This window comes from Oncorhynchus gorbuscha, linkage group LG11 (assembly GCF_021184085.1).
Source record: "Oncorhynchus gorbuscha isolate QuinsamMale2020 ecotype Even-year linkage group LG11, OgorEven_v1.0, whole genome shotgun sequence".
Lineage (NCBI taxonomy): Eukaryota > Metazoa > Chordata > Actinopteri > Salmoniformes > Salmonidae > Oncorhynchus > Oncorhynchus gorbuscha.
Genome location: NC_060183.1, coordinates 76,225,802 through 76,296,633, shown reverse-complemented (window position 1 = coordinate 76,296,633; position 70,832 = coordinate 76,225,802). Strand labels below are relative to the sequence as shown.

Below are 70,832 nucleotides of genomic sequence, written 5' to 3'. Positions count from 1 at the left end.
ATACTACCACTGACCACGATTGGATATGCAAACCGTAAGTATACCTGAGCATTGGCACCAATTTTTGTTTGGAAATGGGGAAGAAGGTTGACTTAACAACATACTAATTGGCAGTTTTTTGAATGCTTGCACAATCAAGTTCTCATGTTACTCAGAAATGGGGAAGTGTGCCTCATACAAAAACATGCCATGACAGCATTCCAGATTGAGAAAATACAAAATGGTGTTTTAACAGTTTTTGTAGTAAGAAGAAGTTGTCCGGTCCTCTTGGCTGTGATCTGATGTGTGGACTTTTAACAGGGTGATGTTCTGGATTAGGCCAGCACCATGGAGACACTCGGTAGCAAGAGAGAGATGGCACTTCCATCCCGAAGCTCTTCCCAGGCAATAGGAGCTCTGACCCTGAGCTCTTCCCAGGCAATAGGAGCTCTGACCCTGAGCTCTTCCCAGGTAATAGGAGCTCTGACCCTGAGCTCTTCCCAGGTAATAGGAGCTCCGACCGTGAGCTCTTCCCAGGTAATAGGAGCTTTGACCGTGAGCTCTTCCCAGGTAATAGGAGCTTTGACCGTGAGCTCTTCCCAGGCAATAGGAGCTCAAACCGTGAGCTCTTCCCAGGCAATAGGAGCTCCGCCCCTGAGGAATTTCACCATTCCCAGGAGGAAGAGGGGAGATGGAAAAGGTATGAGAAACATATAATCACATTCAGAACCCATGTCAATATAATCTGAATAATATAATCTGATAGCTCATAAAGTCAGTGCCACGCTCTACAATGCTTTTAGCACTTGAAAAAGTGTGATATAAATTCAATTTATTATCAACAATAACAATAATGCTAAAACTATTGATTTGTGAATTAAAGTTCAGAGTGTTTTGCCATGTATTTTTGTTGGATGGTTGAATTACATTGTATCCTGTCCATGTGCATCTCTTTTTGACCAGCTCTTTTGGATGTCTGCCTCAAAGAGAGCAGGGACTATAGTCTGATACAGACAACTCTGAATGAGTCCCGATTGGACATGGGCAAAGAGATATCCTTCAGCTGGCAGTGGGATGATGTCACCCTAATACACAACGAGGAGCTACTGCGAGAGTTCTTTGAAAAAAGGTGACAATCAACATGTTGTTCAATGGCATTAGTGCATATCTTCACAAGAACTGAATGCATGTGCTATATGCATATACAACTCTGTACTGAAACATGATATGAATATGTACATCAGTGGAAGCTGCTGAGGAGAGGAATGCTCATAATAATGGCTGGAATGGAATCAATGGAATGGTATCAAACATATGGTTTCCAGCAACATCTGACTATCTAATATCATTTTATATTGCTTTGTTATCATCCTCTAAAGAGGGTGTTGTTATCCCCTATCAAGTAAAGAGGGTGTTATTATCCCTTATCAAGTAAAGAGGGTGTTGTTATCCCCTATCAAGTAAAGAGGGTGTTATTATCCCCTATCAAGTAAAGAGGGTGTTGTTATCCCCTATCAAGTAAAGAGGGTGTTGTTATCCCCTATCAAGTAAAGAGGGTGCTGTTATCCCCTATCAAGTAAAGAGGGTGTTGTTATCCCCTATCAAGTAAAGAGGGTGTTGTTATCCCCTATCAAGTAAAGAGGGTGTTGTTATCCCCTATCAAGTAAAGAGGGTGTTGTTATCCCCTATCAAGTAAAGAGGGTGTTGTTATCCCCTATCAAGTAAAGAGGGTGTTGTTATCCCCTATCAAGTAAAGAGGGTGTTGTTATCCCCTATCAAGTAAAGAGGGTGTTGTTATCCCCTATCAAGTAAAGAGGGTGTTGTTATCCCCTATCAAGTAAAGAGGGTGTTGTTATCCCTATCAAGTAAAGAGGGTGTTGTTATCCCCTATCAAGTAAAGAGGGTGTTGTTATCCCCTATCAAGTAAAGAGGGTGTTGTTATCCCCTATCAGGTAAAGAGGGTGTTGTTATCCCCTATCAAGTAAAGAGGGTGTTGTTATCCCCTATCAAGTAAAGAGGGTGTTGTTATCCCCTATCAAGTAAAGAGGGTGTTGTTATCCCCTATCAGGTAAAGAGGGTGTTGTTATCCCCTATCAGGTAAAGAGGGTGTTGTTATCCCCTATCAGGTAAAGAGGGTGTTGTTATCCCCTATCAGGTAAAGAGGGTGTTGTTATCCCCTATCAAGTAAAGAGGGTGTTGTTATCCCCTATCAAGTAAAGAGGGTGTTGTTATCCCCTATCAAGTAAAGAGGGTGATCAAGTAAAGAGGGTGTTGTTATCCCCTATCAGGTAAAGAGGGTGTTGTTATCCCCTATCAAGTAAAGAGGGTGTTGTTATCCCCTATCAAGTAAAGAGGGTGTTGTTATCCCCTATCAAGTAAAGAGGGTGTTGTTATCCCCTATCAAGTGTTCTCTTTGAAGTTGAAGTATGCCTGTGTGTGGAAATTGCACATTCATAATTTCCTAGTTTTACCAATTATCTTTTTATGCCTACTTTGCAGGATCTCTAAATTGCCTAATGAGGGAATCACTAATATATGTAGAGTTGGTGTTCTATTTAATTTCAGAACACTGTGTGATACATCTAACCCTGTCGACCAGTCATTTGCTTTCATGTTCCTATTATCTCAGATCTGAAATGCGTTTAAAGGATAGACACGTCAGAGAAATGGAGGAGAGGTTCTGTTTTTTAGTCACCTCTGACCAAAAAGCTAAGCAAATGTATCAACACGGACTGAAGGTTGAGAACACAGATCAACACTCTCTGGGAAACCCGTCATATGGAGTCTATTTGCACAGGCACGCTGATGTGGCCCTGAAAAATATCAGCGGAAACACCCCTGCTGGGACCCCTGCTGGGACCCCTGCTGGGAAAATACTCATCATTTTCAAGGTTAGATGGTAATAGTCGTCAATATGATAATTGTTATTATTTCTATTCATTGAGCAAGTAAAACATATGTTTTTGCTTTTCTTCCCATAGGTTCTCTTTGGCAAGGTGAAAAAAGTACCTCCATGTTATGGAAGGATCAGCACACATGATCCAACGGTGAATTACGATTGTCACGTGTCCAAAGACCCCGCTGTCCCGAGGGACAGCTTGTCTCAGCAAGTTTTGAGCTCGTCAGTAAGTTTAGTGGCCTGGCTGGTCTAGTGGTAATGCCGCAGCTTCCAGCACACATATCTACGGTGTCTGCATTAGTTCAAATCCCACTTGCTGCTCTTTGACACAACCTCTGTCTATCTTTCCCCACTGTCATTCTCTATCTTTTATATAATATACACTATACATTCAGAAGTATGTGGACACACCTTCAAATTAGTGGATTTGGCTATTTCAGCGACACCCGTTGCTGACAGTTGTATAAAATTGCATACACAGCCAAGCAATCTCCATAGACAAACATTGGCAGTAGAACAGCCTCAGCCGTGAAGTGGTAGATCACACAAGCTCACAGAACGGGACCGCTAAGTGCTGATGTGTGAAGCGCATAAAAATAGTCTGTTCTCGATTGCAAACCTGAATACCGAGTTCCAAACTGCCTCTGGAAGCAACGTCAGCACAAGAACTGTTCGTCAGGCGCTTCCTGAAATGGGTTTCCATGGCCGAGCAGCCGGACATAAGCCTAAGATCACCATGCGCAATGCCAAGCATCGGCCAGAGTGGTGTAAAGCTCCCACCATTGGACTCTGGAGCAGTGGAAACGCATTCTCTGGGGTGAATTAATCACGCTTCACCATCTGGCAGTCCGACGGACAAATCTGGGTTTGGCGGATGCCAGGAGAACACTACCTGCCCGAATGCATAGTGCCAACTGTAAAGTTTGGTGGATGAGGAATAATGGTCCGAGGCTGTTTTTCATGGTTCAGGCTCGGCCCCTTAGTTCCAGTGAAGGGAAATCTTAACGCTACAGCATACAATGATATTCTAGATGATTATGTGCTTTTGGAGAAGGCCCTTTCCTGTTTCAGCATGACAATGACCCCATGCAGAAAGCGAGGTCCATACAGAAATGGTTTGTCGAGATGGATGTGGAAGAACTTGACTGGCCTGCACAGATCCCTGACCTCAACCCCATCGAACACCTTTGGGAGGAATTGGAACGCTGACTGTGAGCTGACTGTGAGCTGACTGTCAATCAACACCAGTGCCTGACCTCACTGATGCTCTTGTGGCTGAATGGAAGCAAGTCCCTGCAGCAATGTTCCAACATCTAGTGGAAAGCCTTCCCAGAAGAGTGGAGGCTGTTATAGAGCAAAGGGAGGACCAACTCCATATTAATGCCCATGATTTTGGAATGAGATGTGCGATGGAGCAGGTGTCCACATACTTTTGGTAATGTAGTGTAAATACACACATACAGTGGGGCAAAAAAGTATTTAGTCAGCCACCAATTGTGCAAGTTCTCCCACTTAAAAAGATGAGAGGCCTGTAATTTTCATCATAGGTACACTTCAACTATGACAGACAAAATGAGAAAAAAAAAATCCAGAAAATCACATTGTAGGATTTTTAAATGAATTTATTTGTAAATTATGGTGGAAAATAAGTATTTGGTCAATAACAAAAGTTTATCTCAATACTTTGTTTATATACCCTTTGTTGGCAATGACAGAGGTCAAACATTTTCTATAAGTCTTCACAAGGATTTCACACACTGTTGCCGGTATTTGGCCCATTCCTCCATGCAGATATCCTCTAGAGCAGTGATGTTTTGGGGCTGTTGCTGGGCAACATGGACTTTCAACTCCCTCCAAAGATTTTTTATGGGGTTGAGATCTGGAGACTGGCTAGGCCACTCAAGGATCTTGAAATGCTTCTTACGAAGCCACTCCTTCGTTGCCCGGCCGGTGTGTTTAGGATCATTGTCATGCTGAAAGACCCAGCCACGTTTCATCTTCAATGCCCTTGCTGATGGTAGGCTTTGTTACTTTGGTCCCAGCTCTCTGCAGGTCATTCACTAGGTTCCCCCGTGTGGTTCTGGGATTTTTGCTCACCATTCTTGTGATCATTTTGACCCCACTAGGTGAGATCTTGCGTGGAGCCCCAGATCGAGGGAGATTATCAGTGGTCTTGTATGTCTTCCATTTCCTAATAATTGCACCCACAGTTGATTTCTTCAAACCAAGCTGCTTACCTATTGCAGATTCAGTCTTCCCAGCCTGGTGCAGGTCTACAATTTTGTTTCTGGTGTCCTTTGACAGTTCTTTGGTCTTGGCCATAGTGGAGTGTGACTGTTTGAGATTGTGGACAGGTGTCTTTTATACTGATAACAAGTTCAAACAGGTGCCATTAATACAGGTAACGAGTGGAGGACAGAGGAGCCTCTTAAAGAAGAAGTTACAGGTCTGTGAGAGCCAGAAATCTTGCTTGTTTGTAGGTGACCAAATACTTATTTTCCATCATAATTTGCAAATAAATTCATTAAAAATCCTACAATGTGATTTTCTGGATTTCTTTCCTTCTCATTTTATCTGTCATAGTTGAAGTGTACCTATGATGGAAATTACAGGCCTCTCTCATATTTTTAAGTGGGAGAACTTGCACAATTTGTGGCTGACTAAAAACTTTTTTGCCCCACTGTATATACAGTGCCAGTCAAAAGTTTGGAAAGGGTTTTTTTCTTTCTTCTTACTATTTTCTACATTGTAGAATCATAGTGAAGACATCAAAACTATGAAATAACACATATGGGATCATGTAGTAACCCAAAAATATATATATTTTAGATTCTTCAAAGTAGCCACTTTGCCTTGATGACAGCTTTGCACACTCTTGGCATTCTCTCAACCAGCTTCACCTGGAATGCTTTTCAAACAGTCTTGAAGGAGTTCCTATATATGCTGTGCACTTGTTGGCTGCTTTTCCTTCAATCTGCGGTCCAACTCATCCCAAACCATCCCAAACCAGCTACACTAGCAATAACATCTACTAAACATGTGTATTTGATTGATTGAAACCATCTCAATTGGGTTGAGGTCGGGTGATTGTGGAGGCCAGGTCATCTGATGCAGCACTCCATCACTCTCCTTCTTGGTCAAACAGCCCTTACACAGCCTGGAGGTGTGTTGGGTCATAGTCCTGTTGAAAAACAAATGATTGTCCCACTAGGTGCAAACCAGATGGGATGGCAATCACTGCAGAATGCTGTGCTAGCCATGCTGGTTAAGTGTGCCTTGAATTCTAAATAAATCACAGACAATGTCACCAGCAAAGCCCCCTCACGCCATCACACCTCCTCCTCCATGCTTCACGGTGGGAACCACACATGCGGAGATCACCCGCTCACATACTTTGCGTCTCACAAAGACACGGCGGTTGAAACCAAAAATCTCAACTTTGGACTGATCAGACCAAAGGACAGATTTCCACTGGGCTAATGTCCATTGCTCGTATTTCTTGGCCCAAGTAAGTCTCTTCTTCTTATTGGTGTCCTTTAGTAGTGTTTTTTTGCAGCAATTCGACTGTGAAGGTCTGATTCACGCAGTCTCCTCTGAAAAGTTGATGTTGCGATGTATCTGTTATTTGAAATCCGTGAAGCATTTATTTGGGCTGCAATTTCTGAGGCTGGTAACTCTAATGAATGTATCCTCTGCAGTAGAGGTAACTCTGGGTTTTCCTTTCCTGTGGTGGTCCTCATGAGAGCCAGTTCCATCATAGCGCTTGATGGCTTTTGTGACAGTACTTGAAGAAACGTTCAGAGTTTTTGAAATGTTCCGTATTGACTGACCTTCATTTCTTAAAGTAATGATGGACTGTTGTTTCTCTTTGCTTTTTTGAGCTGTTCTAGACATAATATGGAATTGGTCTTTTACCAAATAGGGCTATCTTCTGTATACCATCCGTACCATGTCACAACACAACTGATTGGCTCAAACGCATTAACGCATTAAGTAGGAAAGAAATTCCACAAATTAACTTTTCTTTTTTCTAGGGAGTTTTTCCTAGCCACCGTGCTTTTACACCTGCATTGTTTGCTGTTTGGGGTTTTAGGCTGGGTTTCTGTACAGCACTTTGAGATATCAGCTGATGTACGAAGGGCTATATAAATAAATTTGATTTGATTTGATTTGATTTTAACTTTTAACAAGGCACACCTGTTAATTGAAATACATTCCAGTTGACTACCTAATGAAGCTGGTTGAGAGAATGCCAAGAGTTTGCAAAACTGTCATCAAAGCAAAGGGTGGCTTCTTTGAAGAATCTCAAATATAAAATCTATTTTGATTTGTTTAACACTTTTTTGGTTACTACATGATTCTATGTGTGTTATTCCATAGTTCTGTTGTCTTCACTATTATTCTACAATGTAGATAATAGTAAAAATAAAGAAAAACTATTGAAGGAGTAGGAGTGGCCAATATATATATATATGAGTTAGTGTACAAATCATTAGGAATATCTTCCTAATATTGAGTTTCACCCCCCTGTCGAAAAAGCATTCAGCAGGGATGCTGGCCCATGTTGACTCCAATGCTTCCCACAGTTGTGTGAAGTTGGCTGGATGTCCTGTAGGTGGTGGATCATTCTCGATACACAAGAAACTTTTGAGCATTAAAAACCCAGCAGCTTTGCAGTTCTTGATACACTCAAACCAGTGCGCATGGCACCTACTACCATACCCTGTTCAAAGGAACTTAAATATTTTGTCTTGGCCATTCACTCTCTGAAAGGCACACAATACATGTCTCAACTATCTCCTTCTTTAACCTGTGTCCTCCCCTTCATCTACACTAATTTACGTGGATTTAACAGGTGAAATCAATAAGGGATCATAACTTTCACCTGGATTCACCTGGTTGGTCTATGTCATGGAAAGAGCAGGTGTTCCTAATGTTTTGTACACTCTGTGTGTGTATATACAATATATAAATATATTTCAAAGTTCATTCCTTTAGAGAGAGCTGCTCTGAGGCATGACTTGAAATGTGACCATATGACCATGACTTGACACATTCTCTGTTTACAGGTGTTCCTGTTTGACTACAACAAACACCAGGAGCTAAAACAGAGACCAAGGCAATGTTTGCCATATGCTATGGTTTCATTGGTTCCTTCTGTAAATTCTTCTCCGACTAGCACTCTAGTTCCATCTGTAAAACTGGGGCCAAAAACAAAGGGTATGGAATTACAATAACCAGATTGTGTTGAAATGACTAGATTTATTCCAGCATATTCATCATCAGCTGATGATCCATGTTTTATATTTAATATACGCAAACTATAGCCCATGTAGTATTAATAATTGCTTTGTTTCATCTTTCCCAGATTCAGCGGCATGTTTGGAGACCTGCACCGTGGCTCAAAGAGTGGGTAGAGGTCAGAATGCGACAGTGACATTCAAACATTTTGGGACAACTGAAAGTCCATTGCCTGGATACAGATCTCAGGGATTTGGAACAAACCCCCCATTCCAAAGAGCTGATCAACAGAACTTCCAAAACATTACATCAATCGCAAACCAATTGTATCACAACGGAAGTGACCAACCCCCACCGCCTCCACTACACATTAGTCCCTGCGACCCGCCCCCACCGCCCTTTAGTCCCTGCGACCAGTCCCCAGCGCCCATTAGTCCCTGCGACCAACCTCCAACACCTTTTAGTTCCTGTGTCCAGCCCCCATCACCATTTAGTTCCTGTGTCCAGCCCCCATCACCCTTTAGTTCCTGTGTCCAGCCCCCATCACCCTTTAGTTCCTGTGTCCAGCCCACATCACCCTTTAGTTCCTGTGTCCAGCCCCCATCACCCTTTAGTTCCTGTGTCCAGCCCACATCACCCTTTAGTTCCTGTGTCCAGCCCCCATCACCCTTTAGTTCCTGTGCCCAACTTCTACCACCTTTTAGCTCCTGTGTGCAACCCACACCGTCTCCATCACCCTTTAGTCCCTGCGACCAGCCCCCACCACCCTTTAGTCCCTGCGACCAGCCCCCACCACCCTTTAGTCCCTGCGACCAGCCCCCACCACCCTTTAGTCCCTGCGACCAGCCCCCACCACCCTTTAGTCCCTGCGACCAGCCCCCACCACCCTTTAGTCCTTGCGACCAGCCCCCACCACCCTTTAGTCCCTGCGACCAGCCCCCACCACCCTTTAGTCCCTGCGACCAGCCCCCACCACCCTTTAGTCCCTGCGACCAGCCCCCACCACCCTTTAGTCCCTGCGACCAGCCCCCACCACCCTTTAGTTCCTGCGACCAGCCCCCACCACCCTTTAGTCCCTGCGACCAGCCCCCACCACCCTTTAGTCCCTGCGACCAGCCCCCACCACCCTTTAGTTCCTGGGCTCCTCCTTTACCACCACCATTCACTGGTTCAATTACCTTCTTGGAAGACAATGGACTGGTTACTGATCCTATACATTTAAAGATCCCAAGCCATGCTGGAACAGCTCAATTTGACCATAATAAACCCCACTTAGGTAACCAAGTTCAGTCTTGTCAACAAGTTTCGAACACCCTGTCCACGAACCAGGATAACTTATGGCGACAGTCTACATCTGCAACAGGTGCATTGGAACCAGTCTCTACTATAGTTTATTCTTCACGTGTCATTAAGGATCCCAGATTGTCGGCACGAGAAACTAACAACATGCAGAGATCGATTTCAATGGAGTCAGAGAGCGGTCAACAAACAAGTACCTCTGTCTGCATATTGACAGTGAAGCCAGAGCATAAGAATGTCCAAAATGTACCAAAACAGGAGAAAAATCTCAGGGAAACTGGAAAAAAGAAGGATCCAAAACCATACCAGCCTGATACACCAATAGATTGTTCTACTGCTACTTTGGTGAATATTTCAGCTCCATCCTCTGTGATACCTACAACTGAGAATCAGCCATCGTCTAGAATGCTTAAAATGAAGTTCCAGAAGTATTCTCCATATTTTCATCTGACCAAAGAGGAGAGGAAGGCAAAAATTGGTTCTCTACAACATCTGTCATTTGATGAGAAAAATACATTATTAGAGAGAACCAATTTTTATGCGACCTATTTTCAGAAGTCCAGGTGTCTACTCAATCAAAATGACAAGGTCACCGCAGTCGACCCTGGGCGGCTATGTAAACCAGGAAGTATAAAAAGATGCTTGTCCAGCACAGACTCAGTTGAGATGTGCAACAGTCCTCAAAAGACTCATGAGGACAGTGGTGCATACATGCAGCAGCAGGTGAGACAACATAATCTGCCCCAGTACACCACAAATGGTGATCAGAGTTCAAAACCTATCCCAGAAATTTCAGCCCATAATCCATCAATTGTCTGTGGGGCTGTGGAGGAAATTGTGGCCCTCCAATTTGAGAGGAACACAGGCAATATGGAACCAGAGGACATGAACCTTTGCAGCCCAGAATCCACTACTACATGTCTCACAGAAACGGAAGAGGATGTGCACAAAGTTACTGTGGAACCACAAGATGAAATGGCAATGAAAAATGACTCACCGATTCCATTACTTCCCCAGACTGTCAACCAAACTGCAACCTCTGAAAGCCGGCAGGAAACAGAGGTGAGGTCCAATCTTAACTCAGCAACAGAGGAAAAACCTCAGGATGCTCTAAATGAAAACTCTAATGCAAGCAAGCAGAACACAGAGGCAAGCTCCAAACCAAATTCCATAAGATATGAAAAAAATCTAAACATTGTACCTGAAATCGCTGAGGGAAACAGACAGAGCAGAGAACTGAAGTGTGAACCAGTCTTAGCAGAGAAAAACAAAACAAATGCTGTAAGTTCAGTGGATGACACAATGGCGAACGAAAATCCCTCAGAAACAAGGTGTCCAGTCATTTATGAGAGCCATACTGATATCATGGATGCTTGTGAAGAGGTTTGTGGTACGGAAACATCAGAGGAAGTTATGAGTGTCAAGGTCTTCTGTCCTGGAGTCATGTCAAGGCAAAATCATGAAAGGCTTTTGCAGAAAGACAGGGAATGTTATGGAATTGGCCAACATCAACAAAATGAATCCAATACATTTTCTACCTGTGGTGACTTAGCTGATAATACTGAAGAATGTCAGGCTGATGATTCAAAAGCCAAAGATACAGTCTACAGTTTCCTGTATAATAGGCTGCAACTCAGTGAGCTCTTTCTTTCACCTAATCAGCATGGATCATGCTCAATTTCTGGTAAACATTACCTTAAACCAAAATGCAAAGACAGTCCTATGGACACCAATAAATCACTCCTTCCGTCCTGCAACCCAAACCAAGTAGACATCGGAGAGGGATGTAACCTTCGCATCACAATAAACGCTGATAGAGAATTGTCCGCTGTCACGGAATCACCCTCTCTGTCCAAGAGATTTTCAGTGTCAGAATGTCCTCAAGGAACTCAAGCCTCACCAACTGTACAGGAAAATGAAAAGTTTAGCAACAACAGCATTATCAGTGAAAACACACCCATTGACGGTTTTCTGAAAACATCCACCTACTACACCACCTTCAACAGAACACATGCCCGCAATGCCAAATTAATCAAAATGATGGCAGAGAAATACAAAGGGAAAGAAAATGCTTCAGTGAGGATAATGAGAAATCATCAACATTCAAGAGTGAAGAAGAAATTGATCGTTGAAAAATCCACCACTGACATTCCATACTCAGAAATATCGAGATCATCCCATAAGGCCATTACAGGCCATATGCAGATGCCATTTATGCAGAGGGAAAAAGACTGTTTGAATGTTTCCCACAAAAACTTGAAACGCAAAACCTTTTTCCCCAATAAGTTCACAAGAAATGCCAGAGAGAACAAACACAAATCATGTTTTACATTTAAATCAAAGGTTGCAGCTCACAAAATTTCTGTGTCAGATGACTTAAAGACCTCAACGCGAGTTCCCATAACATCAAAAAAAAGCACTATCCTGAAGATGATAATAGATTTTAGGAGAAAAAAGCGTTGGGGGACATTCAATCACAACAGAATGTACAGTCAAAGGAATGTGTGCAATGCTCCTGCAAAGTATATTACTTCCAGCCCTACGTCAGACGATAATAAACATCTGAGAGGTAATCGTTTCGAGAAGAAACATCTGAAGACACCAACGAGAGAGTTAGAAACAAATATGTCTACGAGAGATGGAAATGAAAAGATCAACGAGGAAAAGCAGATAGCTGATGCTGTTGATACAACCTTAACTTCGTCGACCATAGATATAGTCAATGAAGAGGCTGCAAAATCTAATTATGGGAGCACTGCGAGCAACTTTGTGGAAGACATTCAACACATTGAGGAAGCAAAGGATCTATCTCAAAGCAGAACTTGCAATGACGGCAAGCCACATGACACCGAAACATCTCAGGAAACCCAGAGCAATTGCACTTCCCCTCAGAACAAATTACCTCCACCGAAATGCACCAATATCGTGGCTATAAGTCAAGACAATGAGGGAATGACTGAGTTCAAAAAATATGAGGTGGATCTGCTGAAAGAAAAGGCATTACAAGCTCATACACACTCTATAAAAGAGGTGGAAGAGGCCAACAGTGATGTGGCGCCTGCTAAAGAGATCATTTCAGCTTCTGAGAACATGGAGTTTCCCTTAGATGCTGCCATCAAGATTCTTTGTGGCAGTGAGTTAAATTCAAACACACCCAAACCACAGGAAGAGATAGCTCGGGTGTTGCAGCACAAGTATGGTCAAATGGAGACAGAGAAAGCAGACACATCAGATAGAACACATTACTGCAACCCACTGGAACAAGAAGACACACCCTCCAAGGAAGTGAAACTCATCAATAGATTAAGAGATTACTTGACAAATTTTGAGTACATAGTTAGGAACCCCGAGCCAAAAACATCAGATACACTCTGTGAAACTGAGACGAATTTGCCACAGATTTGTGAAACTATCCAGAATAATGTCAATGACCATAAGGAGAAACCAGTTCATCTGGTTGTCCTTGACAGGGTGGAGTTGCGCAATCTGAGACCTAATGCAATTACTTTCCCAATAAAGATATGTACTCCGAATATCAACACAAACAATGACCTGATTCATAGTAAAGAACAGGAACACAAGGAGAAAACAAGAGGGAATAAAACGAATTATTACAGAATTCCATGCATTAGCCCTGATAGTACTTCCATGTTGGAAGTCCCTGAAAAGTCCACTCAAACTCCTATGGACAAGAAAACAACTGAAGCAGAAATCTCCACAAGTGTGCCTGACATTAACCATGGGATTACAATTGCAGAAAATTGTGCCTCAAGAGAACAGCAAAGACAGCCAAATTGCGCTATTGATGCAAACAACATGATCATGCTCAAAGCACTAGCAGAAATAGAACCAGAGAATTCCAAATTTTGTAAAACAAAAGAAAACACCAACCAGAAGCCAACAAGCCACATTGTAAGGGTGAACACTAAGACTTTTCATAGACACTTTAGTGTGGCTGATATCTCAAATGCACTAAAGCATGGTGACAAAGTTACTTCCTTGGCCGAACTTTGCCCGTTGCGAACTGAATGCAAAGTCATGATGCAGTACTTCATCTTAAACTTTGAGGAAAAACAGAATGTTGAGGTCAATAGTACTATCGTCTCAAGAGATCAGATTTTAGAGCGATATCTGGACCGTCCTCCTGTACCAATGGAACTGAAGTACGAAGCGTTGAATTCTTTCCTGGAACTGCAGATAATGATGGAGGCCTGGCAATTTGTAGATAACAAGATGCGATTTTTGAGTGGACAATCTACATTTAGGAGTCTGCTGTGGTACGATCCCACTCTGTATGGGGAACTCTTTAAAGGGAAGGTGGGATTACAGCAGCAGTCCTCTTTATATTCATCTTTCCAACAAAGCCTCATCAACGAAGGACCAATTGCATTGCAGAGGTACCATTTAGCTGTCTCTACATTGAATGAACAGCTGAAAAGGGCCCCAGAAATGTCTTATTACATGTATCTCAAAAGCAAAAGAGAGAGGCTGGAGATTGAGGCTGCATTACGAAATCCCTCAGACATAGAGAGTTTCTTCCTCTCTGTACCACTGTCTTGCATGGTCAATTTTGGCGACAGTGTGGAAAGTTTACAGAGGGTCCAGAGGCTTGTGACGACTTTCACAGAGACTCCTGCAGACAAATTAGAAGACGGATTCGATGTTGGAAAGGCTGAGCACCTTGCCATGGTGTTCCGACTTCTTCAGGAGAAAATCTACTATTTGAAAGCTTGCAGCAACACGATGGTCAGCAAGACGTCTTGGTTTGGCATGGAACACATCCTGTATGACGCTTCGAAGATGCTGGTGTGGAGGGACACAAAACAGACTGGGTCAGATGAGCTGCAGGCGAAATACAAGAAAGCAAATCCACAAATTGTCTTTGGGGTGACAGAATCTGGTGTCTCACTGTTGCATACAAGCGTGTCAAAGAGGACCCAGCTCATGGTTAAGACTGGGACCACAGCACAGAGATTCAGAGGTCGGAGTCGGGGGAGGCCGCCTATGGAGAACACTCGCTGTGCTGAGGTTTGTTGATATATTCCCATTTTTGGGGGGTAGAAATTACACATGTATGATATCAAATAATTGAAATTGCCTTTAGTAACATGTTTCCCATGGTGAGATTTTTAAACTAGTAAAAAGAGATCAATTAGACTGTGCTTTTATTGCTGTATGGTTTATTTTCCAGAAGAAATATCCTCAACATGGGTCTTTGCCGATAATAGACCTCACAAAATCGTAAGTAAATTACCATTTAGGTTTGTGTCAATAAGCCAAGGAAGGGGATCACTGTTATGTCCCTTGTCTATCAGAAGCAAAACATGAATTAACACAGTAGCAATTTATATGTAATTCCTACCATATTAAAGATAGCTAAATAATGGTTTGGAGGAGGGAAAATATAAACATCTATCATCTAACTTGTTTTTCCTCTCCAACTCAAGCCCTAACAGGGATAACCCAGATGTATACCACTGGGCCACACCCCCAAGCAACCCTGCAGCCCATTTCCATGCTTGGACACACCAAGAAAGCCTTGTCAAGAGCCAGGTAGTAAACTGGGGTGAAAGGTCACATGATACGCAAGCCATGGAGAGGAATATCCCTGCATCTTCCTTATCCCGACCTGTGCCAACATACCCTGAAATCAGGGCCTGTCTAAGGGCTAGTAAAAGTGGGACAGCGCCAAACTCACAGATCCAGTTACCTGCCTCAATGGGAGGGGTGGGAAGTAAATCAGATGGGAGGCAGCAGTGGGCCGTGAGCTGGGCTCCCCATAACCCCCAGAACATCACAGGAAGTGATCTGAGGCCAATGCATCCTCTGTGGATTGGTGTTGGGGACACTGGTCATCCCCCCATTGGGGAGCCTGTCCTCTTAGAGAAAACTAATCCGTCTTCCTGGTCTAGTCTGCCTTCTTCTCCTCCATCTGTACCAGCAGGAAATACAGCACAACAATCTCTGCACTCCCTCCCAGCTCTCGCTACCACGACAAATAATTTCCCTCCCATATGTGAGCCCCTTCCTATAAATTACCCATTTTTCCTCCTGAATGGTCAGACCTATTCCACTGCTAATCCTGAATTGTCCACAGCAACTCTTGATAACAGAGGGAGATTTCCTCCCTATGTAGAGTAGTGCTGCTTCTTTATCAACTTTTATGGAACAGGTTTATAAAGCAAATAAGGACCTGCTGGTGTTTCCGTGTTTTAAATACTGAACTGGATCAGGAAACAAATATCAGTCAAAAAAGAAGGTACTCAAAGGGGAGTTGGAAACAAAAGGATTTTAGTTAATTTATTTCATGTTGAATTCACTATTTTTTTGTTGTTGTAACTATTTTTTTTGTATATAATCTCAAACACGTTGTCAATTGCTGATATCAATATCTGATTGAAAGTGTCCTATTTTCTGACCAAAATGAATTGTATAAAGTGTTGTTAACTTATTCCTCAAAGTGGATTATATTGCTATTTTGTAATATTGAATTGTAAATAATACTATTTAAGTGTTTGGTTGAATTTTAAAGACCGCTTTTGGTTATTAGCTTGTTTGCTTTACTCAGGATTTTTGTGCTTGTCATGTTTTGGCTACTGCTTGAGGCTTTGTATTGTAATTAAGTGTCGCATTGGCAAACTTAACCCTTAATAACTGCTATCCCCAGCAGATTTTATTTTTATTTTGTGGGTTTACTGACAAATAAAATATATTTGTACAAATCCATTAAATGTGTCTGCCATTTGTGCATCACAGCAACACCAACCTCAAAATAAGTAATATTTTAAAAATATAATGTTGTTAAACAAAACCTTTTAATATAGTTCATTTGAAAGGTGCAATTATCTGTAATCTGTAATTGTTTTAACCAACTTTCTATTTTGTCATTTTTTTCAGAGGGGGGTTACAAAAACAATTAAAGAAATCCATACAAAGATAACCCATTCCCTCCCTCAGTCCCCATCATATTCTGTTCCAGTTAAAGGGTTGCTCAGATTCAATACTTCTGTGGACCATACTTTTTAAATAATGGCAAACTCAGAATATATTATAGAGATCAGTCCTTTCGGGAGGCCAGATAATTTCTTGTTTAAATCCTATCATTGGAAGGTTCCGTAGTTGTTTCCCAAGGGACTCCATAGGCCAGTGTAGCTGACTGAAGTTGTAAATATAGAAAAAAGGACTTGCCTGGTAATGTGCATGTATCATTCTGAACTAAATGTTTTTTAATCTAATGGTCTCTCTCTTGCCTTATACAGAGGTGTGAAAACTGACGGAACCAGCAGCATCCCAAAAAGAAAAAACTCTTCCTGTGTGGTTGACAGATGGGACTTTATGAAACACTGGTTAAAAAATGTAGAACCAAATACAGCCCACATCTAGCTCTGCTGACTACTTTACCTGCACCATTGACAACGCCAAATTTTGAGTCACATCGGTGCCTTGACCTGGATCTCTGCAAGGAGGTCAGAGGGGGCGAAGTGTAATGGAGGTTGGGTAACCACGCTTGTGTAATAACCTTGCCTAAGACCTGAAAAGTTGCATTAATGCGGTGGCTCCCTGAGCCATTGGCTATAGACTTTTGCTTGGCTAATGCACTCTTCTGCCACGCAAAATAACCACTTGGCCCAGGATAGGTTTTAACCCTGGTAATAAGAATTTGGTGGGTGCTTGTATTTGTCCTGTTCTGTGTAATGGGAATGTGTTTTTGCATATCCCAACTCCCCTGAGACAACAATGGACCTTGTCAGCTCCGGGAGTTGAACCAGAGACTTTACAATTACTGGCCCAATGCTCTAAACATCAACGGTACAAGCTTAATCTATTCTCCATACTCCATATCATGCATCTCTCTTCTATTTTCTGTTTATCATATTATATTCTTCCTATTGCAGTATTTTTGGCGGTATCTGTCTGGCGAATCCTCTTGTCCTCAAGGCGGCGCACACGCTTTTAACCGCCTTATATCTTTCTAGAAATACCAATGTGATGACGTTGATCCGAGCGGCCATTACACAGCGAGTTTCCTTTGGAAGGTCGGGGGCGACGGGGAACTAGCGACCGAAAGACACCGCTCGCAGTGCCGAGAAAACAGGGACGTCCCTGCCGCACCATATGGTTTAGACGTGGGCCATAAAAATAACGGAAACATTGGCGTTTTATTGACGGTACCCATAATAATCACAGATTGGCTCGTTGATTATAGTTATATAGGTAACGTTAAGAGTGCTGCGCAGCGTCCTACAAACCCGTCTTGTCGTCTTGAGTTGCGTCGAATTTGAGCGAAATAACGGTTGTTTTATTACTTCAACATAACCTGTTTTTTTTTGTTTTTGTTTTTAGCTATCTAAACCGTTTTCAAAATGGACGATAAAGTATTTACAAAGGAATTGGATCAGTGGGTCGAGCAACTGAATGAATGCAAGCAATTGTCGGAGAATCAAGTGCGAACGCTTTGCGAAAAGGTAAGAACGGACATCCGACTGAAGACATGTCAGCTAGCGACGTTCTCTCTAACTTACTTTTAGTTAACTTCTCCCCGGTAACATGTTTACGTGAAGGCCGCCGAAATCTAGCCAGCAAGTTAGCGTCGACGACTAATCAATGTTTCCTCTACGTTCTGTGGTGATTATTTAGTAACTAACTCGGCAAATACACAATTTTGATCCGAAGTCTTTAAGATCCATTTCCACATCTCGTTAATCGCTAATGTGACTTAGGTAACTTTATATAATATATATGTCTAACTAATAACTGGTACCATAAAAAGCTAACGTTATTTGGATGGCTGACTAACGTTAATAACTTTAACGACTTACACAACATAAGTAGTTAACCTGTTAACTAAACGTTACTGTTGACTTCTCAACTATCTAGGTTTATAATTTCTTTGCCTATGTTAACATGTAACGTTAACTAGTTATTGTTGCCAATAATGTTGCCCGTGCTAACGTAGCTAGCTAACTAGCAGCGCGTTAGTGGTAATGTTAGCTACATGCCACCAGTAACGTTAGCTAACGTGCCACCAGTAACGTTAGCTAACGTGCCACCAGTAACGTTAGCTAACGTGCCACCAGTAACGTTAGCTAACGTGCCACCAGTAACGTTAGCTAACGTGCCACCAGTAACGTTAGCTAACCAGTGTGTAACTCCGCTTATTGACATTACTGCTAACTAGTTAGTTGGTTACCTAAAACATTTTCTGCAAATAGTGTCTGGAAATGCATAGCTATTTAATTCAATCTAATTGAAGCAAATATTACTGCCTTGTACTTAAGTTAGGACTAAAAACAGTATGTTGGTTACAAACTTTAGCCCTGATAGTTAAGGCGACCACCGAGTAGCTAACCGTACCCAAATGCTTCAAATATTTAACTCCGGGATGAAGGCCCTTGGCTCAATGATCCTCCCCGCACTTATGGTTGCAAGTTAGTGCAGTTTTTTCTTTTATTGTTATGCCAGTCACTCAATTAGCTCATTCCAGCTAACATTTTTTAGGTTGGTAAATTAGTCCAGCGGCCAGCTATCAACATTTTAGTGGTCATGGTCAAATTACCAACATGATTTTGTAAGTCAGTTTCACTCAGATACCACCCTATGGAAAAATGTGTAGAATTGCAGGTGGATATGTAGACCCTCAAGCAACTGTGGCCCCTCACGAGTTCAGATTGTTTTGTTTCCCATCCCTGATCGAACTGGCTTGCAATCTGACTATCCCCACATGATGTCGTTGATGTTGCTAGATATACAGGCCCTGGGGAAATAGAAGGTTCCATTTAGGATGGAACCATTTGAGATCACAATCGCAACAATTATATTTTTCCTCACACAGTGCAGAACATGAGTCTGGCTGATTTTCAAATGCAACAAACATCTCACTGTTTCGTTGGAGAACCCTTTGCACCAAACACATGTGAATTGCAGACTGTAAAATAATTTCCCTGCTTGACGATCCATACTTTGCATTGTATAGTTGAAATACAGTATGTGCAACAAGCTTAATTTAACTTAATGCACCACCTACCCAGTCCATTTTCATTGATCATTCATATTCTTGTTGAGATGATGTTATGACACAATTGCATGTGGATGTTTTCTTTAGCCAGGGGGAAAGTTTTGCTGACGATTTTACATCGTCATCTTCATATTAAAGAGGGATAGGACTGCAGAGAACTCTCCATGGAGACACACTCATTGTTTCCATGGTGACAATGGGGTGGCTTTCACAGCAAATTTGGGCAGGGGAAGCTACGACACCCTTGAAGTTAAGGAAAGCTGCCTCATTTCTTATCTAGTGTTTTGATGTATCGTACATTATTTAAAGAACACATACAATACTTGTCTTTCACTCATCCTCATGAATAATTGTTAACATTTTTATTTAACCTTTATTTAACCAGGCCAGTTGAGAACAAGTTCTCATTTACAACTACGTTATTTAACCTTTATTTAACCAGGCCAGTTGAGAACAAGTTCTCATTTACAACTACGACCTGGCCAAGACAAAGCAAAGCAGTGCGACACAAATGACAGAGTTACACATGGGATAAACAAACGTACAGTCAATAACACAATAGAAAAGTCTGTACAGTGTGTGTAAATGTGGATACACCCGTCACTGATGTTTTCTGTAATGCACTTGTTTTGTTCCCCTCTTCAGGCTAAAGAGATCCTTACCAAGGAGTCCAATGTGCAGGAGGTGCGCTGTCCCGTCACGGTGTGTGGAGATGTGCATGGCCAGTTCCACGACCTCATGGAGCTGTTCAGAATCGGGGGCAAGTCACCCGACACCAACTACCTGTTCATGGGGGACTATGTAGACAGAGGCTACTACTCGGTGGAAACGGTCTCACTGCTGGTCGCACTTAAGGCAAGTGAATTCTGAACTTGATGATTGGGCTGAAACCACAGTATTTCAGTTGCTGGTATAAGGTTTGCCTTGCCATAATAAATGACTGAAAAAGAGATGGGACCCAGATAAATACATCTACAGTATATTTTACCTACAGTATATTTTTTGCCCAGCACCAGTTTTTCTTAAAACCAGGGACATGTCATTCTCGTATGCTCAATATACTTTGAACTCCCAGCTGTGTCCTGAAGAAAGTCAAGGACCAATCAAGTTTTACTACCTCTGAGGATGTAGGCTAGCTCTTGAAGTGTGTGGGAGCTGGTGGTATTCAGGAGTCAATGTATGCAAGCCGAAGATAATATGCAAACTGAAGTAGGTTGCTGAAGTGTTTTTATTTTTTTGTAGACTCAATGTATTCCAGGGCTCAGCTGGTAATGCTTACAAGCTAGAAGTGGGACAGTTTACAGTCATAACCGATGTGTCACTCCCCTCATGGCTGTTAACATAGTGGGTCGAATTGGATTCATTGAGCTCATCGTCAGTTGTGAATTTCGAGGTCTCTGTGGGACATCTTATCTACGGACAACAGATATATTGGAATAACTTATTTATAAATTATAGGCTATAACAGGAACACTTATTAGTCAAGTGTGGGGTAAAATGCATGATTTTTAAATGGCGTTAAGTAGAAGAGTAGTAGTTTTGAATACAATGCAGTTTAGTTTTCAAATAGTGGCACTGTGCCGCTGTCATGTACTTTACAAAGGAACTCGGGCATTTTTTCATCAAGTTATTTAGGCCTGGCGCTTTTGGAACCAGACTCAATTACGATTTGTCTCGCTCCTCAGGTCCGGTACCCAAAACGCATCACGATACTGCGGGGGAACCACGAGAGCAGACAGATCACACAGGTGTACGGCTTCTACGACGAATGCTTGAGGAAGTACGGCAACGCCAACGTGTGGAAATACTTCACAGACCTGTTCGATTATCTTCCCCTGACCGCCCTGGTCGACGAACAGGTAACACAAGTGCTTTAAAAGTGCAGGACGTGGCCTTACTTTATGTAATGGGGTGCACTCAAATCAAATCAAATCAAATTTTATTTGTCACACATACACATGGTTAGCAGATGTTAATGCGAGTGTAGCGAAATGCTTGTGCTTCTAGTTCCGACAATGCAGTGATAACCAACAAGTAATCTAACTAACAATTCTAAAAAAAACTACTGTCTTATACACAGTGTAAGGGGATAAGGAACATGTACATAAGGATATATGAATGAGTGATGGTACAGAGCAGCATACAGTAGATGGTATCGAGTACAGTATATACATATGAGATGAGTGTGTAGACAAAGTAAACAAAGTGGCATAGTTAAAGTGGCTAGTGATACATGTGTTACATAAGGATGCAGTCGATGTTGTAGAGTACAGTATATACATATGCATATGAGATGAATAATGTAGGGTAAGTAACATTATATAAGGTAGCATTGTTTAAAGTGGCTAGTGATATATTTATATCATTTCCATCAATTCCCATTATTAAAATGGCTGGAGTTGGGTCAGTGTCAATGACAGTGTGTTGGCAGCAGCCACTCAATGTTAGTGGTGGCTATTTAACAGTCTGATGGCCTTGAGATAGAAGCTGTTTTTCAGTCTCTCGGTCCCAGCTTTGATGCACCTGTACTGACCTCGCCTTCTGGATGATAGCGGGGTGAACAGGCAGTGGTTCGGGTGGTTGATGTCCTTGATGATCTTTATGGCCTTCCTGTAACAACGGGTGGTGTAGGTGTCCTGGAGGGCAGGTAGTTTGCCCCCGGTGATGCGTTGTGCAGTCCTCACTACCCTCTGGAGAGCCTTACGGTTGAGGGCGGAGCAGTTGCCGTACCAGGCGGTGATACAGCCCGCCAGGATGCTCTCGATTGTGCATCTGTAGAAGTTTGTGAGTGCTTTTGGTGACAAGCCGAATTTCTTCAGCCTCCTGAGGTTGAATAGGCGCTGCTGCGCCTTCTTCACGACGCTGTCAGTGTGAGTGGACCAATTCAGTTTGTCTGTGATGTGTATGCCGAGGAACTTAAAACTAGCTACCCTCTCCACTACTGTTCCATCGATGTGGATAGGGGGTGTTCCCTCTGCTGTTTCCTGAAGTCCACAATCATCTCCTTAGTTTTGTTGACGTTGAGTGTGAGGTTATTTTCCTGACACCACACTCCAAGGGCCCTCACCTCCTCCCTGTAGGCCGTCTCGTCGTTGTTGGTAATCAAGCCTACCACTGTTGTGTCGTCCGCAAACTTGATGATTGAGTTGGAGGCGTGCGTGGCCACGCAGTCGTGGGTGAACAGGGAGTACAGGAGAGGGCTCAGAACGCACCCTTGTGGGGCCCCCGTGTTGAGGATCAGCGGGGAGGAGATGTTGTTGCCTACCCTCACCACCTGGGGGCGGCCCGTCAGGAAGTCCAGTACCCAGTTGCACAGGGCGGGGTCGAGACCCAGGGTCTCGAGCTTGATGACGAGCTTGGAGGGTACTATGGTGTTGAATGCCGAGCTGTAGTCGATGAACAGCATTCTCACATAGGTATTCCTCTTGTCCAGGTGGGTTAGGGCAGTGTGCAGTGTGGTTGAGATTGCATCGTCTGTGGACCTATTTGGGCGGTAAGCAAATTGGAGTGGGTCTAGGGTGTCAGGTAGGGTGGAGGTGATATGGTCCTTGACTAGTCTCTCAAAGCACTTCATGATGACGGAAGTGAGTGCTACGGGGCGGTAGTTACCTTAGCTTTCTTGGGAACAGGAACAATGGTGGCCCTCTTGAAGCATGTGGGAACAGCAGACTGGTATAGGGATTGATTGAATATGTCCGTAAACACACCGGCCAGCTGGTCTGCGCATGCTCGGAGGGCGCGGCTGGGGATGCCGTCTGGGCCTGCAGCCTTGCGAGGGTTAACACGTTTAAATGTCTTACTCACCTCGGCTGCAGTGAAGGAGAGACTGCATGTTTCCGTTGCAGGCCGTGTCAGTGGCACTGTATTGTCCTCAAAGCGGGCAAAAAAGTTATTTAGTCTGCCTGGGAGCAAGACATCCTGGTCCGTGACTGGGCTGGATTTCATCTTGTAGTCCGTGATTGACTGTAGACCCTGCCACATGCCTCTTGTGTCTGAGCCATTGAATTGAGATTCCACTTTGTCTCTGTACTGACTCTATTCCCGTAACGTGAACTACTTTTGACCAAGCCTCTGGCATTTGGGGGACACAGATTGAAGGTTGTGAATATGTTCAAAGGAAGCCTAGCTACCGAATTACACTACAGTTTAAAAGTTTGGGGTCACTTAGAAATGTCCTTGATTTTTGAAAGAAAAGCACTTTTTTTGTCCATTTAAAATAACATCAAATTGATCATAAATAGAAAAAAAAGCACTTTTTTTGTCCATTTAAAATAACATCAAATTGATCATAAATAGTGTAGACTCTTAATATTGTAAATGACTATTGTAGCTGGAAATGGCAGATAAAAAAAAAATGGAATATCTACGTAGGCGTACAGAGGCCCATTATCAGCAACCATCACTCCTGTGTTCCAATGGCACGTTGTGTTAGCTAATCAAAGTTTTATAATTGTAAAAGGCTTATTGGTCATTAGAAAACCCTTTTGCAATTATTTTCACAGCTGAAAACTGTTGTTGAAATTTAATAAGCAATAAAACTGGACTTCTTTCGACTAGTTGAATATCTGGAGCATCAGCATTTGTGGGTTTGATTACAGGTTCAAAATGGCCAGAAACAAAGCACATCATTCTAACAAAACTCGTCATTCTATTCTTCTGAGAAATTAGGGTTATTCCATGCGAGAAATTACCAAGAAACTGAAGAGCTCATACAACGCTGTGTACTACTCCCTTCACAGAACAGTGCAAACTGGCTCTAACCAGAACAGAAAGAGGAGTGGGAGGCCCCGGTGCACAACTGAGCAAGTGGACAAGTACATTAGTGTCTAGTTTGACAAACAGACGCCTCACAAGTTCTCAACTGGCAGCTTCATTAAATATTACCCGCAAAACACCAGTCTCAACGTAAAGTGACGAGGCGACTCCGGGATGTTGGCCTTCTAGGCAGCGTTCCTATGTCCAGTGTCTTGTTTTTTCCCCCATCTTAATCTTTTATTTTTATTGGCCAGTCTGAGATGTGGCTTTTTCTTTGCAACTCTGCCAACCATAAAACAACGACTTAAGTAAGAATACTTTAAAGTTCTACTTAAGCACTTTACACCACTGCTCAATTGAGAGAATTTCCACACTGCCACGTAGGGCTCCACGATATGGGCAAATTTATTTTTAACTAAATGTTGCAATTGCGATTTGACTTGCGAATTAGAACAAAACTGTTGGAATCATGGAAATATAATGACTATTCTAATTCTATAGTTAGAATTTATAGTGGGAACTTTGAATACAGTATTTTGAGATGACAATTAATTAAAATGCCAAGGAGTTATTGTGACAGGGTAAGAACTAAAGTGTTAAGTGTTTCCTAGGGGACCCTATAAGCTTTGGCTACATTGCATGTTTTCTCTTGGCTACTTCATACAGCTAAAATATTGCTTTGCATATTCCTCTTTGATTTAGAAGATACTGGTGCACAAACAACATGCTGGTTTAAGTCTACACCATCACTGGTATTATCAGTACATGTATTAGCTAGCTTGCTGTTAGCATTAGCGGCTAACAATGAGCATCGCAGCTGATTTTTAAAGCAACTTGCTAAGACAGACTTGCTGTTTGCTGATGTAAGAAACACAAACTAATAGTGTAATTATAGAACACTTGTGGATTTATATTAAGAAGCAAAGTGAAATCAGCATTGTTGTCATCAACATTGTTGCATGTGCTGCATTGACCATGCAGACTGAACGCAAGTGTCTCGTGGTTGAGGAACATCAAATGCTCTCCTTGAATGACAGGGTGCGTGGCTAGGTCTGTGTGGAAAGTGACATTACACATGGCTTATCACATTTAACAAACCAAATAATCAAATACTGGTATAGAAGGTAAAAACCTAAACTGGGCCCTGCATCAATACTGGCATATCATAAAATACGGTATACCGCCCAGCCCTATGCCTATGTAGATATTCCATTAAATAAGCCGTTTCCAGCTACAATAGTAATTTACATGCCTACACTGTTTCTGATCAATTTGATATGTTAATGTGAAGGATTTTTTAAATGTAAAAAACAAAGACATTTATAACTTTTGAATGGTAGTGTAATTCGGTAGCTGGGCTTCCTTTTGAACTTATTCACAACCTTCAATCTGTGTTCCAAATGTGTATTTGTAACTCTTGTCATTTATATTCAGGCTACATTAATATTTTAGTAATTTAGCAAACACTCTTATCCGGAGCAACTTGTCACAAGGGTAAATCAACATCTATACTCTTGTTTCCTCCTCTGCCTCAGATCTTCTGTCTGCACGGTGGCCTCTCCCCCTCCATAGACACACTGGATCACATCCGGGCCCTGGATCGCCTGCAGGAGGTTCCACACGAGGTCAGTGCTGCCTGCCAGAGGACGTTAGTAGTCAGCCCTGTCAACGACACATACAGTAGGGGCTGGATACTAGCTATCGGATGGTATGAGGTAGTGGTATTGTCATGAGTTTGTGTTGACCTGCCAGTGTAGTGCCAAGCCCTGGGTTGTGTTGTCATGAGGTTGTGTTGACCCAGAGCCAAGCCCTGGGTCATGAGGTTGTGTTGAGCCAAGCCCTGGATCATGTTGACCTACCAGTGTTGGAGCCAAGCCGGGTCATGTTCAGTAGATGTAACTGGACTTGTCCAATTTAGAAATGCTTTTCGTTTTCTCATCTGTTTTGCTACGATGGGCCCTAATGAACATAGCCCTGGTCTCTGCTCAAGAGGTAGGCTATTCAGGTTGTCACCTTTCCAATGCATAATTGTCATTGAGGGCTATGGTCTTATGATGAATATTCCCCTCCTTTGCAATCCTACTGCCCATAGAATTAACATCATGTATTAGGCTCTCTGTGTTCAAGCCATGCTAAATGAGGTCATAGTCCCTGTGTGTCATTGAGGGCTGCTTTTGTTAATGGATGTGTGTTTGTTTCAGGGGCCCATGTGTGACCTGCTGTGGTCAGACCCAGATGACCGTGGGGGCTGGGGCATCTCCCCCCGAGGTGCTGGCTACACCTTTGGGCAGGACATCTCGGAAACCTTCAATCATGCCAACGGTCTTACCCTTGTGTCCCGTGCCCACCAACTTGTCATGGAGGTAGCCACACTTTTAGTTTAGGCTAAGTGTGTTTATATACTCTGTTGGTGTAGTTAGTATTAAAGCATCTGGCACAACTAGTGATTCTAGTAGTAACATGCTTTACCTGTTAGATAATTCTACAAAGTCCTGTGTGGAAGCATCCTATGTTTTCTATATACTTATCCCTCATTTACTCAAGTGTTTCCTTTATTTTGGCAATTACCTATAGAATGGACGGATAGCTATCGCTTGAGTTGCAACAAAATGAAATATAACGTTGCGGCAAGTTCAGAATGAAAAGATTTCATGTAAAACATTTAAAGAGCTGCATCACTATACTGAGAGCTTCCATTAAAAAAAAAAATGTACCTTTATTTAACCAGGCAAGTCAGTTGAGAACAAATTCTTATTTTCAATGACTGCCTGGGAACAGTGGGTTAACTGCCTGTTCAGGGGCAGAACGACAGATTTGTACCTTGTCAGCTCGGGAGTTTGAACTCGCAACCTTCCGGTTACTAGTCCAACGCTCTAACCACTAGGCTACCCTGCCGCCCCAAAAGGACCTACACTATTTAGGTGTGTGTGGAGCCTTGCCCCCACCCCAAACTAGGTGCCTGAACCCTTCTATAACATTCCATTAACATCAAAAATAGACACACTTTTTTTGGGGGGGTGGCACAGCCTGTGTTTCGAGACTAGGTCTGCGTCAAATGGCGCCCTCTTCCCCATAAAGTGCACTAGTAAAATGTTCTTGGACTATGTAGGCAATTTGGCTCAGTCACTCTGCATAAGCATCCCAGGATAAGAATTTTGAGTTGGAAATTAACCTTTAACTTAAGAGTTTTTACTAACGATTAGAAGTGACTTGAGGTTGTTTACTTTTTAAATGGATCATTTCAACTAAATGGTTTATGTACTAACGTACGGGTTGCCATTTTCCAGGGCTACAACTGGTGTCATGACCGAAACGTTGTCACCATCTTCAGTGCGCCAAACTACTGCTATCGCTGTGGCAACCAAGCTGCCATCATGGAACTGGACGATACTCTTAAATACTCTTTGTAAGTGACAGAGGTTATCTGGAGTAGATGTTTTAACTTTGAGTCTAAGACCAGGGGAATTAAATTTGAGTGTTACTGAGAAGAAATAGAATGCAGTAGCTGCATGCGCTTTTTCAGTTCTTCAAAGTAACGCTCATTGTCCCTAATTGGAACTTGTATATTCAGCACCAAAAATGTATCTTCACAACTGGCATAAATTGAGTTATAGTTTCCATTGACCACATGATGTTTTTAGTCTAAAAGTGACAGTTCTGTAAATGGTCCCAATTGGAATAATCCTAATGTTGCATTTCCTGTCCACCTCCAGCCTTCAGTTCGACCCTGCACCTCGACGCGGAGAGCCCCACGTCACCCGCCGTACCCCCGACTACTTCTTATAAACTCCTCTACAGCAAACGACAAACCCTCCCAAAACCTGTGTGCATATGACCTGTTACCAACATTAAAGCACTAACATGGACCAAAATGTGCCATATAAGCATTTAGTACACATTACAATAATACACATTGCCCTGTGTCTCAGTACTGCAACACAGTGTCCTGTTTTAGCCTTTAGTGCAATTGCCTGCTCTATACTATTGATCGTAATGTTCCTTTGTTTTTCTTCCGTGGACTGTACATTACGCAAACAAATGTGACAACTCTTCCTATCAATGGACAAATATACAATTTCTGTTGGCAAAGCCGGGCATGTGAATTATTTACAATATTTTATACAAATGCACACACTTGCATCCCTAGCCTTCACCACACTATTTGGGAATGGATGCTTAAAATTGAGGGAGACGCCTCTTCCTCCTTGGGATTGTATGCTTTATGTCAATAGACCTACCTGCTTTCTCCTACTCGTTTGCGTTTACTGCCCTCTGTATATTTGTCTTTGATGTATTTGAACTAAAGTACTTTTAATCCTAAATAATTACTCTGATTTTCAATCAAGTCCAATCATGGTTTAAGATTTCTCATTTAGAACCTAAAAGTTTATTCAACCAATGGCTGAAAAAAATTAATGTTAACACCAAGTATTTATATTCCCCTTTAGGCGGAGTCACCTTTCCTCAAAACATCTTTGTTGCTAGGCAGAAAGTTGATGTGGGTAATAGTGTTACTTTGTGTGACCTGACCTCTGCTCCCATTCCACAGCTAGCCAAACATGTGATTGCCTTTTCCTTTAACATTCCAAGCCCCTGGCTCTTAAACAACCGCCATTGACCCCCACCATATACATTCCTCCTACATAACCATTAACTTCTGGTGTAGCAAGTATTTCAAATTACAACCCAACAGTGTAACGTCACCAGAACTCGACATTGTCCACTCATGCGTGTTTGTGTAGCAATATGTTTTAATGAAACAGTAATTCATACAACTGAGCATGAAAGGAATACACTGGTTGTATACTTGGTTCTGACATTAAGAATCCATGCAATATGGACTTAGTTTATAGCTTTGTTCCCTTGTCAAGGATTTGCTGTTCTGACGCCTTCCATGATCCAGCAACCAGTTGCCCATATTTTTATTTTCAAAATGGCATGGACCTGATGCTTTTTCCTCAGGTCGTGGAGGGATCTTTCCCTTCCACATTTAATACTGTGTGTGTTAAAATGCCTGCATCCCCCATGCTTATGTCTTTCCCAATGACCAAGGGTTGTCTGGGGTAGGTGGTGCATAATGTATAGAGTGCAGGGTGATATCCTGTTTTCAGCAACCAGTCCAAAAGAACCTACAGAACAAAAGGTTTTCAAATCAAAACGGTACAATCTTCGTAAGCTTAACTATTTTAAAACAATATCTTATTGAATAGGATTATGAGGCAATGTTAAAAGTTTGAGTATGAGATGAATACAAAGGGGGGGGGGGCTTTTCTCACCGAGGAGCTGTCGGATTTCAGGAATCTTCTGTGAATTGTTCTTCCACTTGGGCATCTCAAAGCCACCCGTACAACCTGTCAAGAGAAACCTTACCGTACTCACACTGACCACCTTTTGCCAATCATTAATGGTTTACATTGATTAGAGTAATTGTGTCAAATTTCATAGTGTAACAGATGTAAGAGCAAACACTCCATGGGACAAAAGTGTATACATACCCCTTCAGCATCCTCTGCTGGCTCCTCTGGTAAAACGACCACCTTTTCAATTCAGAAGAGCACAAACCATTGAGGGTTTAGGCCTGGATTCAATTCCATTGTGCTTTGTCAATTATGCGCCATTTCAAAGGTATTTTCTGATTGAGCCGACATATGCAGCGTTACTGAAAGGTGGCTGGATCGAATCCCCAAGCTGACAGTGTACAATTCTGCCCCTGAGCAAGGCAGTTAACACACTGTTCCCCGGGCGCCAAAGACGTGGATATCAATTAAGGCAGCCCCCCAGCACCTCTCAGTTGAAGGCATTCAGTTGTACAACTGACTAGGTATCCCCCTTTCCCTACTGTGCGGTCTGAACGTCTGTAAAAGAGGTGCATAGCCGACCAAGCGTGATCGGATCGACCAAGCGTGATCGGATTGAATCCCGGCCTAAACACAAAACAATGACTCCCTCTGCTTTAGTGAAATAATAAACTATAGAGGGACCCGCAAGCGGGACTAACCTGACATGGAATAGAGGTTGGTGTTATCTGGAATCCTTGGGACCTCAACTGATTTTACCTCATTGAAGTTGACATTTAAAATGGTTTAGGGTAGGGACGTCCCAATTCTAAATAGCACTAACCATGGAATAAAACCATTTTCAGGTCCTCGGATTTAAATTGTTAATGATATCCTACCATTAGCATTTTAACATCCTTTCCTGACTAGTCATTCAGCATATGCACCCTTTTTTGGGGAGGGACCTCAGGTTTGGGGTGGAGTCTGGTGGCACTCTCTGGCAGTTTCCTCCTTCTTACTGCCTCCTGATTGGGTGTCCCATCAACATCCTCCTGGGCACTCTGCCCTAACGATTCTCCTTCCTGTATCCACATAAATAACACATTTACAGTTGGCACACCTCACTGAGGATCTTGTCCATAGAAGTCTATCAAAAGGACTACAAATGTAAGAGGTGTGTACAATTGTTCTCCCCAGTGGAAGAAAGCAAGTACTGCATTCCATTGGCTAAGTACACTTAATTTGTTCATAGCAAATTTGAACCAGTGTACAATATGAATTATTATGTTTTATTACTTCATTTGTAGATTGTAGTCTACATATTGCACTGGGGCAAAACAATCACGTTTTAATCGTAAATAACCAACTTATTTCGTAACTCAAAGTAGCACATACGGTTGTTTAGCTATCGGGACGAAGTGTTCAGAGAATCCAGTCACCCAGCAACTTATGTGGTTTTTATACAATTCCATGGGTGGTATCTGTTATTCTCACCCCAAGTTGTTCTCCGTCAGTCAGCTTCCAGGTCTCTCCCGTCATGCGGTAGAATCGCTCTTCTTTCTTCCTCATAGAAGACTCCTGACGAGGCCTCAGCACTGACTCCTGGTAAGAGAAGGCCTGAAAGGGAAACACACAGGAAAGTATTAGCCTACTCTGTTAAAAAAAGAGCAGTGCTGTTTAGTTTTTTGCTGAAAGGCCAAATTACCTTCTCACTGTGTTTCTCCTGCAGCTCCTCCCTTGCCTGCTTTTGTCTTTGTTTTGTCTCATCATCTTCAGAATCTGGAAGAAGTGTAGTTTCATTCAATCAACTGGTTCACAATTTTCAGAAATCGTTCGCCTGGTATCAGAAGTTGAAAAAGTGGCCAGGACTGAAACACCCGATTAGGCGAATCAACTAATGGCCTAGATGAATTAAATCAGGTGTGTTGGTGACCTTCCCTTGGCGCTGCTGTAACCCATTCAGACGCTAACTGCTTTTAGCGTCTATTGACAGGAGTATCTTTTGGATGGGGGGAGTTTTGTTAATTAACATATCCAACGCTCCTTCTTAACATTAAAAGCAATCGCTTGCGGTACGGTTTTGGAAACATAAGGGACGTAATAAAGGTTCAAATAAAATATTACTACACCTTTATAGGGTTCCCATACGACCATGTCTCATCGCTTGTTTGTGGAAGACAGACAGAAAGCCACCTGAACTAATTGGCTATCTAGCGTGCTCCAAACACATATGTAACTTGGGAGGGAGTGTAGTTCGTCAACTGGCGCACAGTCTGTGGCTCTGTGCAAAACTGCTACAGTAAGTATATTTTTTTGGAAAATGATTTGTTTATTGAAATGAAAGGGGCATATCAGCATGTTTCGAAAAACTGGTCTGACGTTTCGAAACGTTAACACAGCGTCGGAATTGTAGTTCACATGCAGGCAACTGTGGGTGAACCTAATCGCTAAAAACTATGGATAAGAATGGTTTTGGAATGCTAGTTCTGCTGTAACAAAGGCCCATGGTTGGCGACTACTGTTATACAGAATGGAATGCATGATTTGAATGAGTAATATTGGGATTGCCTGTTTGATACAGTCACCTACATTCAGATGTTGATCGGGTGTTGGAAGAGAACAAAGACCTCAGCCGTGGATAAAAATATGACACCATCAAGGTAGACAGGCCCAACAGCAACAGACCTCGCCCCACCAATAGAAAGGCACCTCTCACATCTAAAACGGAGATTCATAGACATGAGCAATTAATAACTTGAATAGATAATGTACACTCACACGTCACCTTCAAGTGGATACTAGTAATCAACTTATGACAGTTCAGTATTTTGTGTGTACAAACGTTAGGACAGTAATGTCACATTAAAAGGACAACACCATGACAATTCAACTAGCTACTTATCCCCAAACAAAAATTAAATCCCTCTCCCCTTGTTGCCAAACTAGCCAATGGGCTCCTTGCACATAGCTTAACCAACACTTGCAAGAGTAAAAAAAACAACCTTACCGATTATTGAATGTTTCCAAGAAACAAAACAAAGTATTGATATTAACAAGGTCCCCAAAAGCCAAGATGTCTTTGACGAAGACATTTTATAATATCGTTCTCCAAGCTATCCCGTTTTTACTGCGTGTCTTTTTTAATACATTTTTTCTTAAAATATTCTTCCGCGGTAAATATCTCAACCACAGCTAGAACCATGAGCCAGATATTTCACTGGATGTATAAATGTGAAGCATCCGGTTGGCGTTTCCACTCACTGCCAAATATGGTGATGAGAGGAAGCACATTTAGCCGGCAGTGGGAGAAGATGGAGCGAGATGGATTTTGGCCGACGTTCGCGTCGATTAAATATTTGATCTCCATACAGTTTTCTGTTTCTAAAACTAGTATCTAACAGTGGACTGCGTTTTGTAGCCTTTACCCTTTGCAAACGTTTTTTTGTTTGCTATAAGGCTTTGTTTAGGAGTGCATGGACGAATATAGTTTTTGCACACGCGCACTACATAGTAGGCGTTCCTTAACGGAAATATGCAAAAATATAATAGATCGCGCCAATAGGATGTCACTAGCTCGTGCTTGGCTCTGCCCACCTCCTGCTTGTTCTGCCCATTCGTTTGTTCCCATTGGTAACGACAGGCTCTGGTCTGTCTTGGGTTAGTTATAAAAGAATTGTTGTCAATTTCGCAAAGGTGTGATTGGGGACCCCTGCTGGTCAATACAAGTACATAATACAAGTACAGGTTATATAGGGTCAGGATAAAACGTCTTAACAGCAGAGGGGGGAATTATTTAGGTTAATTAGTGTTCATATTGAGACCAATTCTCTTTTTCAAATGAGCCCAGCACAATAAAAATATCAATATAATACCAAATTAAAAAACATGATCCTAAAAAATCAACCCAATCTTTACATGGAGCATCCCCCACTAATGCTGTAAATTCCCTAAAGGGAACCAGGCATTCAAGCCCGAGCCTTCTTTGCAACATATTCCACATCTGTGGAGCATTACAAACTAAAAGAAGTCTCCCTAAATCAGATACCACCCTCGGAACCTCTAGCACTATCCAATCTTGTGCTCTGGTACTGTATTCTATCTTTGTGACCTTGACCAGTGTTATCAGATACATGGGAAGTTTCTGCAGGAGCGCTTTGTAAATAAACAGAAGGGAATGCTGCTCTACAGACAGAGGACGAACCCACCTTTTCCTATAATAGACAAGGGTGGCTTCTAAAATAATCACCAGTAATGAATCTAAGGGCACAATGTAAAACAGCATCTAGTGGTCAAAGTGTGGAAGCTGCTGCGTGCATGGAGATTATATCCCTCTCTATCTAAAACAGACATAAAAGTAGCCTGGACACCTTCCTTTCTATTATCAAAAGACAGACATGCTCTATTTCTGTAAAATAATACAATTTTGATATTCAACTTCTTTACGAGCTCAGTAACATGTGTTTTTAAAATGCCAACGTATTATCTAGCCAGATACCAAGATATTCATGATGGAACTCGTTCAATGTGTGTTCTGTTCAGGCTAGTAATGTTAATCAAATGTATTTATGAAGACCTTTTTACACCAGCAGATGTCAAAGTGCTATACAGAAGCCCAGCCTAAAACCCCAAACAGTAAGTAATTTATGGGACCTAGATAATAGCATGGATTTTTGTTGTTGTTTTGCATTAAGTACAAACTAAAGGTCCAAGAGTGACTTCTGTAGCGCTTGGAAATCAGACGTCAAATGTGAAAAGGCTTGGTTTACAGAGTATAATACTGTATCATCAGCATAAACATTTTTTCACAGTATTTCAAAATGTGTGTATATACAGTGTAAACAATAGTGGCTCCAGAATCAAACCCTGGGGTACCCCTTTATTTCGAGTTCTCATTGCAGGTGAGTAGGAATAATGTGATAACTGCAAAGAGAAACCCACACACTGCTCTTGCTCATATCACTTATTTTCTTGAAGCTCATGTGTCAGCATCTTGGCCTTCGTCAGATGTTCTTTCCTCTGACGAAGGAAAAGAGGCCAACACAAGCTTTAATGAAATAACTGATATGAGCAAGAACAGTTTGTTTGACACAATTTATATCTGTAAAAAAGAACAGTCAACGTTTGTTTTAGAAAAGAGATTATAGGAATGGTACTGGATCTTCAGTGACATGTTATGTTTGTCCCTGTGTTTTGAAAGAAACCTGGAGTAACAGCCTTGCTAAGCTAATACAGCAGAACTGGAGTTGTTAGTCATCGTACTTAGTCTAATCTGTGAATGAATCACTGAAAGTGTAATGGTGAACAAGAACAATATAACAAAATTTGACCAGGGAGAGTGTGTGTGAGTTAGAATATCTCCAAATGCCTCTATCTTAGACACATCTTAGACATGAGCAGTGACCAGACCACAGCGCTGAAAGGCCTTTGTCTCCCTGGAGACTGACTTCCTAGCAACTTCTCAGAATAGAGAGCATGCTGACTGCAGAGCTTTATCTGAATTCATGACATACTTACCCACCCAAAATGTATGGAAGTTAAAGTTCTGTAGCTCAGTTGGTAGAGCATGGCGCTTGTAACGCCAGGGTAGTGGGTTCGATTCCCGGGACCACCCATACGTAGAATGTATGCACACATGACTGTAAGTCGCTTTGGATAAAAGCGTCTGCTAAAATGGCATATTATTATTATTATTTTTTTTATTTTTATATTTATTTATTATTATTTTTTTTATATTATTTTAAACCCGTTTTTGTGTAAACATTGTGTATACGAGATACTAAGTATTCATGTCAAACTACAATATTGTGGTGTCTATTGAGAATTGTTCAGCATATTGTTCTTTTAGATAAGTTTTGCGTTTTATATTTTGATTTAGCGGCTTTAGTGAGAACATTCCATTTCACATTGTCCGTTTTTTTTATTTGTTACCAATAATAAACGTCATTCAACACAAGCAGAGATGACTTCCTACAAATTAGATTATTGCTGACTTTCCAGGAAGTGGGCATGGTGATGTTTAGGACATGATGGATGTCATAGGTATGTTATGAATTTACATACAGTTAGTCGGTAGACTAGTAGCTCCCCATCACACTGCCTGGTTGTCAGTGTAACCCAGAAGAGCTTGTTAGGTGAGAGTTGAGTTATAGGGTGTGGCACTGCCATCTACCCTAGTTGCCACTGAGCCAAATATGCCATTGAAACTGTTCCATGCATTTTGCTACACCTGCAATAACATCTGTTAAACACGTGTATGTGACCAATACAATCTGATTTGATGCCCATATTATTATTCAGATGCTTTTGACAAATCATCATTCCCTTTAAAGACACATTCCAGTCTCCTTTTCATCTCACTTATCACCTGATTTACTTAACAAAAAGGCACATCTCAATAGGTGGTCCAGGTATGACATGGAACAAGAAGGGGGGGTGGGCCTTACCTCTTTTGGCCTCTATTGTTCCTCAAGGGGGACAGGGGAGGCCTATGACAACATTACTGCATTTCTACTTGGGATATTGTTTTTCCAACAGGAAAAGGTCAAACATAATAGCCAGAGTGGGTGTTTCAGTGTGTCTTTAAAATATCATTATAGCTTAGGACACTTTGTGGTACTTTTTATGTCGAGCAATTAAGATTGAACAGTAAGAAAACATTTTGACAATGATTGATAGTTGCTGGTTACTTGGCTCATTCCTTATGCAATTCTTTGTTGTAATGTTGACACTCCCGGATGTGAACGGAGGAATGATGAAGTCAGAGGTAAAGAATGAAGATGGAAGTTGTACACCATATTAGTGAGATAAGAAACCTGTCAGGTTACGCGTTACTATTCCTCTGCCTGACACACTGAACATGCATCACTTTGCCATGAGGATACTGTTGTTTATTTCCATTGTGAATGTTTCTGATTCAAGGCATATTGAAACATAAATGATAAATTCGTTTTAGTATAATTATGGTTCAAAAAATATAATAATCCCTTTCAGTGTATGTATATTTGCTCTACATTTTCTTTAATATTCCCTTAATTTCTCATGAAATTAAGGGAATAACACAGGCATCTGTGTTAGGACTTGATACTTTGGAAGTAAATTACACGTGATTGAATGTCTTCTCTCTATATGCCGTGTGTTATTTTACATTTGACTGTATGTGTACTACCATGAAAACATCTGACAAATGTTGGTTTTGGAGTGAAATGTCATACAGCATTGAGGGCATTGTGCTGTATAATATACACGTATCCCTTCTCAGTTTTGCTCTAAGTACGTTTTCAAGTATTAGTTTAGACTACTATGAGATCTTTGTTTGACATTCCTGCAACAACTTTACAGCTCAAGTTTGACAGCATTCCCCCAAACATGTACTTGTTATTTTAGTATTTGTGCAAAGCATGGTATTGAACCTGAATGTTTAGCCTACTTCATGTGAGGAACTGGATTCCCTTACTACAGAGAATAAAAACTATGACTTGATAACTACAGATTCACAGAATAGTATTTTTTTTCTTTCTTTACTTTATTTTGAAGTAGTTATGCATAGAGCTATTGTGTTTATGGGGTGGCAGGTAGCCTAGTGGTTGGAGCGTTGGGCCAGTAACTGAAAACTTTCTGGATCGAATCACCGAGCTGACAAGGTAAAAATCTGTCGTTCTGCCCCTGAACAAGGCACTGTTCCCCGGTAGGTCGTCATTGTAAATAAGAATTAGTTCTTAACTGACTTGCCTAGGCTACCTAGCTAAATATATTTATTGTTTATATCACTATTAGGTGATTTATGTTTATTGATATCGATGATGCTGATACACTAACTTCCTGTATAATTTTCTAAATCAATTGAGGATGATGGTAATATAAATCATTTTCTAAATCAATTGAGGATGATGGTAATATAAATCATTTTCTAAATCAATTGAGGATGATGGTAATATAAATCATTTTCTAAGTCAATTGACAGGCTATTGATGATGCATTGATATTGTTGATCCTTTAATATATTCCTGATCATTTTGTTGTCCCTAAAGACATTATGTTACAACTCTACCCCTACACACAGTGTTTATGTGTTCTGATTGTTACCCATTCCTAGATCTACATCATATCTCAACTACCTCGTACCCGTGCACATTGACTCCATAGATTGTAGAGGAATAGAAAATATCTGGGTGTCTTCTTGGACAATAAGCTTCAGTGGAGTAAATGTACAGGCCTGATCTACAAAAGTGTCAAGAGACTGAACATTAAAAGATGACATCTTTTTGAGAAAGTAAACTACTATACTGACTCTGTTTTACAAATCTTTCATTGAGAGTATTTAAACTTTTTGTGTTTGTTGGTTTGGCAATGCCACTGTCAGCCAGAGAAATATGCTGGAAAGGATTATCACCACAGCAAGCAAGGTACTTGGAGTCAAACAGACATGCTTGGATGAGATCTTTAAGGTCGGGTCCCTCTGCAAGGCTCAAAATCATTTTAGACCCAAGCCACCCCCTGTACCCGGACTTTGAACTACTCCCCTCTGGGCGCAGGTATAGGGTAACCCTCGGTAGGAAAAACAGAATTAGACAATTTGATCCTATCGACTCAGTAAGGCCAGCAGGCAAGTCTCTTTTTATTGGTATGTAACTGTTATGAAAGTTGTAATGTCAATTTATCTTATATTTAAACGCCACTTTAAACTTGTACATGACACTGCAACAACATTTCCCCATAAGGACAATAAAGTCAGAGAAGTAGTCCGCTACTCCTGTATATAGCATCGTAGGTTTGTGTTACTATTTACGATTATTGGGAAATGGCTCGTAAGTAAGCATTTCACTGTAAAGTCTACACCTGTTTGTATTTTGTGCATGTGACAAATAAAATGTGATGGATTTACACACTGCATATAATGTGTCATTAATTCTCAATTGCTCACTATGGGATTGTCTTGGAACTTCGTCAAACAGAAAGCACCAATCAGCGAAGTGGCATAGTTTCGGGTATTGTTGAAGAAGTTTCGTCCGGAGTCCGGCTCTGCCAAAATGTGGGAGGAGACATCTGCAGTGGATAAGTACCGTGCATCACCAACAGGCGAGTCATTCGAGCCAGGCCGGCAGCGACAGGTGTGTACCAGATACAAGAGGAAACGCCATCGTCGTCAAACAGGTTATTGGGTCTCACTCATTTCTCTTCCTCGTTGAGTTTTACCTCGTTTTAGGCGATTTACTTTTCAGTTAATTTTTTAAAGTACCAGTACAATGAGGTCGGCCTAAATATTTGTTATAACTAGGCAAGTCCGTTAAACATTCTTATTTAAAATGACGGCCTAGGAACAGTGGGTTAAGGGGCAGAACGACATCTTTACCTTGTCAACTCGGGGATTCGATAAAGCAACCTTTCAATTACTGTCCCAAAACTCTAACCACTAGGCTACTTGCGCGTTAAAGTTTAGGTTAGTGAAATATTAGACTAATTGAACCTTAATTCTCCCACTTCTCCAGAAAAACGTTGTGGTTTAGTCTAACTTTTTGACATTTGAAGTAATTAACCCAAACGTATATAGTTTGATTAGCCTAATAATGGAGAGCCGGTGTGGTTCTGAGATTTTCCCCCGACGGCGTGGTATTTCGTGTTCAAAGTAAACATGCTTGTAATGGAGAACCCTCTTTAAACAAATGGACACATTCCCAGACTAGATTCTTGCATTGTGGTGGTTACGCAACCAGGTCTCAAAGCATTTCGTATTATTTGTACGTAAATCTGAGCAACCTAATTTAGTAAGATATGTTAAGATTCGTATGGTATATAATTTGTGGATGTCCATCCATTTTGTATGATAGCTTACTAATTATAAATTGGGTGGTTTGAGTGCTGATAGGCTAAAAGCCATGATATATCAGACCATATACCACATGTATGACAAATTATTTTTACAGTTTTAATTACGTTAACCAAGATATAAAAGCAATACGGCACCTCGGGATTTGTAGTGTTTGGCTAATATACCACGGCTGATGTCTGTATCCAGGCACCTCTCATTGCATTGTGCTTAAGAACAGCCCTTAGCTGTGGTATATTGCCCATATACCACCCCCCCCCCTGTGCCTTCCTTCGTATTATGTTAAGTATTCCAGCTCTGTGGCCGGCGGGCGTGAGCAATGCTTGGGGTTAAGGTGAGGTTACAAGGTTAACTTAAGTAGTTACAAAGCTGATAAAATGCTGAAGTTGTTTGTGATGTAATTTGACCTCTCAATCTTTTGCTAGATGTTTGTGGTATATGCCCACCAGTGGAGGCTGCTAAGGGGAGGCTGGCTCATAATGTCTGGAAACCATGTATTTGATAACATTCCATTGACTCCCTTCCAGACATTATGAGCCGTCCTCCCTAAGCAGCCTCAACTGATGCTCACCCATCCTTTCCTTTGTGCCTTAAGTAACATCTATGTAAGCATACCTAACATATACTAAATGGAATGTAATGGATTTATGTACAGAGTAATACGAAATGCTCTGAGACCAGGCTGGATTCTGATGGACCAACCTTGTGTAAACTTTACAGGCATTCTGAGTTTGGGCCCAGGCATAGATTGAATTCTTTGGTTGTCTGGGTAGATGTGTAATTTTAAAGGTAAACTTCAATGTTATTTGGAGTCTGTAATGGCAATGCTGATTAACAGTATATACTTCACTGATAACTTTTGTAGCTATTACAATCTTTGTTATGATCACATGTTTCTATTGTTCCACTTAAAGCTCAATACAACTGAATTGTAGCCTAATTGGGTAAACCATAGGGCAGTGGTATTTAATGCTTACCCTACAAGGTCTGGATCCTGACACTTTTTTCTGTTCTACCTGATAATTAATTGCACCCACCTGGTGTCACAGATCTAAATCTGTCACTGATCAGAGGGGCCACAATGAATGCAGTGGTGCTACTGATGCTATTATGCAATTGATGCACCCGAATTACCACAGTCTACTCAGTTACTGCACTTCTACTGCAGTCTTTTTTTGTTGCTAAGGGTAATCTAACTTTTTACTGATTAAAAAAAAATAAAAAAATAATAATAATCCTCGGATGTCATTTGACGCGCGATAGAACAGCAATACGTACTGCCTTTTAAAAATAATGTCGTTGAGCGACGCTCCAGACCTCGCTTCGTCAACAAAACAATAACGGCTGTGGGGCGGACAGTGGCACAGTTTTCCCTACTGCAGATTCCATCTTTAAAAAGCTTGCATTGTATTTCAATTGTGCATGTTACTTTGCTGTAAAAAACTATTCTGTGAACTGATATGGGGCTCTGAATTTTGGGATTGCACTTCTGAATTGTATCCCATTTCTTTTATAGGAGGTGCAACAAGAACAGTAATGGCTTTCGACTCGCTGCCCTCCAGAGTAGTCTTGCTCTATGATGAATGGCTTAAAATGGCTGGTAAGTCTACACAAGTTGTTGTAATTTCGAAACAAAGTTATTCAAATAATTTATTGATGTAGAAAGTTGATTCAATTATCAGTTCAAGTCTTAATTTTGTGTGTAGTGTTTATTAGGGATACTCAAGACTGTGGAAATTAAGTTCTTTAAAAAAATCGTCTCCATACATTCTAACTATTTCCTGCCCTTGAGGCATTGACTGATCTAACACAATTGGATGGGTGTCCACAAGGGCTCATTACATTACACCTGTCCTGTTATGTCAGATTAGTGATTACTTGAAGTATTTGAACAGGATGCCTGGCTTGTCACGTTACTCAGGAATGTTTTATTTTGTCCACTCAGATCCCAGGACAGAGGACTGGCCCCTAATGGCATCGCCGATAGCCCAGACTCTCATCGTAATCGCCTACATCTACTTTGTCACGACGCTGGGCCCTCGGCTGATGGAGAACCGCAAACCCTTTGACCTCAAAAATACCATGGTCGTCTACAATTTCAGTATCGTGGGCTTCTCAATCTACATGATCTATGAGGTGGGTGCACTTCAGAAATCGACTGGCCACCATAACTTTAAAGTCCAATGCAGCTGTTTTTATTTCAAAATCAAATAATTTTCTGGTTAACAATTAAGTACCTATTTCTATTTAAAGCAAACAGCTTAGCAAAGAGCAATTTGTCTAGAATTCTGAGTAGAGGGCTTGAAACTGAAAACTGTTATTGGCAGAGCGGTGTGGCACTCTTAATGGTCTATTAACTATACTAAACATGGTCTCATGAGCTGAGTTTTATTTTAAATACATTTATTTAACCTTTTATTTACCTAGGCAGTTTAAGAACAAATTCTTATTTACAATGACTGCCAAACCCGAATGACGCTGGGCCAATTGTGCGCCACTCTATGGGACACCCAATCGCAGCCGGATACCGCCTGGATTCGAACCAGGGACTGTAGTGACACCTCTTACACTGAGATGCAGTGGTCTAGACCGCTGCACCACCCGGGATCCCTAAAAGATACAATAATGTAGTACGCATAAGAAGCTTATTTCTCTCATTTTGTTCACAAATTTGTTTAATTCCCTGTTAGTGAACATTTCTCCTTTGCCAAGATAATCATCCACCTGAAAGGTGTGACATATCAAGAAGCTGATTAAATTGCATTATCATTACACAGGTGCACTTTGTGCTGGAGACAATAAAAGGCTGCTCTAAAATGTGCAGTTTTGTCCCAGAACACAATGGCACAGATGCACAATGCCACAGCATGCAATTGGCATGCTGACTGTAGGAATGTCTACCAAATAAAGGTGAAACAAAAAAAAATACCAGAGCTGTTGCCATAGAATTTAATGTTAATATCTCTACCATAAGCCACCTCAAGTCGTTTTAGAGAATTTGTCAGTACTTCCAACCGGCCTTACAATCACGCCAGCCCAGGACCTCCACATCCGGCTTATTCACCTGTGGAATCATCTGAGACAGCCACCTGGACAGCTGATGAAACTGAGGAATATTTCTATCTGTAAAAAAAAAAGCCCTTTGTGGGGAAAACCCCATGACTATTGGCTGGGCCTGGCTCCCAAGTGGGTGGGTGACAATTGCCTGCTATGGTGCATTTCCATTTTAAACATCTTGTCTTTCAAAAACTGCTGGACATAAAATAAGGTGTTGAATACAAATGTAGTGTTTGAAGCATTTCCATGACGATTTAGGCAAATTTTGTATTAATAAATTGTCGACAGCCTGTATGCCATCCCAAGACTGCATGGATAGAATGCATTAATTGATCATTGACTTTTCGTAATAATTCTCATGTCACAGATCTAGTGCCGCTGTGCTCGTTAGACAGAAGAAAAATCCACCCCTGTCGAACGGATAAGTGTTGTCACCCTTAAGAAAATGTCTCCTATATCTGCCGTTTCCGTTACACGTTACAATTATTTGTTTGCGAATAAACCTGGGTCAATGGAAACCTGCCTACTGTGTGGCGAGTTGCATAGACACACATTTTTGACTGCACTGCCTTTAAGTTTTCACTCATAAGAAATGTAATGGGTTTAGTTTTACTACCATGCTGTCATCTGCTGGTGGTTACTTGCAATAACACAGGTGTGACTTTTACATGATGTACTTTGTAAAGTGGGATGTCTGGGTTTTTTTTTCTCATGTTTTTCCCCCAATTTTGACTAACATTAACTTGTTTGTGTTAGTATCTGATGTCCGGTTGGGCCAATGGTTACTCCTACGGTTGTGACCTTGTTGACTACTCCAGCAATCCTCTGGCTGTCCGGGTAAGCTACTTTCACATTGCACTGGTGAAATACTCTTTGAATATTAATACTCCTGTATCTCTGAATTCGGTGGCAATGTTTGACTGTTGCCCCCGGAGGCTAATGTTTGACTGTTGCCCCCTCAGATGGCATGGACCTGCTGGCTCTACTACTTCTCAAAGTTTATTGAAATGTTGGACACAGTAAGTACTATTCTATCCTGTTTAGTTGTACAACTGTAGTCAAGTAGAACATTTTTATGAATTAAACTTATTACTACACAACTATATGAAATAAATTGTTTTCTTCTCAGATCTTCTTCGTCCTCCGCAAAAAGACCAGCCAGGTGACATTCCTTCATGTCTTTCATCACTCTATCATGCCCTTCACTTGGTGGTTTGGAGTCAAGTTTTCAGCAGGTAGAGTAAAACACTTGAAATGGAACTTGTGAATCTGAGTTGGTAATGACCTAACATTATGCAATATCATCTGTTGCCATTTTTGAAATCATACAATGTATTTTTTTTTTAAACCAGGTGGTATGGGAACCTTCCATGCCATGTTGAACTGCTTTGTCCACGTCCTCATGTACTCCTACTATGCTGTGTGTGCTATGGGGCCTGCCTATCAGAAGTACCTGTGGTGGAAGAAATACATGACCACCATCCAGTTGGTATGCTAATACTTGTATAGTGTGCCCCGTGTTCATTAATTGTATTGAGGAAAAGTGCATGACTTAGACTGAAATAGAAGGAGTGTCGGTACTGTTTTATAGTCAAATGCAGGAGGGTCCACAGTAGTACCGTTTGTTTGAGATAATATTCTAGAGCAGGAACAGGAGCTCAAGCAGTAGAACATTTGAGGTGCTGGTACTCTGCTGTTGTGAGCTCAAGCACTGAGGATAAACAATTTAAGAAACAAAGCTTGGATGAAGCATCCACATTTTTACTTAAGACCTGTACATCTGCATTGTAGTGGTTTAGTCACCATATAATATCTTAATCATGTTTCCTATTTCTCTAGGTTCAGTTTGTGATGGTGACTGTCCACATTGGCCAGTTCGTCTTCATGAAGGACTGCCCCTACAAGTTCCCGGTTCTTCTCTACATCGTTGGTCTCTACGGACTGATTTTCCTGGTTCTCTTCCTCAACTTCTGGTACCACGCATACACAAAGGGAAAGAGGCTGCCCAAGGTTGCGCAGAAAAGCAAGGCTCTCCAGAATGGCAATGGGGTTCACCATTCCAATGGGGTCGCCAAGGAGGCAACCAACGGCATCTTCTATGGCACAACCAACAAGGTCGCAAACGGCTTTCACCATGGCAATGGCATTCACAAGAAGGAAAAGTAAATGTTGCAGCCTCAGGTTTTAGTTGACGAGCTCAATTACCAACTTCCAGGGCTGTATTTTACATCCAAGTCTCCTTTTTGTTACACTTCCACCATTTCAGAGCGTATTCCCTGTTTTATTTGGTTCCAACTGTTGTTTTTGTATGTGTGCTTACAACTTTTATCACTGTTATTGAATAGAATCATATGTTCTGGTTGGCTATAAGTGGGTGAGTTAGTGCATGACTTTTGTTTGTTTTGCACATACCATTTTTTTTCCAGTTACAAATTTAAATGTTTTTGTGCTGTAATATAATGTGCCTGGCAACAGGCTTTTGAGTATCGGTTTAAACAAGGTGATGATGCTTAATGTCTGGTGCAAACAGAGCATATAAATGGTCTTAGAGCTGCTCTGATAGAAGCTGAAGCCCTGGAATCAGTGGCATACATTTCACTGATTTGAGCTTAAGTCTTTTCATATGACAATCAGTTTGTAGTAGGTGAAATGCACTTCCTGAAATGCTTTATTGCTTATAGTAATGCCACGGGATCGTACTTTATGTATTTTGTGTTAATTTAATGTTCACAATGTATAAACATTTGTCTTTTTTATGTTGCTGTTTGAAGGTCAAATGTACAGCAGACTATGTGAAGGCTGTCTGGGCTTTTAGTGTTATTGAAGGAGCTGACCAAAAATGGGCATTTCCTTTGTTTGTGCCCATGGTGAATGAGAACAGAACAATATTGTCTGAATGAAAGCGATTATTTTCCTACTGCAGTCAATAGCAAATACTGTGTATTTTTAAGCTACTTGCTCAATATTGTAACGAATTCGGGTGGGTGGCCCCGACCGGGACTAGAATCCGAGTCCCGCGACTGTCAAGCCAACACCGTAACCATCACGCCAGGAGGTCCAAACCGCTTGATGAGGTCGCTACAATATTTTTCAAAAGAACAATCTGCTTTTATGTTGAAATAAATTATTTTTTACCTACATATATTGGCCAAGTCATTTATGAAAGTTCATTTAATCTTTACGTTTTTATAGGTAACTATACTACACAATGTTCTCTTATCTCGGGCAAGTTGACTAGTCTGTTTCCGTAAATTGTTACTTTTTTAAAACAAATGCAATGCATAGCTACAGTATGTCCATATTTGGACATCGTATCACGTGACCGGGTTCGCTTGTCTCTGCTCCAATCGCATTGCTCAGATGTGACTCTCGAGATTCAAAGTTGGTCAGCGAGGCGTAGCTAGGCTAACTTCTCAATGGCATGTTATGTTTTCAGCAGTAACGATAGTCTGCATTACTATTTGGTAGACTCTCTCGTTTATGAAAGTTTTGTAACTTTTGCGTGTGTTATTGGACCAGAATGGAAGGTAAAATGATCGGACCGGGTCCATACAGGGCAACAAAGTTGGTGAGTTGATTATGTCCAATGCTAGTAATGGTTGCTAGCCAGTATTGTGGTAATTTGCATAGCCAATCTTAATTTACCAAATGGCTTGTTGGTTATGTTGTAAGACTTCTTGTCGTTTAATCGGATAAAACACCGTTTTTTTGGCTAACGCTAACTATTTATTGATATTGCTCTTGGCTGGCTAGCGTTGAAGTAACGTTCCGGGGCTGTCCAGTGCTCTCTGGCAAGGTTTCTCACCGTGGTAAAGTTGGTATCTTTGCCAGTCAGAACTTCAGGTTAGGCTCTTTGTGAAAGAAACAACGTGTACAACTTTACACAGGTCTTACTTTCCCAATTCCCCGACCGGAGTCTCATCACACAGCAAAAGTGTAGGCAGTCTGTAGCACCGTCAAGGCAACTAGTTAGGGACCATCAACGAAGTGCATGATCACAACATTCACATTTCAATAGCTTTAACCACATGATTTAGCAACCTCATTTCAACTTTGGGTGCGTTAGTAAATCCACTCTGGAGTGCCAGAGTGCGCTCTAGGCATTCATAAATTCAGAGCGTTGTCAGGTTGTCCGTTCTTAAATTGAGAGCGTTTCGCTCTCGGGATTTTAGAGCACCATGTACGATCTTGCTGAGGAGTAGGGTTGATCTGAGCTTTCTGACCTCAACAGCAGTCAACCACCCAAGCGAACTGGCTAAAGTTAGCGAGCTTGATAGCTACTTCCAGACATAAATGAGAGAATACCTCACTCTGACCATTTTACTTGCCCTAGCAGAGCTGGTTATCCAGAGCTTGGGTGACTAACTGTGCTGCTGGCAACAATTGAATATTTTTTGCCGAAGTTTACAGACACCGGCTATATTCAACGGGTGTTCCGCGTTCGTAAATTCATCAGTAGTTCTGCGCTCTGGCACACTCAGATGAGTTCTCTGAAACTTGAGTACATAGCCAGATTGAATTTATGAACGCACCCTTTGATTCATACCTTCTATAGAGGCACGTGCTTCTACATCTGCATTGCTTGCTGTTTGGGTTTTAGGCTGGGTTTCTGTACAGGACTTTGTGACATCGGTTGATGTAAAAAGGTCTTTATAAATACACTTGATTGATTGATCCTTTAGTTCTCTCAAAAAATTATCTCTATGTTTAAATGTATATTTATTAAAATGCACTTAAAATTCAATAGCTCCTTGACCATGTGACCTAGACACCTCTACCCAACTTTGGAATGTTCACATGTAGGGAAATACATTGTTCACCCTTTGATTTTCCGCAAAAAGCGCTTTCATGATTTTATATAAATATTTAAAACTTTAAAATCACCCTCTCTTCAATTTGACTTAGCAACCTCATTTCAACTTTGTAGTATTCCTTAGGCATGTTGCACACCCTTTAGTTCTCAAACGATTCCTATATTCAAAAAAAAATATATATACTGTGCCTTAAGAAAGTATTTATACCTCTTGACTTATTCCACATTTTGTGACATCAGGAATTAAAAATGGATTAAATTGATTTTTTTTCTCTCTCACCCATCTACACACTATACCCCATAATGACAGTGAAAACATGTTTTTAGCAATTTTTGAAAATATATTAAATGAAATACAGAAGTTATCATACTCCTGAGTCAATACATGTTATAATCACCTTTTGGCATCGACTACAGCTGTGAATCTCTCTGTGTAGCTTTCTAAGAGCTTTACACACCTGGATTGTACAATATTTGCACATTATTCTTTAAAAAAAATATTCAAGTTGGTTGATCATTGTTAGACAGCCATTTTCAAGTCTTGCCATAGATGTTCAAGTCGATTTAAGTAAAAAATGTAACTCGGTCATACAGGAACATTCAATGTCGCCTTGGTAACCAACTCCACTGTATATTTGGCCTTGTGTTTTAGGTTATTGTCCTGCTGAAAGGTGAATTTGTCTCAGTTTCTGGTGGAAAGCAGACTGAACCAGGTTTTCCTCTAGGATTTTTCCTGTGTTTAGCTTTATTCCATTTATTTAAAAAAATAAATAATTGAAAATAGTTATTGCCGATGACAAGCATACCCATAACGTGATGCAGCCACTACCATGTTTGAAACTATGAAGAGTGGTACTCTGTCGAATTTGCCCCGAACACAACGCTTTGTGTTCAGGAAATAAAGGTAATTTCTTTGCCACAATTTTTTAAAACTTTAGTGCCTTATTGCAATCACAATGCATATTGTGGAATATTTTTATTCAGGCTTCCTTTTCCCCCCTCTGTCATTTAGGTTAGTATTGTGGAATAACTACAATGTTGTTCATCCATCCTCAGTTTTCTCCTATCACAACCATTAAACTCTGTAACTGTTTTAAAGTCACAATTGGCCTCATGGTGAAATTCCTGAGTAGTTTCCTTCCTCTCCGGCAACTGAGTTAGGAAGGACACCTGTATCTTTGTAGTGACTGGGTGTATTGATACCCCAGACTGACTTCCTCAGCTTGATGTAACAGGTTGCCTCAGACAGCAGACCCCAGACTGGCTTCCTCAGCTTGATGTAACAGGTGGCAGGTGTAATAGCTCTGCAGGATTGTGGGAACTACGTTGTGGCGCCTCCTTCTCCATAGCAAGAAAGTGTCAAATGTACTTTGTTTTCAGTGAAGTTGAGCCTTCTGTCTGTAATACCCCCTAAGTAATTGAAAATGCTGGACCTCTCTACCTGTTCTCAATTGAGGGTCAGCTGAGGTAATGAAATCAGCCTTCACACAGTACACCAGATAGGCATGCACTCTCAAATTCTCCTATCCTATCTTGTGTACGGTATGGCCTTAGGCATGCTTCCTCAAATTCTCCTATCCTAAGATCAGACAGTACACCAGATTGGACAGACTGACCCTAGACCCCCGGCACATAGGCTATTGTAGGATATATACTTGAGACTGAAACGGGTGGGGGTTGGGCGACACTGGCCCCGTCCAAAATTACTCCCAGACAGGGCCAATCAAGCAGGATAAACATCAAAGCACAGCTCCCACGCCACTTAGGGGAAATCAACAGACCACTAACTTACTACCCTGAGACGAGGCCGAGTATAGCCCGGGAAGATCTCCCCTACAGCACTAACCCTAGGGTAAGCAAAACCGGACAGGAAGATCACGTCTGTGAATCAACCCACCCAAGGGAGTCGAGTGTAGCGAGCAAAGCCTGGCATGACGTGATGCGTCCTTATAGGGAAAACATAGGACAGCATGAACAAACCAGTGACACAGACTCCGTAATAGAGGTAGAGAATCCCAAGAGAGAGTGGGGAGCCGGCCAGGCAGAGACGGCAAGGGTGGTTCCTCTCGCCTGTGACTTCACGTTCACTTTTGCTCCCCTGAGCCAGACTACACTCAATCATAGGACCTCCTGAACAGACGAGTCTTCAGTAAAGACAAAGGTTGAGACAGAGTCTGCGTCTCTCACATGGATCGACAGAGCATCCCATAAAAGAGGAGCTCAATAGGAGAAAGCCCTGCCTCCGGCTGTTTCCTTACAAATTCTAGGGAGAATAAGGAGGCCTTCGTCTTATGACTGTAGAACATATGTACTGTAGAAATGTACGGTGGGACCAAATCAGAGAAGTAAAAGCAAGTCCATGCAATGCTTTGTATGTTAACAGTAAAACATCGAGCCTTAACAGGAAGCCAGCAGACCAGCACTGGAGTAAAATTATCATGTTTTGGTTGTAGTCAAAACATCTAACAAGGGACTGGGTTATTATTGGAGTGTAACATAGGTGTTGTCTGAAGAGATGGTTTGTCAGTCTGGTTTTAAATATGCAAATGGCAGATGGATGTTCCAGGAGTTTCAGAGGACTGCAGCTGAGCTGAAGTCACTGAAGACAAGGTCCCCAGTGGCCAGGAGTCTGGTGTTGGGGGTGAAAAGGAAGGTATTTAGGTGTGCATCATGTCAGAGAGGTAAGAAAGAGCCAGGACATGGAGAGGTTTGTAGGTGAGCAGGGGAGTTGGTGGAGAGTGGATGTTTTCCCAGGTTTTGGTGTGGATTAGGGAATTTTCGGGTCCCAGTGGTTTGAAATTAAGGATCCAAGGATAGAGTGAACAAATGTCTTGTAAGCATTCAGATAATATGCACAATGGTAAGAAGTTGCATACAGCCTGCCTGCAAACTTATCCAACGCTTCAGTCTGCAGCCTTACTTTATACCATAACGTCAGGTAAGGACCCAGAGGAGGGAGAATTTTCCCTCCCCATGCCAGCCCATCAGAATGCCTGCAAACAGATTGAGACATAATGGTGATTCCAAAATGGTGTACCCTCCTGGGTGAGCACTGAAGCAACAGAATTGTGAACATATTGAAGAAGGTTGACAGAGAGGCTATAGAGATGAGCATTGCATTAGTCCAAATAAGAGGTGACAATCTGATAAACGGTTTAACACAATACTATTCAGAATGCCCAAAACCTGGCGGTCCAACTTTGCAGAGTAGAAAGTCTTAATTTTGTGTGAAACTCATGGCAGCCATGCAATGTGTGTCCCTACCCTGTGAATAATACAAACATTCCTAAGTTGATTTGAAGTGCCTAGGTCATTGAAATATTGAAATTCAAAGGCCAAAATGTAACTAATAAATTAATGTAAAAGAAATTCAACAATTGTCCATTTGAACATTCCAAAGTTGGTTTGAGGTGTCTACATCACATATTAAAGGAACTGATGAGTTGTAAGGGATAAAAAAAACATGTTTAATCTAGGAATCGTTTTATGAGATCTAAAGTGTGCGCAACATGCCTCTCTTTATATAAGGAATAATACAAAGTGGAAATAAGATTAGTAAGTCACGTGGTTGAAGAGCTATTGAAATTGTAATATTGTGATCATGCACTTTGTTGATGGTCCCCAACCAGTTGCATTGTCCTTTGCCATGTGATTATGAAACTGATCAAAATCTGAAAAATAAGACCTGTGCAATGTTGTATACCTTTTAAATATTTTTTATAAAGAGCCTAACCTGAGCTATGCAGCTCAAAACGTCCGTGAGCTATTGGAGTTTAAAGGTCCGAATGTCTGGCGAGTCTCCAACCAATGTTACCACGGTTAGATACCCCCTCCCCTGGCCAACAGCCATTAACTGCACACTGTCATATTTGTATTGACATGTCTAACCACAGAATTAAATGGAACAATAAAATTGTCTCTAATCCTAATTTACAGAAGGTCAATGAACCGTTTTGTGGAGATTACTTTAATTGCTGCCAGTCTAATAACCCAGGGGACAGGAAATAAACACTATAAACAATGGTTTTGCTTCTAACTAGTAGTGGGAATGAACATGGTCATGGATTGATTTAAATTGTAGCCTAATGCCCATATTATAAAAGCCTGATAGATGAAGTACCTAAAATATGCATTTCCTTGACTTGTTTGTCTAATTTCATCTACCATTTTGTATAGTTTTCACACATGGTCTTGAAGATGTGCCATCATGAGTCTAAATCCTTGTACATTATCGGCCATTTTCCCGGACAATGATTAAACCTAGTCCTAGTGCTCAATGGAGAATCTCATTGAAATGTTTTTTTTTTTTTTGTCCAGAACTAGGCTTAATCTGTGTCTGGGAAACTAGCCATAGACGTGAGAGTCCTCCATCTAGGCATAGTTACTATGCAGCTTTCTTTTGATGTCGTGACATCTAGCTAGCTACAGTATATTACCGTGATCTAGCGATGGGCAACTTTGATGGAATGGGGCCCACAAAAAAATGTAACTCATCAGCTGCAGGGGGTCTGATTACCCACATCCCCCAAAAATTAAATTTTAAAGTTAATTTCTTGTGGTTCTACACATTTTGCAATGGTGCGTAGAGAAAAGGTTGCAATTTTATAACTAATTTCCTGAAATTTTGCCATTGGGTGGAAGCAAATGTTTGCTTGGCAAGAACAGCTCAAATAACCAAGAAAAACAGTCCATCATTACTTTAAGACATGGTCAGTCAATCCGGAAAATTTCAAGAACTTCTAAAGTTTCTTCAAGTGCAGTCGCAATAACCATCAAGCACTATGATGAAACTGGCTCTCATGAGGACCGCCATAGGAAAGGAAGACCCAGAGTTACCTCTGCTGCAGAGGATACATTCATTAGAGTTACCAGCCCCAGAAATTGCAGCCCAAATAAATGCTTCAGAGTTCAGGAAACAGACACATCTCAACATCAACTGTTCAGAGGAGACTGATTGAATCAGGTCTTCATGGTCGAATTGCTGCAAAGAAACTCCTACTAAAGGACACCAATAAGAAGAGACTTGCTTGGGCCAAGAAACACGAGCAATGGACATTAGCCCGGTGGAAATCTGTCCTTTTTGGTCTGATCAGTCCAAATTTGAGATTTTTGGTTCCAAACGCGTGTCTTTCTGAGCCGCAGAGTAGGTGAACGGATGATCTCTCCGCATGTGTGGTTCCCACCGTGAAGCATGGAGGAGGAGGTGTGGGGGTGCTTTGCTGGTGACACTGTCATTGATTCATTTAGAATTCAAGGCACACTTAACCAGCATGGCTACCACAGCATTCTGCAGCGATACGCCATCCCATCTGGTTTGCTCATAGTCCCACTATCATTTGTTTTTCAACAGGACAATGACCCAATACACTGCCAGGCTGTGTAAAGGGTATTTGGCCAAGAAGGAGAGTGCATCAGATGACCTGGCCTCCACAAACACCCGACCTCAATCCAATTGAGATGGTTTGGGATGAGTTGGACGGCTACTTTGGGTGGCTACTTTGAAGAATCTCAAATATAAAATATGTTTTGATTTGTATAACACTTTTTTTTTGGTTACTACATTGATTCCATATTTATACCTGGATCTCGCAGCTAGCTAGCTGCTATCCGTGTGACTATTGGCTTACGTCAATCCCGGAGCAAACATCAATTATTCCGGAGCTAGCCAGCTGAAGAGTTCCATCAGCCACTCCTGGGCTACAATCAAATCAAATCAAATTTATTTATATAGCCCTTCGTACATCAGCTGATATCTCAAAGTGCTGTACAGAAACCCAGCCTAAAACCCCAAACAGCAAACAATGCAGGTGTAAAAGCACGGTGGCTAGGAAAAACTCCCTAGAAAGGCCAAAACCTAGGAAGAAACCTAGAGAGGAACCGGGCTATGTGGGGTGGCCAGTCCTCTTCTGGCTGTGCCGGGTAGAGATTATAACAGAACATGACCAAGATGTTCAAATGTTCATAAATGACCAGCATGGTCAAATAATAATAAGGCAGAACAGTTGAAACTGGAGCAGCAGCACAGTCAGGTGGACTGGGGACAGCAATCACCTATCCGGATCCGTTTTACTGCCGATGCGGAGCCCCACCTGGCCTTCGACTGGACTACCGACGTTATCTGCCCGAGGGAGTTATCCAACTGGCCCCTCCGTCACGACGTTACCTGAACGCCCATCTGCGGCCCGCTAATCGTTAGCTGTCTTATCGGCTGCTATCTGCTACCGATGGCCCGGCTAGCTGTCTGAATCGCCGTGACCCCAACCAACCTCACTACTCACTGGACCCTCATGATCACTCGACTAAGCATGCCTCTCCTTAATGTCAATATGCCTTGTCAATTGCTGTTCTGGTTAGTGTTTATTGGCTTATTTCACTGTAGAGCCTCTAGCCCTGCTCATTATATCTTATCCAACCTTTCAGTTCCACCACCCACACATGCGATGATATCACCTGGTTTCAATGATGTTTCTAGAGACCCTTGTAAGACTGACCATCCTACCGATCCTAGACTTTGGCGATGTCATTTACAAAATAGCCTCCAATACCCTACTCAATAAATTGGATGCAGTCTATCACAGTGCCATCCGTTTGTCACCAAAGCCCCATATACTACCCACCACTGCGACCTGTACACTCTCGTTGGCTGGCCCTCGCTTCATACTCGTCGCCAAACCCACTGGCTCCAGGTCATCTACAAGACCCTGCTAGGTAAAGTCCCCCCTTATCTCAGCTCGCTGGTCACCATAGCAGCACCCACCTGTAGCATGCGCTCCAGCAGGTATATCTCTCTGGTCACCCCCAAAACCAATTCTTCCTTTGGCCGCCTCGCCTTCCAGTTCTCTGCTGCCAATGACTGGAATAAACTACAAAAATCTCTGAAACTGGAAACACTTATCTCCCTCACTAGCTTTAAGCACCAGCTGTTAGAGCAGCTCACAGATTACTGCACCTATACATAGCCCATCTATAATTTAGCCCAAACAACTACCTCTCCCCCTACTGTTATTTATTTTGCAAACCATTATTTCTATCTCTACCTTGTACATTCTTCCACTGCAAATCTACCATTCCAGTGTTTTACTTGCTATATTGTATTTACTTTGCCACCATGGCCTTTTTTTGTTGCCTTTACCTCCCTTTTCTCACCTCATTTTCTCACATTGTATATAGATTTATGTTTATACTGTATTATTGACTGTATGTTTGTTTTACTCCATGTGTAACTCTGTTGTTTTATGTGTCGAACTGCTTTGCTTTGTCTTGGCCAGGTAGCGATTGTAAATGAGAACTTGTTCTCAACTTGCCTACCTGGTTAAATAAAGGTGAAATTTAACAATTTAAAAAGTGTTATTTCATAGTTTTGATGTCTTCACTATTCTACAATGTATAAAATAGTTCAAATAAAGAAAAATCCTTGAATGAGTAGGTGTGTCCAAACTTTTGACTGGTACTGTTTGTGTATATAGAGAGATCTAGCACTCTAGCTGTTCCTTCATGTATTAAACTGAAGAGTATGTGCTCCCTAAGCTTCAATGGGCATGATTTATTTTATTTATTTCTATTTTACTGTTATATTACCAGGTAAGTTGACTGAGAACACATTCTCATTTACAGCAACGACCTGGGGAATAGTTACAAGGGAGGGGAATGAATGAGCCAATTGTAAGCCACTGATATCCCTGCATGTATTTACATATGCATTTAGTTTGTTCTTTAGGCTTATATTTGACATGCCCCATGTGAAAGTAGAGATTGTGGTGTTGCTGGCTAGACGTTTTGTTAAAAAACAGGATGTAAATCGTCAGCACATTATTAACACTAAATATGTGTTAAATAAAACTCTTGAATGGATCTCTGTCCTGCAGTGGAATGAAACTATCAAGCTCTTCCGTGGAGGCATGCCTCTGAAAAGACACTGGGCATACTTCCGTAGCTATGACAACAGCTTCACTGGATCTGAGGCCGTTGATTGGCTACATGAGCTGCTGAAGCGAAACCATAACTTTGGGCCAGAGGTGTCCCGGTACCAGACCCTGCAACTGCTCAGGAAATTCATGAAGAACCACGTTGTTGAGGATGTCAAGGGCCGCTATGGTAAAGAAGACTTTGAGGACAGTGGTCAAGTCTACAGGTGATGATGTCCTGTTATTGGGATGTGTGTGTTTTCAATGTCATTGCCTTTCATGGTACTAAGGTGTCATGGCTGACTACTTTGCTGCATATTTACATTTTGGTAATATACCAGACGCTCTTATCAAAAGTGATTTTTACAGGAGCAATTAGGTGCTATGTTCAAGCCACATCGACAGATACAATTTGTTTTTCACCCAGTCTGTTTACTGGCCCAACGCTCCAAACCTCTAGGCTACCTGCCGCTCTATGAGAGAAGTTGGTCAGGCAAAATAATGTGTCAAAAAAGGCCAATGCGGCCTCCCGGGTGGCGCAGTGGTTAAGGGCGCTGTACTGCAGCGCCAGCTGTGCCACCAGAGACTCTGGGTTCGCGCCCAGGCTCTGTTGTAACCGGCTGCGACCGGGAGGTCCGTGGGGCGACGCACAATTGGCATAGCGTCGTCCGGGTTAGGGAGGGGTTGGCCGGTTGGGATATCCTTGTCTCATCGCGCACCAGCAACTCCCGTGGCGGGCCGGGCGCAGTGCACGCTAACCAAGGTTGCCAGGTGCATGGTGTTTCCTCTGACACATTGGTGCGGCTGGCTTCCAGGTTGGATGCGCGCTGTGTTAAGAAGCAGTGCGGCTTGGTTGGGTTGTGTATCGGAGGACGCATGACTTCCTACCTTCGTCTCTCCCGAGCCCGTAGGGGAGTTGTAGCAATGAGACAAGATAGTAGCTACTAAAAACAATTGCATACCACAAAATTGGGGAGGAAACGGGGTTTAAAAAATATATAAAAAAAGGGCCATTGCACACGTGACATGAAATGACCCTGTCTGCTTTTATGTGGTCTAAGGAGATATTGAGCAGATGAAGACATCTGAACGCCTGCGGTCCTTAAATGTGCATGAATGTGTGGAAGGGCTGCCGGTCAGAGTTGTCTGTCCTCATTTGTTCATACCCCTAACTTTCCTTCCCTGTGACCCTAGGTTCCCTCCTACGTCCCCTCTGAAGCCCCTGCCCCAGCGGACCCCAGTGTCAGAGAACTGCGACCTGCCCCGCCTCATCCGCTGGGACGACTACGAGGAACTGCCGCAGCCAGAGAAAATCCCCATGAAGTCTCTGATCCTGGTGAGAGATGCTGAGAGAGGCCAAGGGCTAGTACAGCTGTTTAACTTTAGTTAGCTGTTGCTGTTTTCACTGACCTTTTTTAAATTGTTATTTTATTTTAGAGATGGCACAACAATATGTAGTAATTATTATTATACTCACTCACTTAGAAACTGTGAAACATGTTAAAATGTACTAATAATAATATAATGTATGCCATTTAGCAGACACTTGTATCCAACGTGACTTAAGTTATGTGTACATATATCTTTTGTATTGGTGGTCCCAGTAGGACAAAAATACAGTATTTTAGGGTTACATTGGTGTCATAGTTTTCTATGTTTTGGATTTTCCTTAGAACTCCGAGACGTGGAACAAGAGACACAGCATAGCCATTGGAGAGGTGCACGAGTGTAAAATCATACGTAGGAGTGACATCACCCCCAAGCAAGTCGACCAAATCTGGAAAAAAATGACAATCGCACAGTACGTAGCCAGCTATCCACCACACATCACCACATACCATGGACTTGCGCTTGTTGGTCATGGTGTGTGTGTGTGTGTGTGTGTGTGTGTGTGTGTGTGTGTGTGTGTGTGTGTGTGTGTGTGTGTGTGTGTGTGTGTGTGTGTGTGTGTGTGTGTGTGTGTGTGTGTGTGTGTGTGTGTGTGTGTGTGTGTGTGTGTGTGTGTGTGTGTCATTGCTTTTCCTTTTACAACTGTTTTAGTTTGCAGAGAGTGCTGGGTCTGAAGACAATGGATGGAGTGTTGGATCCCAAACACGTGAATGCAAAGCATATAATTCACAACGTATTCAGTGTCAATAAAACAGGAATAGTTATTGTGAAGAACAAAGCGGGTATGTAACTTTTGCAGTCATTCTGTAACATTGCTCATGACTATTACTGTATAAGATTAACATTAATAACTGAAACTATATTTTAGAATTTAGCCTTACTTTATTTGATATTTTCTCATGTTTTGCATTACTAGAGGACATGCCCTATTGGGTTCTATCAGCAATGAAGTGCCTAGCCAACTGTGAGTAAAGCTATACTGATAATAAACCTCCCCTCTTATCATTTAGACATCTGCTTTGGGTTCACTTTTGTTACTAATTAGCTGCAGTATGTAAGGTTTTGTGCTCTTACCAAAACGGCAAGACACAACATCTGCTCATGTTTGCTTTGGGTCTTGCTTTGTATATACAGTTAGGCTTATCTCTCTCTCTCTCTTCTTTAGGGCCCAACGGTAGGGAGACCAAGCAGCCCATGTACCCAGGCTTTGAGCGTGATGTGCTGCGGACGGTGGCTGAGTACTTCCAGAGACTCAAAGAGCCCCTGTTGACCTTCCAGCTCTATGAAGTCTTTGTCAACATTCTCAGTGAGTAATGTGTCAACTTACAACAATGATAGTAGAAAACACCACTACTCCTGAAGAGGAAGCATTGCATTATTTCTGTTATCAGTTAAATATATAAAATTGGATCTATAGCCACTTTGTGAGGTAGAAGAGGAAGCGCTGTGACTGTTATGTGGTTAAATGTAAACGGAACACTTCAGGGCCACACAGAACCCTTCCTGTAGCCTCGCCTTACCATATTTAAATTGGGCAAACAATCGTGGACCATTTGGTTTGTAATAAACAGTCCAACAAAATTGTATCAAAACCACATGAGACGGATAGATGCAATGCCAGGGAAGGTCCTGTGTACCTCAAGCAATCTCTTCCCCCAGGTCTGCTGCAGCAGAAAGAGGTGGCAGCAGAGGCCCTCCAGGTGTGCAGCCTCCTCCTGCCACCGGCCAACCGCCGCAGACTCCAGCTGCTCCTCCGCCTCATGGCCAGGGTCTGCCAGAACCCCGCCCTTCCACCGCTTAACGATGCCATAGCAACACGCACCCTGGTACAAACTACTTTCCATCGTAACTTATGGAGTCTGTGGGGGAGTCCATCGTTGTTATGGAGGGCTGCAAGTTATATGGATTTTCCCACTACGTTTCAAAGCTCTTCATAGTAAATGACTGTATTTTTCTGTTTTCACTCTCCACTCGTTGTTCGTGGTCAGATGGTGCAGACATTCTCGCGCTGCATCCTGGGCTCTGCAGAGGAGGTGGACCTGGATGAGCTTCTGGCCACCAAGCTGGTCACCTTCATGATGGAGCACCACGACAGTGTCCTCAGGGTGCCCTCTAGCCTGCACAGACATGTGGATGATCACCTCTCCCACCTCAGGAGGGTACAGGTCAGCCTGACTCGGTCATAGCATAGTTTTTACAAACCCAGAGAAAGTACACTGACAGCCTGTCTTGGGTCGTGTTCATTAGGGCACGCAACGGAAAAAGAACATTTGCATTTCTCATGGGACAAATCCAGATAATTCCTATCAATTTTAGTCCAGTTTTCTTCAATTTGGTGCCTAATGAACACGACCCTGGTCAAATGGTGTATGTTGATATGTGAAAGGGTGTGCTTTTGTTTCACCCTTGATGTGGTGGTGATTGTTTGATTTCTCAAGCTTTGTCACTATACTGGGTTCAAGTGCGACTGATAATTTAATAACAGCTATATAATGTCATGACTTACTATACTATGATCACTTTTATATATTTACGTTTACCTACCAGTTACATCAACTCAATCTCTATGGATTTTCATTGAACATGCAGGATTCTTAACAGCCTCTCCCTCTATCAACCCCAGAACAATAAGTATTTTTCATCTCTCACTTTCTCTACCCCCAGATAAAGTACGCCGGTGCCGATACAGACTCCTCCCTGGTGTCTCCGTCGTACTGCAGGAAGATTAGCAGGGCAGAGTTTGAGGAGCAGAGAGTCTCCAGCTCCCAGGGGCCCATGCAGGAGCTGCTGGAGGGCCTCATCGCCGACACTGAGCTCTCAGCCAAGGACAAGAGGAAGAGACTCAAGCAGGTACACTCGAAGAAGAACTCTTTCCCTATATTAACTTTGCTAGGGCAGGATTGATCAAACTCCAGCCTACTGTCGCTCTGTAAACTAATCGTCTTACCATTCTTCAGTTCCAGAAGTCCTATCCAGAGATCTACCGCAGGCGGTTCCCCACAGCGGAGAGCAAGGCTGCAGTCTTACCAGAGAAAGCACCACGGCTCAAACCTCAGCTCATGCTGCTAACCCTAAAGAAACCCTTCCAGCCTTTCCAAAGGAGTTGGAGCTTTAGGACCTAACTCTCACCTCTGACTCTGCACGTCTGACCTCTACAGTGTGGCCAGGAGACAGGGAGGATTATGTGTGTTTGAGTGTTTGGAACTTATTCCACAGCAGGTCAATGAGAATAGAATTCACAGGGGTAAAGTGGCAATAGATGGAATAGTGTTGCCAATTTGACTTACTATACTAGAAACTACTGTTAAACTAAGAAGAGAAGTATAGTAGAAACTAATGTTAAACTAAGAAGAGGATGCTAGGAATCCATAAAGGGCAGCTTGTGTTAGCCAATTAAACAGTGAATGGAAATTATCATGCATAACAAGTCCATAGAATTGGTCACTACAGGTAGAATTAGAAATGTGTGTGCCATGTTTAAATTGGTTTTAAAAAATGAAACAAAAATGACCCCCTTTTTCTCCCCAATTTCGATCTTGTCTCATCGCTGCATCTCCAATGGGCTCGGGAGGTGAAAGTCGAGTCATGCGTCCTCCGAAAACATGGTTCTTAGCACCCGTCCGCTTAACCCGGAAGCCACCCGCACCGATGTGTTGTAGGAAACACCATTCAACTGACGACCAGGTCAGCCTGCAGGCGCGTGACAAGGAGTCGCTAGAGCGTGATGTGCCAAGTAGAGCACCCCCGGCCAAACCCTCCCCTAACCCGGACGACGCTGGGCCAATTGTGCGCCGCCTTATGGGACTTCCGATCACAGCTCATTGTGATACAGCCCCGGATTAAACCTGAGTCTGTAGTGACGCCTCTAGCACCGCAATGCAGTGTCTTAGACCGCTGCACCACTCGGGAGGCCCATGTGAACACCGATTTTTATTTTATTTTACCGTCGTGCATTTCAATTGGCCATTTACAGTGAGCTCCAAAAGTATTGGGACGGTGACCATTTTTTGTTGTTGTTTTGGCTCTGTACTGCAGCACTTTGGATTTGAAATGATACAATGACTTTGGGGTTAAAGTGCAGACAGTCAGCTAAAAATGTGAGTGTATTTTCATGCCATTTTAGGGAACCAAAACTATTGGAACAAATTCACGTGTATTAAAGTAGTCAAGTTTAGTATTTGGTTCCATATTCAAAGCACACAATGATTACGTCAAGCTTGTGAATACACATTTGTTGAATGCATTTGCTGTTTGTTTTGGTTGTGTTTCTGATTATTTGTGCCCAATAGAAGTTAATGGTAAATAATGTATTGTCATTTTGGAGTCTCTTGTATTGTAAATATGAAGAATAGAAGGTTTCTAAACACTTCTACATTAATGTGGATGCTACCATGATTATTGATAGTGAATAATGATGAACGTTACAGATGCACAAATATCACACCCCCAGAAATGCAAACCTCTCCTATTATTGTAATGTTTTTTTTCTTTTTTTCACCCACCTTTATTTAACCAGGTAGGCTAGTTGAGAACAAGTTCTCATTTGCAACTGCGACCTGGCCAAGATAAAGCATAGCAGTGTGAACAGACAACAGAGTTACACATGGAGTAATCAATTAGCAAGTCAATAACACAGTAGAAAAAAAAGTCCAAATACATTGTGTGCAAAAGGCATGAGGGGGTAGGCGAATAATTACAATATTGCAGATTAACACTGGAGTGATAAATTATCAGATGGTCATGTACAGGTAGAGATATTGGTGTGCAAAAGAGTAAATAAATATAAACAGTATGGGGATGAGGTAGGGAAATTGGGTGGGCTTTTTACCGATAGATTATTTTTGTTCATTTTACTAGTCAAGTCAGTTAAGAACAAATTCTTATTTTCAATGACGGGTTAACTGCCTGTTCAAGGGCAGAACGACAGATTGCAGTGATCGGTTAGCTGCTCAGATAGCAGATGTTTGAAGTTGGTGATGGAGATAAGTCTCCAACTTCAGCGATTTTTGCAATTTGTTCCAGTCACTGGCAGCAGAGAACTGGAATGAAAGGCGGCCAAATGAGGTGTTGGCTTTAGAGATGATCAGTGAGATACACCTGCTGCAGCGCGTGCTACGGGTGGGTGTTGCCATCGTGACCAGTGAACTGAGATAAGGCGGAGGTTAACATGTCTTTGGGGAATGATATTTGTGATTTTAAGTGTCTAACTCCTTATTATTCATGATTTCATTCAGGATTATCCGTAATCATGGGGAGATCCACATTTGAAGTGTTTAGAAACATTGTATTCTTATTTACAATAACAGTGACTCAAATAACACAATACATTATTAACCAAGCATGTTAATATGGCACAAAATTATCTGAAACACAACCAAAACAAACAAGCGTGATGAAATCATTGCATGGTATGATTATGGGACCAAATAATAAACTTTAAACTACTTTAATACACAAGTGAATTTATCCCAATACTTTTGGTCCACTAAAATGGGGAGTTGTTTATGTACAAAAAGTGCTTTTATTTCTAAACGGTTCACCCGATATGGATAAATTCCCTCAAATCAAATAGAAGATCGACAGTTGTCTACACTTGAACCTCATAATCATTGTATAATTTCAAAGCCAAAGTTCTGGAGTAAAGAGCCAAAACAACATGTGTCACTGTCCCAATACTTCTGGAGCTCACTATGCCCCTGTTAATATTATTTGGTGGGTGTGGTCTTTCTCAGAACACAGGTACTGAAGGGCTGGAAGAGCCATTTTCTTCAATATAGCACTGGTCTATGGAATTGGCAGTCATCTCTGATTCTTCACTTAATTTCATTGTAGAATTTCATAATCATCTTGTTTACTACTAGGTCTTCTGGAGAAACCCCAGTAGGCTTAGGGTGGATCGAGTCATTTCATGAGACATGTGTTGTTTTTAAATTTAATTGTCATGGTACTGTATTTCAGTAATGGAAAATATTATTTCAAGTTTAATATATTTTTGATAACTCTAAACTACTTTCATCGGCTTTAGCTGTACATCTGTTTTTCTGATCACACTGGAGAACTAGAAACCGTCGTTAAGAATGTTGCTGAAGAACTCACTGAAGTGCCAGTTGATAATATTGTGTATTTGTTGGAATGTTTTTAGTAATTTTGTATGTAGTTATAAGAAGTTATTTTTCACACGGTCACACAGTATGTCCTTTACTATAACAAGCATGTTGTTTTATTTCCTGTCACTGTCTTACTACTGTACCTACTTTCTCTAATGACATCTTTAGCTTTTCATCACCTTTTTTTCTTTTCTTTTTTTCTTTGAGTGAAGTTTTTTAAATGATTTAAACAAACTTTTAGCACTGGATAATTTTTATACAGATATCATTACAAGTATTTTTGGTTGATAATGTTAGTGGATAGATGGAAGAATGTTGGAATCTTGACTGTTACGACCTTACTGCAGGTAGTAAGTGGCTGCTCTTGCATTTTTGCTGGAATAAGGAAACCTGATGAACACTAGAAATGTAAAAGGTGTCTCGTCGACTCTTTCTTGTGTGTATGAAATCCACTCAGCAAATAACTTTCAGTTGAGGACAGGACACATTTTCAGATGGCATCAAAGCACATTTTTATTGGACTGTGGCTAAAAGGCTCTCCAACCCTGGTTTTCAATGAAGTAGGTAGGATTCATGAGTACCTTCCTATACCATAAACAGTCAGCACTTTAACCTCACATTTACCATTTCAAAATCAAAAGTGCTGGAGTACAGAACCAAAACAACAAGAAATGTGTCACTGTCCCAAAACCTTTGGAGCTCACTGTACTTTCGACATAGAATTAAGCATACATTTTATGGCTCTAGCAAGCAGGCAAAAGCCATCCTCACCTGCTTTGTGCTCCCTTGGATTTTTGGGGTGCATGATGCCCATGCTTGTAGCCATCATTAATGATCTTGCACTTTTCTCCTGGCAATTTGGCCCTCCCTTCAGCTGGAAACTGCTCCAATTCTTCAATGTTTTAGTGGGTGCCTTCCATCAACTGTGATTTTCAGATCTGGCCATAGGTTTTCGATAGTATTCAGATTTGGTCTCAACGTTGCCACTCCAGAACAATCCAGGGTCATTCTTGAATTGTGGTAAAGTGCTTTCCCTTGATTTGATCACATTGTAAAAGTCCATTTAAATGAAGGTAACAAAATTCCTAGCAAAATTATGAATCATCACTTTTGTAAATCATTTTGAAAAGGTTTGATGACCTTTGAATGTTTGCCCTCCATTGTCTCATTGGTATTACTACTTCTACTGGTGGCACAATGTTATCATAATGGTACAAATGATTTAAAGTCATTAAGCTAAAGTATTTGATTTAGAATGGACAGATTTACCCAAAAACATTTAAATACATACAAATGTAGAAAAATGCAGTTCATTTTTTACAAAATGCCCAAATGCCATGCCCAAATACCATGCCCAAATGTCATGCCCAAATACCATGCCCAAATACCACGCCCAAATGCCACGCCCAAATGCCACAGCCAAATGCCATGCCCAAATGTCATGCCCAAATACCATGCCCAAATGCCATGCCCAAATGTCATGCCCAAATACCATGCCCAAATGACATGCCCAAATGCCACGCCCAAATGCCACCGTAAAAAAAAACCTATAGCATTTCTTCTTGAACCATTCCTGGGTGCTGTTGTTCTGTTTGAAGACCCACAATTTTCAATGGAGACCCAGTTTTTGGGTTGAACATTGCACTCCAAAACACCTTGTACACTTTCAAGGCCCCCAGTACCAAACACAGCAAAGCAACCCCACATCATTATCGAACTTCCCCCATGTTTAGTCGCCATAATTGTATGTTGGTGTGTTTTGTTAGTGCCATGTGTTCTCCTTTCCACAAGAGGGTAGTGTTGATCTATGAGGATAAGGATTTTAATGACAATGCGTCCTGGAAATAATAATTGAATGATGAACAACATTTCTATACCTTCAAATAGCTTGAAAATCCTACATTTCTTATCAAATACCAACCTTTTTGCCGGTTATATAGAGCCTTTGTTGACAATAAGTTTGGCTTTTAGATGAAATATGTAATATTTCTGTTAAATAATTTTAATATGTTCTAATAATAATGGAGTGAAGCTTTAGTGTACCCTGCAAACACAAAACCTACCACACAAGCCTTTTAAATGAGAATGATTCTAGTAGTATATTCTCATGGAGTAATACCTGAAAGGAAGGCAGATAAGTGCTGCATTATCCAAAGAGAGAAGAGAGGTCTAATTTGAACTGTACTGTGACTCAATTCGAGTGGCGGCTAATGCACATGAATGACCAATCAAAGTCCTAGTTTTCCTCTGGCATGAGCTTCTGTTCATTTTGAGCTGTAGTGTTTTGTCAAACACAACACATTTGATCAGCTGCCTCTTATACTACCACTAGCAGGTTCAGTATTTCTACGAGATCTAATCATAATTTATTTCCTTACAGGGTGCTCTGCATTCACTTTGGGGATGTTTTTGGACTTGGCTGTCCTACAGAACCTGCTGGTTTATTTAGCCATTCACTTTGGCTGTAGACCAGGCAACGATTCCTCATCCCATGTTTATAGGGTCTGGCTGACACTCCAAACAAAAGCTGGTGAACCGTCCTCCCAACCCACTCCAAATCAATGGTAGCTTACCAGAGGCACAATGTCTGTACACCACTATCCCACTCCACTTTCCACAGCCAGACAGTATATGAAACTATTACAAACCTATAACAACAGCTTGAATCTGCTCTAAGTTTAATGCTCAGTATAATGTACATGTTTAATCTTCAACGTCAAGTGATCAATGGTCAGTCTTTCCATAGCTATGTGGTACACAGTTATATGTGCCTCCAGCAGGAATGTGTGAGTCATGACATGCTGTTCCAAGCATATAATAACTATCTGCTCCTAGTAGGACAGGCCGCTCGCTAAACTCCCAAACAATGAGGTCAAGGTCACCAAAGTAGTTTTTTCCTTTCACTGAGAGATGTTGTTTAATGTAATGATAAGGGCAGAATGTTCATATGCCAGATTATATTTGATACATTTATAGATGCACCATGCTGAATATGCCTGTGGAAAAGACGTGCCCAATATCAATTTGTTCTCGTCCATACATGGACATTTCTTGATGCCCCAAATAGCTTTGTATGACTTCAGTTAAAACAAAAATAAAACCAAATAACTTTGGTTGTCAACCCAAAAAATGCAACTATGTATGGGGTGAAAGTGTATTTTTAACTAAGGTTTGTCGTAGAAACACTTGCATCATTGGAAATAACACTTTTAAAAGGAACTCAACTTTTTGTTGAGAGACACATATTTTAATCTACTTTGAATCCAAGGGTTAATTTATTCATTATGCTTTCCAAAGCAGGCTCCAGTGAAAGGCAAATGCTTTTTCACGGCCTAAATTGGAAAAATGGCCTTTCAACCACATTGGGAAAATCACATTTCCATGCGGCCTCCAGAGGTAGCGCAGAATAGACATGCCAGCATTTCATACACAGGAGGTTGGTGGCAACTTAATTGGGGAGGATGGGCAGTTGGTAATGGCTGAAGTGGAATGGTATCAAATACATGATTTCTATGTGTTTGATGCCATTCGCTCCTTTCCAGCCATTATTATGAGTCGTCCTAACCTCAGCAGCCTCCACTAATTTCACATCTGTGAGAGAATGTTGGAATGAGAACAAACTCTACCCTTTTGAAACCTTTGCATCACGTGGACATACTTCACTAGCCCTTCACTAATATTTCCTATACAAACACACCCCATATGAATGGCTGAGAGATAACAGGTAAGTGAATGGATGAATGATAACAGGTAAGTGAATACTCAAACAGCAGAGCTATTGAGATTTGGAAGATGAAACTTGATCAATGTTATATCATGCACTGTACTGTGTACATCACATTACTTCTTACTCCAGATGTTGACATTGCCCAGTCACTGACAGTCTGCTGTGGAGGTGCATAGAGATGGACAACGCTTCCTCGGGCAGGCAGGTGGGTACACAATCACCTTGGTGAAAAGACATCAGTGACAGTGAGCTAGAAGGGTTAAGTGGGGCTAACTATTGTTGACAAAAGAGTGATTCTGCTTCCACGCCCTCGTATAAGACGTAAATGGTTGTCTCCACTGTCAACACCTGATGTTATTATGTCATGCCTGCACAGGACTCACTATGTGTGTCCCAAATGGGATCCTATTCCCTATATAGTACACTGCTTTTGACCATAGCCCTGAATGCCCTGGTCAACAGTAGTGCACTATAAAGGGTATAGTGTGCCATTTGGAAAGCAAACTCTGTCTGTACTTTTCAGTGGCAAGCTGATATGCTAAATATCATAAGGCGCCGGATATGTTGACACATTGTATGTGCAAATAAAACAAATTACTTAGACTTGGATTGTGGTCAAAAAAGTCAATAGAATGAATGCAGCTCCACCCAAGTCATGACGTGGATCTAGTAACTTACAAATGGTCTGCCATTACTCTCCTTTTAATACGCAAGTAAAGGCTGTCCGTCTCTATTTGTTATAGTTGGATTGTTCCAAGTCTACAGCATCACAAGACACACCTATTATTTTCTTTGAGCACACCAGACTTTGAACAGTCATTTGAACAGTCATTACTCTCCAAGCAACAATTCAACACTTTCCTACGTGTTCAGAAGTAAAATAATTGAATTTGGAAACCGTGTAATGTAGGCTACTCTATCGGGCAATTACAACAAGTTGTGTTGGCTGCCGACACCATATTTGCTTGTTGGCTGTAAGTAAACTGGCTCGGCCAAAATGATTGTGCAGCTGAGATCTTGTGACCTACCCGTTGGTAGACGTGTCAATGTCACAAAGAAAGTCTGCGGTAGGTTAACGCCATGGTTGTATGGTCTTTGGAATTAAAACTATTTTTATTCGTCACATGATTCGTAAACAACAGGTGTGGACTAACAGTGGAATGCTTACTTACGAGCCCTTCCCAACAATGCAGAGAGAAAGAAAATAGAGAAATAATAGCAAAGCAAAACACGTAATAATAAAAGTAATGACAGATAAACAATGAGTAAACATACAGTATATTCAGAAAGTTTTCAGACCCCTTGACTTTTCCCACATTTTGTTATGTTACGGCCTTATTCTAAATTGGATTAAATCAATGTTTTTCCTCATCAATCTACACACAATACCCCATAATGGCAAATCGAAAAAAACAGGTTTTTAAACATATTTGCAAATGTATAAAAAATGTAAAACAGAAATGACCTTCTTTACATAAATATTCAGACCCTTTGCTATGAGACTTGAAACTGAGCTCAGGTGCATCCTGTTTCCATTGATCATCCTTGGGATGTTTCTACAACTTGATTAGAGTCTACCTGTGGTAAATTCAATTGATTGGACATGATTTGGAAAGGCACACACCTGTCTATATAAGGTCCCACAGTTGACAGTGCATGTCAGAGAAAAAACCAAGCCATGAGGTCGAAGGAATTGTCCATAGAGATAAGAGACAGTATTGTGTCAAGGCACAGATCTGTGGAAGGGTACACAGTGCCCTCCATCATCCATAAATGTAAGAAGTTTGGAACCAACAAGACTCTTCCTAGCTGGCCTCCCGGCCAAACTGAGCAATCGGGGGAGAAGGACCTTGGTCAGGGTGGTGACCTAGAACCCAATGGTCACTCTGACAGAGCTCCAGAGTTCCTCTGTGGAGATGGGAGAACCTTCCAGAAGGACAACCATCTCAACAGCAATCACGCCTTTATGTTAGAGTGGCTAGAGTGGCATTCTCCTCACTAATAGGCACATGACAGCCTGCTTGGAGTTTGCCAAAAGGCACCTAACATACTTTTAGACCATGGGAAACAAGATTCTCTGGTCTGATGAAACCAAGATTGTACTCTTTGGCCTGAATACCAAGCGTCACATCTGGAGGAAACCTGGCACCATCCCTACGGTGAAGCATTGTGGTGGCAGAATCATGCTGTGGGGATGTTTTTCAGCAGCAGGAACTAGGAGACTAGTCAGGATTGAGGGAAAGATGAACGGAGAAAAGTACAGAGAGATCCTTGATGAAAACCTGCTCCACAGCGCTCAAGAACTCAGACTGGGGCAAAGGTTCACCTTCCAACAGGACAACGACCCTAAGCACACAGCCAAGACAATGCAGGAGTTGCTTCGGGACAAGTCTCTGAATGTCCTTTTTTATGTTGTTGCTTATTCAATTGAACCTTTATTAACTAGGCAAGTCAGTTTAAGAACAAATTCTTATTTACAATGAAGGCTTACCCTGGCCAAACCCACCCGTAACCCGGACAACGCTGGGCCAATTGTGCACCGCCCTATGGGGAGTGTTTGGTCCCAGGATACTTAGCTTAGTGATGAGCATGGAGGGCACTATGGTGTTGAACGCTGTGCTGTAGCCAATGAACAGAATTCTCATGTTGGTGTTCCTTTTGTCCAAGTGGGAAAGGGCAGTGTGGCGTGCAATAGAGATTGCGTCATCTATGGATATGTTGGGGTAGTATGCGAATTGGATTGGATCCAGGGTGTCTGGGGTGATGGTGTTAATGTGAGCCATGACCAGCCTTTCAAAGCATTTCATGGCTACAGATGTGAGTGCTACTGGGCGATAGTAATTTAGACAGGTTACCTTGGAGTTCCTGGGCACAGGGACTATGGTGGTCTGCCTGAAACATATAGGGATTACAGACCTGATCAGGGAGAGGTTGAAAATGTCAGTGAAGACACTTGCCAGCTGGTCAGCACATGTTCTGAGTATGCATCCTGGTAATCCGTCTGGCCCTGCGGCCTTGTGAATGTTAAGCTCTTACTCACATTGGCTATGGAAAACGTGGTCACACAGTCGTCCAGAAGAGCTGGTGCTCTCACGCATGGTTCAGTGTTGCTTGCCTCAAAGCGAGCATTGAAGGCATTTAGCATATAAGGCAGGTAGGCTCTGGGCAGCTCGTGCCTGGTTTTCCCTTTGTAATCAGTGATAGTTTACAAGCCCTGCCACATCCGATGAGCGTCAGAGCCGGTGTAGTACGATTTGATCTTAGTCCTGTATTGATGCTTTGCCTGTTTTATGGTTCGTTGGAGGGCATAGCGGGATTTCTTATAAGCGTTCTGGTTAGTGTCTAGCTCTTTGAAATCGGCAGCTCAAGCCTTTAACTCAATGCGGATGTTGCCTGTAATTCATGGCTTCTGGTTGGTATTATTGCCTAATGTGAGTTAAAATGTATTTTAGTCTGATGTGAGGTGAAAGGTACTGTATTACACGACCTGTTATCTATTATACATAGTGAATTGTTGGAGCCATTTCACTTCCTAACTGTCTGTAACTCACTGTTCATTGTGCTAATATTGTAATCTGCCATATCCTGAATTACTGACACTTCCCCGGAACGTTTTCTACTCAGAGGAGGCTGATGGAAGTAGCTATAGGAGGACGGGCTCATTGTAATGGCTGGAATGAAATCAATGGAATGGTACCAAACACATCAAACATATGGAAACAACGTGTTTGACTGTTCCATTAATTCCATTCCAGCTATTACAATGAGCCAGTCCTCCTATAGCTCCTCCCACCAGCCTCCACTCTTCCTACTTATTTTTGAGATTATCTAATATTACTGCCATATCCTAAATAATTTTTGCAATATTCATTAAAATCGCCACAAACTGTGCTCCATCAGATCAGCTGGCACCCTTGCTGAGAAGTAAAACGATAGCTGGGTCTTGTTTGAAGTCAATTCCAAACAGCAGGGTATACAGCACTAATCTTGAGAGGTGCAGAAATTAGAAAGGGATTAAAGGGTTTTGAGAGTTTATCAAACAGACGATTTCATATAATCTCTACACCCACTTATGCCAACCTTGTGGTTTACCTGATGCAAGAAACTCAGGACTCACAGAGAGAGTGCAGAGTGGAAATATGCAGTGGTGGTGCACGGCATGTATTTGCTTTGGCTCCTCCATGGTTCTTTGTGAGCCATACAAAGGCATAGAACAGCAGCCGTAGGAGGCAGAAAGGACAGCCAGTCACCGTGTTGTCTTTGGGCTGGGGCCTGTGAAAAGACATTCAGAGACTGTGGGTCCATTCATTCATTATGGTTGTCATATGTACAGGATATACACTCAGTGGCCAGTTTATTAGGTGCACCACCCCGTTCACCAAAGTGGTTGACTCCCACGGATAATGAGTCATGTGGCAGAGGCTTGCTGTATAAAGCAGGCAGACAGGCATCCAGTTACTGTTCATTTGAATGTTAGAATGGGTAAATCGGGGCCTCCCCGAAAAACAAGAAGAAGTGGCTCCAGTGGGCCCACGATCACCAACACTG

The 70,832-nt window shown here is 41.8% G+C and overlaps 6 protein-coding genes across 7 annotated transcripts in view; 4 read left to right on the top strand and 2 right to left on the bottom strand.

Moving 5' to 3' along the window:
• Nucleotides 1-3,607, top strand: part of LOC123989482 (protein TASOR) — a 5,823-nt gene extending 2,216 nt beyond the window's left edge. Inside the window, exons 2-5 of the mRNA XM_046290524.1 lie at nucleotides 301-679; nucleotides 943-1,108; nucleotides 2,609-2,870; nucleotides 2,961-3,607. Coding sequence (XP_046146480.1) covers nucleotides 328-679; nucleotides 943-1,108; nucleotides 2,609-2,870; nucleotides 2,961-3,131 — 951 coding nt within the window. The 5' untranslated portion in view covers nucleotides 301-327 and the 3' untranslated portion in view covers nucleotides 3,132-3,607. The remainder of the gene's footprint in view (nucleotides 1-300; nucleotides 680-942; nucleotides 1,109-2,608; nucleotides 2,871-2,960) is intronic.
• Nucleotides 3,608-8,448: 4,841 nt separating this feature from the next.
• LOC124047728 (protein RNA-directed DNA methylation 3-like) lies at nucleotides 8,449-10,424 on the bottom strand. The gene is made up of 2 exons (XM_046368032.1): nucleotides 10,416-10,424; nucleotides 8,449-9,297 (listed from the first exon to the last, which is right to left on the bottom strand). Exons 1-2 carry the CDS (start codon nucleotides 10,422-10,424, stop codon nucleotides 8,449-8,451), a joined length of 858 nt encoding a protein of 285 aa, XP_046223988.1.
• A 7,001-nt stretch (nucleotides 10,425-17,425) lies between these two features.
• On the top strand, nucleotides 17,426-28,277 carry ppp2cb (protein phosphatase 2, catalytic subunit, beta isozyme). The gene is made up of 7 exons (XM_046290522.1): nucleotides 17,426-17,883; nucleotides 20,079-20,288; nucleotides 21,119-21,292; nucleotides 25,724-25,813; nucleotides 26,390-26,551; nucleotides 27,476-27,594; nucleotides 27,902-28,277. The coding sequence occupies exons 1-7, from the start codon at nucleotides 17,782-17,784 to the stop codon at nucleotides 27,972-27,974; spliced, it is 930 nt and encodes a 309-aa protein (XP_046146478.1). The 5' UTR covers nucleotides 17,426-17,781; the 3' UTR covers nucleotides 27,975-28,277.
• Nucleotides 28,278-28,919: 642 nt separating this feature from the next.
• On the bottom strand, nucleotides 28,920-32,687 carry ubxn8 (UBX domain protein 8). The gene is made up of 8 exons (XM_046290523.1): nucleotides 32,472-32,687; nucleotides 32,054-32,182; nucleotides 31,170-31,243; nucleotides 30,959-31,081; nucleotides 30,412-30,546; nucleotides 29,684-29,725; nucleotides 29,465-29,539; nucleotides 28,920-29,317 (listed from the first exon to the last, which is right to left on the bottom strand). The coding sequence occupies exons 1-8, from the start codon at nucleotides 32,554-32,556 to the stop codon at nucleotides 29,147-29,149; spliced, it is 834 nt and encodes a 277-aa protein (XP_046146479.1). The 5' UTR covers nucleotides 32,557-32,687; the 3' UTR covers nucleotides 28,920-29,146.
• Nucleotides 32,688-38,471: 5,784 nt separating this feature from the next.
• On the top strand, nucleotides 38,472-45,484 carry LOC123989479 (elongation of very long chain fatty acids protein 7-like). 2 transcript variants are annotated; one of them, XM_046290520.1, is made up of 8 exons: nucleotides 38,472-38,614; nucleotides 40,804-40,887; nucleotides 41,233-41,423; nucleotides 43,101-43,181; nucleotides 43,307-43,363; nucleotides 43,474-43,579; nucleotides 43,697-43,833; nucleotides 44,184-45,484. In XM_046290520.1, exons 1-8 carry the CDS (start codon nucleotides 38,491-38,493, stop codon nucleotides 44,508-44,510), a joined length of 1,107 nt encoding a protein of 368 aa, XP_046146476.1. In that variant the 5' UTR covers nucleotides 38,472-38,490; the 3' UTR covers nucleotides 44,511-45,484. The 2 variants fall into 2 exon arrangements, with proteins under 2 accessions (XP_046146476.1, XP_046146477.1); XM_046290521.1 differs by having other exon boundaries at nucleotides 38,549-38,571.
• A 236-nt stretch (nucleotides 45,485-45,720) lies between these two features.
• LOC124047971 (DEP domain-containing protein 1B-like) lies at nucleotides 45,721-61,042 on the top strand. The gene is made up of 11 exons (XM_046368329.1): nucleotides 45,721-45,912; nucleotides 55,023-55,288; nucleotides 56,256-56,397; nucleotides 56,735-56,862; nucleotides 57,102-57,232; nucleotides 57,367-57,414; nucleotides 57,616-57,756; nucleotides 58,110-58,276; nucleotides 58,439-58,615; nucleotides 59,115-59,300; nucleotides 59,408-61,042. Exons 1-11 carry the CDS (start codon nucleotides 45,865-45,867, stop codon nucleotides 59,570-59,572), a joined length of 1,599 nt encoding a protein of 532 aa, XP_046224285.1. The 5' UTR covers nucleotides 45,721-45,864; the 3' UTR covers nucleotides 59,573-61,042.
• Nucleotides 61,043-70,832: the final 9,790 nt, after the last annotated feature.

Coding starts and splice junctions, on each gene's coding strand:
- ppp2cb (XM_046290522.1), top strand. CDS start 17,782: ATGGACGATAAAGTATTTACAAAGGAATTGGATCAGTGGGTCGAGCAA. Junction 21,293..25,723: donor CCGCCCTGGTCGACGAACAG/GTAACACAAGTG, acceptor CCTCTGCCTCAG/ATCTTCTGTCTGCACGGTGG. Junction 26,552..27,475: donor CCCACCAACTTGTCATGGAG/GTAGCCACACTT, acceptor GCCATTTTCCAG/GGCTACAACTGGTGTCATGA.
- ubxn8 (XM_046290523.1), bottom strand. CDS start 32,556: ATGTCTTCGTCAAAGACATCTTGGCTTTTGGGGACCTTGTTAATATCA. Junction 29,726..30,411: donor AGGTCCCTCCCCAAAAAAGG/GTGCATATGCTG, acceptor TGAATTGAAAAG/GTGGTCGTTTTACCAGAGGA. Junction 29,318..29,464: donor TGAAATCCGACAGCTCCTCG/GTGAGAAAAGCC, acceptor TTTGTTCTGTAG/GTTCTTTTGGACTGGTTGCT.
- LOC123989479 (XM_046290520.1), top strand. CDS start 38,491: ATGTGGGAGGAGACATCTGCAGTGGATAAGTACCGTGCATCACCAACA. Junction 41,424..43,100: donor CAATCTACATGATCTATGAG/GTGGGTGCACTT, acceptor TGTTTGTGTTAG/TATCTGATGTCCGGTTGGGC. Junction 43,580..43,696: donor TGGAGTCAAGTTTTCAGCAG/GTAGAGTAAAAC, acceptor TTTTTAAACCAG/GTGGTATGGGAACCTTCCAT.
- LOC124047971 (XM_046368329.1), top strand. CDS start 45,865: ATGGAAGGTAAAATGATCGGACCGGGTCCATACAGGGCAACAAAGTTG. Junction 55,289..56,255: donor GACAGTGGTCAAGTCTACAG/GTGATGATGTCC, acceptor CTGTGACCCTAG/GTTCCCTCCTACGTCCCCTC. Junction 58,277..58,438: donor CCATAGCAACACGCACCCTG/GTACAAACTACT, acceptor GTTCGTGGTCAG/ATGGTGCAGACATTCTCGCG.